The sequence below is a fragment of the Lepisma saccharinum genome, chromosome 5, assembly GCF_977018435.1.
Source record: "Lepisma saccharinum chromosome 5, izLepSacc3.1, whole genome shotgun sequence".
Lineage (NCBI taxonomy): Eukaryota > Metazoa > Arthropoda > Insecta > Zygentoma > Lepismatidae > Lepisma > Lepisma saccharinum.
Window position 1 is genome coordinate 37,819,516 of NC_139233.1, and position 72,089 is coordinate 37,891,604.

Consider the following 72,089-nt stretch of genomic DNA (forward strand, 5'->3'; position numbering starts at 1 on the left):
TACGTAGTCATCGTACGCGTGCTTGAGGTTGGTGTGATCTTGACGAAACAAACATATGAAATTAGCGTTGTCTCTACTAACTGTTTTGGAATTTTGGAAAACGTTTGAGCTAGGTAGAAGCAATCCATTCCTTTGTGACGACCTTGCGTGAAAAAGTTGCGAATTTCATTTTGATTTTCCAGGATGGCGTCGTCGAACACAACGACTGAATTTTCACGACAATCGTCGAGTGGTTTTATTTCCGAGGCGAACGTTGCAATGTCCAGACCATCGTACACTTTCATCAGTTGCTGGTATTTGGATTGCTCCAAACTTTTCGAGAACACGTACAGGTGCCTGTTCTTCCAATCTAACCAATTCGGTGCGAGGAGAAAATTGTCCACGAGCAGTGTCGTTTTCCCACACCCCGAAGGGCCTACGATCAGACAGCGGATGCTGTCGGGAAGCAACTCACCGTTCTTTTTTTTTCTCGTTTGACTTTCCGGATCCGGTAGACGCTTCACCACGTTCCACGTACTCACAAGATCACTTCGTTCGCGTCGATCCAACTCTTTTCCGGAAGTCCCAGCCATTTGACAAACAGTTTGTCACCTTTCCTACGCAATACTTTCTCGATGAGGTACGTGTCGGGGTGTTTCGTTTTAGAGAGTTCCTCTTCGTAAAATCTTCCTTTCAAAATCTCGCCGCTACTATCTTTTATTATATACGTGTGTCGGTTTCCAGGTAAAACTCGAACCACGGTAAAGAGTTCCATGCTCCAATTTTTTGTGAATCCCTTCTCGAAGGTGCGTTTGAATTTGCTGATCCTCACCCGGTCTCCAATTTTGTATTTAGCTTTTTTTGTCGTGGGTGTGTACTTTGGACAGTAAACTGTAGAAATTAAACGCTGCTCGTCGGACTTGGTAACGTCGGCTGGCTTCATGCCTATCGTTCTGTGTACCGTATCATTATAGGTGTCGACGAGTTCCGGCAGGATGTCGACCCATTTGTAATTTCCCCGAAGCGTGAATCGTTTCCACATGTGTGTTTTCAAGGTTCGATTGAATCTTTCCACGATGCTGGCTTTGATGTGACTGAAGGTCGAATAATGTTGAATCTTGTGTTTTTGAATAAACTTTTGGAATACGGCGTTGTAAAATTCTTTACCGTTGTCCGTTTGCAGAAACCGTGGTTGTCTGCCGCCGCTTTCGCGAAAAATTAATTTGAATGCTTCCGTGACGCATGTTCCCGTTTTCGCCTTCAAAGGTAGAGCCCATGCGAATTTCGAAAATGTGTCTATGACGGTGAGGAGGTACTTGTTGCCCTTGTTCAATTTATGTACGTTTTTCAAATTGCCGCTACTCATCTCCACGAGGTCGCTTTGCCAGAGGTCGTCGATGCCCTTGGTTACCACAGCCAAACGTTCGTAGTTGCGGCGTGCAGGTTTATGCAATTCTTCGACGATGGCTTGCCTAGACATTTTTTTTTTAGAGATTACGTTTCAAGAGAAGCACAAGCGTGATGGGATTCAAAGAGGGTGGCACTTCGCTCGTGTTTTGAATGATCAGCTTATCGCCGGCACTCACGTCGAAAACGGTAAGATCTTCGTCTTCGTGTATTTCATATATGTTGCGCGTTTCGTTCCAACGTGCCAGAGGAATGTTTCCTGCTTTCTGGACACCACGATTCGATATCAAAGTCATGGTGGGAACGCTAGCTTTTCTACCGTGAGACCAGTACGAAAATTCGTTTATCTGAATCGTGCCATCGAGGAGAAACTTGTAGTACGGATGATAAGGATGCAACATGTACAGTTTGTTACCTTCGACGAACGTGGAGATTCTCTGTTGATTGGGTACGCTGTTGATTTCGATGGCTTGCAGAGAATGCAGTTTAGCGAATTTAGTGTCGACGCCGAGCAGATTACTGTGAACTTGTCCGAGTTTATTTTCGATGGGCAGCAAATGCTCGATTATGGTATCTGTTACGGCAGAAAACGACGGTTTGATTTTCACTTCCACGTTCAACTGCTTGTAGTTTTCGTTGAGTTCTTGCAACTTGGCACCGAAAGAGGCCAGCGTCGATTCCTGCGTGGATTTCAGCACTCCAACTTGATCTCTGATGTTGACGACAATGTTCTGAAGGTTCTCGACTTGATTCAATTTCGAGCTCTTCTCGGTAAGATCGTTCACGATCCTTCGCATCTCTGTAAACTGCGTGTGAAGGTCGGCGACGCTCTGCGAAGTGGGCAGCGTCGACACCAGCGAACTAATTTCGTCTCGAATCTGTTCCACGTTCGCCGTTTCCGTTTCTAGTCGTTTCAGCATTCGAGATATGTTTCTTTTCAAAGCGTGCAATTCTTTGGAGGTGGGGAGATTGGCCACCCTACTCTCGAGATCGCTCAATGAACTTTTGATGTCGTTCGAATCGGATAGTGCCGTCACCGCCGTTTTCAATTTTTCCAAATCTTCGCTCGAAGGCACGCTCGTCCGTAACGATTCCAAGTCACCCTGTATGTTGTCGAGTACGTGATGAAAATGAGCGAGATTCGTTTCGACGTTCAAATTTTCTAAATATTCGATCTTCTGCTGAACCGTGCCCAACGTGTCTTGAATGCTCGTCAACGCTCTTGCTTCAGCGTGAATATTTTTAATTTCTTCGTTGATCAATTCCAAGGACGCCTGAAGCGTAGCGATGGTGGTTTGAATGTGTTCGAAATCTCGATACGCCTCCAATTGAATTTTTATGTTCGCGACGCTTTTACCGATGACCTGCAGTTCGTCCGACGATGGTAGGTTCGTCATTGTATCTTCCAAAGTCTGCAACTTGGATTTAATTTCTTCCAACGTGCTGGTGAATTCTTCTTGTAATTTGGAAACGACGACATGTAAGCGTTCTGCGTCTATATCGTTCACGACGGTTTGAAGTTCAGAGAAATTCTTTTCTATTGCGGAAGTTCGTTCTTCGATTTCGAGTTTCAATTTTTCCAAATCTTCATTTTTCGATTGAAATTGCTGTAATTTGGCCAAATCATTTTGAAGCGAATCCACGCTCAACTGTATATTTTGAACGTTGTCGTAAGAAGGTACGTCGACATAATTTTTTATCAGCGTCTTCAGTTCGGAATCGATTTTCAGAATGGGGTCGAGACATTGCGTTTGGAGCGTAGCGATTTCCGACTCTAAACTTTTGTTTAAGGTCTCCTGCAAAGCAATCAAATCGGTCCTCAACTTCTTAACTCGAATGTCCAACATGAGAATCTCTTCTGCGTGGTCTACACGCTTGGTGTTGCCGAAAATGTCGTTAGGCATTTTTGGTTAACGGTTATTTATAATAGGATAAACGATTCGTAATTCTACAAAGAGAGGAATGAGTTTGTCGTAATCTCCGAGAAGTTCCATGTAAAGATAATCTCCTGCAGAAACATCGTACGTAATGTTAGAAAGCATCTTGTCGTGCTTGATTCGAAAAATATTCTTGCTGGTAGAAATTTTGATTTCGCCTGCGTTTTCCGGATTCACGGTGATTTGAAGTTTCCCGTCGATCGGAATTTCGTAGAAATGTAAATTGTTATTAAAAACATAAAACATCTTGCCCACATCGTCATTCAGTTTCGTCCAAATGCTGTTGAGATGAACAATCAGTAAACCATTGAGTTTAGATAATACGGAAGGTAAGAGGTTATTGAAATTTGGCGGTGCAGTCTCCATGTTGATCTGTTTGCGGAAGCCAAAAAGATTCATTGTCCTTGTTAGTTATTTAAGAATACGGTCAAAGTTTTTTTTGTAATAACAGGCAAATTTTTTTTTGTTTGCTTGCGTCACAATACAGGCACGCGCGCGCGCGTGTGTGTGTGCGACACATTGTTCCCGAAAAAGGTTTACAAAGGTCACGATATATAAACATTTGGTCCCACAGTTGGAAAATTACGATAAGATGCATTCATCCTTCAAGGATGAGAGAGTGCATTCGTCACAATACACGCGCGCGCGTGTAAAAATTATACACCGTGAAAAGCTACGACGAGTTGGAAACACTGCTGGTAGGGTTAACATACACCATAAAAGGCTACGCCTCGCCCCGAGTTGGCAACACTGCTTGTGAGGTTAACATACACCGTGAAAAGCTTCAAAATATCATATAGTGGAATTTTTGTAGAGTGGGTTGGCAACACCGACGAGCATCAAATGATGATTTCGAGCCTCAAATGATAATTTCGAGCATCAAATGATGATTCGAGCCTCAAATGATGATTTCGAGTTTTGTTAGTGTTGCCAACTCCTATTTGTAGGTTAGCTTAGCCAGTGAAAAATCATATAGTGGAATTTTCTTCGGATGGGTTGGTAAAACCCAAGCCTCAAACAAAACATCCAATAGAGTTGCCAAATATAAAAAGGGGGCAATAGGTCCCCCTCATAAAAGGCTACAGTAAAAACCCACAGTGTCGCCAACACTAGGCCTCCAACAGTATTGCCAGACATAAAAAATACATGAACCTCTCAGGTCCTTTGATAAAAATTTACAGTGAAAAACCCAGTAGGTTAACAACACTGTCAAAAAATCTACGGTAGTGTTGCCAGATGTAAACAGAGGGCAATAGACCCCCCTCATAAAAGGCTACAGTAAAAACCCACAGTGTTGCCAACACTAGGCCCCCAACAGTATTGCCAGACATAAAAAATACATGAACCTCTCAGGTCCTTTGATAAAAATTTACAGTGAAAAACCCAGTAGGTTAACAACACTGTCAAAGAATCTACGGTAGTGTTGCCAGATGTAAACAGAGGGCAATAAACCCCCCCCTCATAAAAAGCTACAGTAAAAACCCACAGTGTTGCCAACTCTGTGCCCTCAAAATATACATCATAAAAGGCTACGACGAGCCTCAAATGATGATTCGATCCTCACTGAAAAAAACCCAGTAGGTTAACAACACTGTCAAACTACGGCAGTGTTACCAGCTGTAAACAGAGGGCAATAGACCCCCTCATAAAAGGCTACAGTAAAAACCCACAGTGTTGCCAACTCTACCCCTCAAAATATACATCATAAAAGGCTACGACTAGCTCCAAATGATGATTCGAGCTCCAAATGAGGGCCCAGAACCCGGGCACCTGTACTACTCACATGCTTGACTACGATATTTTGGTCTTTGTATCAGAGTTCAATAAATTTCACATTCATATTCTTTATCCACAACGAGGATAAAGACATGTTATCTACTGTATTATCTTCATGACATTTGAAAACACGAAATGATACTTATCTATGACATGAACAATTGTTGATATTTAATGAAAATATTCTTGGTATAGTATTAAATGTGACTGTTATGTTGTTATGAAGGGGGTAAATTCATTCCTGTAGTGACGAAAATTTGTTGACAGGAACACTCGTGTAAAAGGGGTTTCAGACATCCCATACTTAATTTGTATTCGCAACGTAACTTTTCTCCTCTAAGACAATGAGTTTGAGTTTTTGTTTTTTAAGTATATTTCATGCACAGAAAAGCTAATTGGGACTGGACCTACAGTTTAAAGTAGGATCCGAACTACTATGTGCCTGTACCGGGTATATCTTCTAAGGTATGGTGAAACTATTGTCCATTCTTTTAATTCAATACAGGCCTCGATCCAGGGAATGTCCTGCAAAACCTCCCGAAGTGGACGCTGAACAAATACGGGATGAACTTCATACTGTATGACGACAACTACGTGCTCGACGAATACGACGCCTCCTACATAGAGACCGTGGTGACCAACTGCGACTTGATGGGAAGGTACTGCATGGCCAGAAGCGGACATCTTCAGTTTTGCGTCAATGGCGGCCGGTTCCAGACCGCTTGTAAAAGTAAGTTGGCACGTCATCTCTACCCTTTTCTGATTAGTATAGACGTTAACGGTAGTTGTAACTTTTATCTGTTTGTGATGCTGTTTGTTTTTATTGACTTGCCTTAGCTTATTTATCTTGAAACCAGTGGCGGCGTTTATGGGGGACGTGCCCTCCCTTTTTGCCACTTTTGCCCCCGCACTATGCTAAACTTTATCTCACAAGGTAAAGTAAACTGTCCTTGCCCCCCCCCAGTTTCGGAACCTCCCCACTCCTTGAAACATTATTGTTTTTCCTCCAAGATCATTGTTCGAATGGAAGAGTCGAAAAGCAGGGAATTTCTCCCATTCTATTTTTTTCTCTAACAAACTCTATATCTTTAATTGATTTCCTAACATGGAACTTTCAATGTGTTTGTACTGGACTGGTCGCACTACTATCTAGCATCACTAATAAGCAAGTCATAATTGTCACTTTGTATACTAAATTTTACATTATGTTTATAGTTTACAATGAAATTTAGTAACATTTCTTGTACAAGTCACATCAAGTGTGCACTTGAAAGCTTTGGTGCCCTATTATTATTATTAATGTTGTTGTTGTTGTTGGAAAGATTATCCTAACAAGAACGTATTGCTACTCAGAAACATATTAATGGTTCTTCTATTTGCATTGCTAGTTTAATATTCTTTTCTTACAAGCATTTAAACACGTTTTTTGATGTAACGTTTCGGAAGAACACATGCTCTCTTCATCAGACATTTATATGTTGCTCATAGTTACAAGAATAGGATATATTTAACCTCTATTATTATAACTGTAACAATAATCAAGCTACAAATAAATATATGACAAAGAGAACATGTACTATCCCGAAATCTTACAACGAAAAACGTGTTTAAAAACTGGTAACAGCCTTAAACTAGAAGAAAACATATAAATCGTAACATCGCGAAATGCAACTGGTCTAAGCGACACACGTCATGGATGTGCGAACGCGCGATCTGTGGAAAGGACAATAAGTTTGTCACGTTGTGTTACCTTCTCTATAATTGGACTTTTCACATATTTTTATGGTCAGAAACCATCGTATCTCCGTTCATTCATCTACTTGGTGCCAGAAAATTAAAATATTAATAGTATCTAACATTGATGGGGATTAGGGGTAGCCTTGGGGTTAGTTGTCCCCCACTTTTGCCCCCGGACTATGCTAAACCTTATCTAGGAAGAGAAAGTAAACTGTCCTTGACCCTCAGTGTTGGAACCCAATCGCCGTGACTGGTATCTAACCATTTCTTTCGGTCCCCAAGACTGAACAGAACCAAGGACTCGTTAAGTCTTGACGAATCTTCGGCTTTCATTCGCATTTAGCCTTCCTGTGCATAAAGTGGACTTAGAACAACAAATCAATCAATTTCATTCTCATTAAACATTTGTGGCGATAACAATAAGCGCACAAAAGTAGTAAAATACAGAAGACCGTAGTAACTTAAAGATATTAACCGGGAGATTACACGATAACACATTTTCACTTTTTCAGGCCACCACTAAATCAACTCTCAACTCTCCAGTGTTACGTCCCAGATTTGTTGCTGTCTCCGAACAACAAATGCCTCGTATTTCTCTGCATATGCCACAACAGATAGGTCGTTACAGTATTTACCTGTCTGCTTGTCACAGAAATCCTGAAGTTATGCATCCAAGACCGAGCCTTGTGTTTAACACGTGTTTACCCGTTAGGGCTGACGTAAAATAAAAAGTAGGCGACATTAACTTAACCTCTTTCGGAATATTCTTGGTTAATTGTGTTTCAACTTGTTTGTTCTTTCACAGAAATTATGTAATCATTAGGGAAAGGATGCTAAGGTGTAAATTTAAGGTCGGGAAGGAAGAAAAAAGTTCTGAAAATGTATACAAAAAGGTGTAAACAACAAAATAAAAGGTGCATTGAAATGACTTTATTCAATGTTTTCTTTTTTGCGCCTTCTGTATATAATGCACGCGGAATAGTTTTTTTTTTTTAATTTTGTGTTTTCTCTCGCGGCTTTTCCTACATTATCTTGGGAACTATTGGGGTTGCAATGATTATATTATACCATTTCATAACTCTCGTTCTCCTCTACAAAATGAGACTATAGGATTTTATGTAGCTGCTCAAGAAGAGTGAAAACCATTTATTTTTCTGTCCAATTTTCTAACAAAACATGAAAGAAAAGGAAGGAAGAGGTGCTGAAGATACAAAGAGGGGGTAACAAGGGGATAAATGTGCTAATCTCACGACGAGATGCAAAGAGGTGCAACAAAGTTTGTTTCACTTCATTTCATGTCATAAAATATATATCTCAAACAATCGGTATGAAAACAGGTATATTGTGTTAATTTTGATAAAGCATTTTAGTATTCGCCACTCCAACCTTCTTATTACAGTTATATTTATATTGCTGAAAATGAAAAATAATAACGCAGCATAACTAATATAACAAATTCTCTAAATAAATCCTAACTTCAATGTACAAGATTACAACTAATAGTTACAACTATCTTACGGAGAAAGTAATAACTTCAACGTCTTATTACAATCGAATAGTTAGATGTAATCCTTCAGCATTTTGCATTGTTTAAATTCTTCTTACTTTAAACTTTTAAATTTCTTCACTTCTGTGCATCAAAATAATTGTTAAATTCTTATATTTCAGCGCTGAAGGAGTATACTGCCTGCAAATTCCCAACATTGACAGAGCCTGTCCAGGGCCGGATTAAGACGAAATTGGGCCTGATGCTTGAAATCTTCGGTGAACAATAAACACAACGACGTTATAGTTACGTCACAGCGCAAAGAATAATATCAACTGTTAAGTAACGCTGTGTCTAGGTGTCCGAAATTGGGGCTCCACATTTCATTCTAAGATTTATTTTCAGATTAATGTAGCAAAGGAAAACTGTTCAGCTTTCGGAAAATTCTCGTCTGTTTTCATGTGGGCCTATTTCAGGAATGGGTCTAATGCTGCAGCATCAATAGCACCCACCTTAATCCGGCCCTGAGCCCGTATGGTCTGTTAAAATAACAAAGCTTCTGTAACATTGAAATTCGTTTTCACATACTTGTAAATACTAGCATTGCACATGATAACCGTTATGTTTTATTATAATTCTTTAGCGAAGAACTTTATTGTCTGCTACGGGTTGAAACCTTGTTAATGTGAGGAACAATTAGTGTCGTGATCTGGCTGGCTTCAGTTTGAACGCCATGTTGGCCTTTAATGATTGGTTTAACAATGAGGGTTGTTTTTTTTACATCCCTTTTCTGCTTCTTTAGACTACTCACCTCGATTATGATAAATGAAGAGGTGATATGGCACTCACAAAGGAATACTCATAACCAAGTCAGTTCATTAGGTGTGTCCCTTCATCAGTTCAGCTGATTGTCACTTGTCCTCATCGTCCCGATTAGCCAAAAAAGTAACAGAAAAGCGACGTAAAGTGACAAAAATACAAGCACAAGAACATTTTACCACATATATTTTTTTCACAATCTCAACGTATTTCCTCATTTACTGATACGAAATTCTTCATACTCTTCGATAAGTTAGACTAATGAGAACTTTATTTCGTTTCTTTTGTACAAACATTCATTCACTGTGCCTACAGAAGTACGTAAATTATAACCCTTGATGTCATAATACTGAAAATTCCTTTTAAAAGCAGTAAGTAGATGTAGTGCAAAATATAATGTGAAGTTAAGTGATTTATATAGCTGAGGCTACGCACTCCATGTCGATTGATGGTATCGATAAGCAGTAGACGCCGCTCTCGCTGGAAGACAAAAAAATATCGTTATTGATTCAATCCTCAAGCAATTTCACAAATTACACAGGATGGATCAAAAGTTCGGAACCATCAATACAATAGCCAAACGAGTCGTCAGGCACCAATCGAGTGTCCTGGCATATAATGTGGAAAAGGCGAAAACCTGCTATACCTGCCGCAAAATTAGTTTGGTATTGAGAGCTGAAGGAACACGCGTCACGGTGTTGCCATATCATGCGGTACAGTACGCACTGCAGCCGTCTGACGCTGTGTCGAGGAAAACGTGTTATGAAAAGGAACAACAATGATGAAATGTGTTATTGTTTTTCGAGGAAAATGGAATAACAATGATGACAACAATGATGCATGTGTTATTGTTTTTTCTATTCATTTCCATCTCCCTTACAACATGAACGAATTAATGAAACGAGCATCGTTTACAGGTTACCTTTTCAATCCATTCTGTATATACACTTTCAATAATCATTTCTTTCCGAAGTCGCCATTAAAGTCTGCCCGTCTTTCAATTATACCGCAACTGAATTGCACAAAGTCCAGTTGGTGGGGCGTCTGACTTTCACGCGTGGAACCCGCGGTGGTTTGTGGAACTTTTTCAAATATCCCGAGCGGCTCCGGGGTCGACTCAGCCCAAGTGAGTACCTGGGGCAAACCTGTGGTAAAGGCGGTTGGTGAACCACATCACCGCATCACCTCCATAATATGGCCTAGGTCGAGGTAAAGAATGTGTGGAGCTCTACCTCCACATCTCCATATGCCTCCATACTTTATTTTGGGTCCATTATTTTTTTTTGTATGAGAATCCAAGATATTTTATGACTGTCCTTAAAGATGTTTCCCCACCTTGAAAAAATGCCGAATCTTTCAACGAAACGTGCAGTTTCCCAACAGTGGGATGATCTTTCCTCCTATAATAAGAGTAAATATGGCGAGAATAGCATCTTGCTGAAATGTATCTAAATTTGTCACGCGTTTACTGATATTCCTATTCTTTCCTGGGGTTTCCAATTGTGAAGCCTCGCATTTATTTATTTATTTATTTATTTCTACCACATTATATTTTTCTTTCCCTATGGTAACAATAGTGTTCTTAGACACGCCGAAAGCAGCAGCAGTCCTGTCCAGAACTTTGTTTACAGAAATGATTCGACCCCCCATTGTTTTTCTCTTGCTCAAATTATTTGCGCTCAGAACAAACCATCTCCCGCGTTTGGCCTTTGAGAAGAATTCTTTTTTCTTTTAGTGCATGGCCTCTTTGGTACATTGTCATCTCGAGTATTGCCTCCTGTGCTTGACATTCTTCACACAAGCACACGACACACTCAAGCAGAACACAGAAAATTATGTACAAAAAATAACACACTAAAACAACACGCTATATACAACAAAGAATACTCTAAATTCAATAAACACTAAACAAACGGACTGATTAAAATATCACAGTAACGCAACGCAACAAACAAACAACACGTCCTCTCCCAACAACATGAAATCTGATCGCAGGAAGAATCGCCCGATAAGCGGCAACACCGAGAAAAATGTTTTCTGTTGCTAGGTAACCAGGGCCTGGGTGAAGCACTGGGAAGATTTTGATTGGCCCGCATGCCCTCCCGCAGTGACGTAGACCCGATTTCAACACGTGGTTCTCAAGTGTCAATACCAAACTAATTTTGCGGCAGGTTTAGGGCATGTTAGCAAGGTGGCTGTCACTTTAGCCACCTTAGTCAGCTTCATATCCTTAAATGGAAACGTGGTCATGTGGCATATCGAAATCGGCTAGAATTTCACGAGTAACACGATTGTGTGTTTAATGTCAGCGTAACTTTAACCGTTGACCTGTTTGAACCACAAATGTTTTTCATTACAAGTGACTTGATAGATGGTGATCAAGGTTGCCCGCAGGATTTTTCTCAACGAGCAGAGTCACAGAAACTTATATTATTATTATTAGTAGTAGTAGTAGTAGTAGTAGTAGTAGCTAGTACATTAATATTACTACTACTACTACTTATGTTTTTTTTTAAATTACATATATTTGTAATTTCCATATTTTGTATATCTACAAATATATGTCCCTGCGAACGCCCATGATGATGATGTTAACTCAATTCTCAAAATTTCTTTATCAATTCTGTAATTTGTCTGAGTAACGTTCGTTGGAATCTTTTACAATAACACGACGCGGCCAGAAGTATCTTCACCAATTTTTCTTGGGTTAACTTCATCACAAATCAAGCTGCCTGTAATGAAAATATTTGAAGTTCAAACAGCGTTAAAGGTGGTTAAAGCGACTCAAAATTAGGCACACCTTCATGTTTCTCGAGGAATGGAAGCACACTTTTACATGTCACATGATCATCTTTCCATGTAAGAAAATGAAGTTGACTTCAAGATGATGACAGCCATCTTTTTAGCATGGTTGGATGGTTTTCCCTCTCTTCTTTCCCACATCATGTGCCAGAATACTAGATTGGTGTCAGCCCATTTGACTTTTATATGGATGGTTCCGCACTTTTGATCCACCTTATACATAGACTCATACAGTAGCTATTAATAATACACAGGCGGAATTTGTAATTTTACAATGCTGTCATCCTATGAGCCAGATTTATTGAGTAAAGTAATGGCGTTATTTTTATTTTGAGATTACGTTACATTACTACAGATAAATTCAAAATGTTATGGAATAAATGCTAAATTCTCACCAAATGAAGTATGGGAGATTTATCACAGAAAAAAATATATCTGCTTCCATTGAGGTGAACGTACGCACAATAAAAATGAAATCCCTAGACTTTATGTGTGTTGTCTAACTCTGTAGCAAGTTTGGCCATCGTTGCAGGTGACTGTACATGTTTAGGTGCTGCAACAACTCTCTTAATTTTCTTATCTGCCTGTATTGCATGTCAAAGTAACATGTTACATTTTGTCTAAGGTAACGGTAACTCTTTATTTCTCTTTCCCCCAAATTAATTATATAAGCATTTCATTGCATCTGTTCTTTCATCTAATCATCATAATCGGCTCGATTAACATAATGACGTAGAGAAGATGCATTAACTAACGAAATCCAAAAGAAACAAAAATAGCTTAAGAACACTAGCAATCTAGAACTTTGTGTCCAGACACAGGTAACATGTGCAATTAAGAACCTATTATTTTTTTTTTTAGTCAAGTTATGATAACCATACTGTTGATGGTTTGGAGGAAAGTTCGGTGGCGGTTCAAGTCCAATATCACTCCTTATTCGTGTACTTACTTGGTTCGTTTGCTCTGTCCAAAAGCTGCTGTCTCCTCGCCTGTGCATGGTGGGGTTGCCAGAATGCAGTTGTCCAAAGAAGTTTTGGTTCCAATGTACGGTGCATGTGTATGGTTTGTGAGAGTATGCTTGTAGTAGCACATGGCTTGCCTGTGGGAACAATTGACGGGTTTTCCTGCAAGAGAAAAAAACATTGAAGAGACCAGCTGGTAGCAACATTTGAACATTTGTAACAATTCAAAGCTGTTCAGGACAGCTGTAATTAGCTCTTTTGTGGTTGAGTGAGAGACATTCCAGTGGACGCCAAACGATGTAAATGAAAAAAAGTTGTAAAAGAAAGAATGCCATGGCGCTCCCGTGAAATTATTTTTGCACTCTATTAAATCAATATTGTTTTCAGTTTTCAAAAAATTGGATCTGAAAATGTTCTTGCTCGATTCGCTCGCAAAGTTATTATTTTCTGTAATGCATTGTAAATTAAAAAAGAGAAGTAAGACTTCTCTGAATTCATTTTTTTTAAATGCATGAACAATTGTTTTGAGGAAAAAACGCGTGCGCATTTTAGAGACAATTTTAAAAGTGTTTAGTGTTGGTTTATTATAACGTGGATGAATTGATTAAGTAATGTATTTAAATAATAAGGCACCTAAACCCAATATGGCCTAGTACCCAATAAGGTATATTTGCTGTTCCGAAGTAGTTACAAGGTTAATTCAACAAGTGACGTTAGTATGTCATTTAGACTGTCCGAATGACGTGATTGAACCTGTTGACTGAACCTACATATGTTGCAGTAACTTGAGGACAAAGAAACGAAATAGCTGTACCTCGTGATTGTGTTCTATGTGATCTAATATTGCATAGTCAAGTTATTACTTACTACATCTTCCAAGTGATAGGTGTTTGTATCTCTAGTACATATTACGATAGCTCATAATTTGTACTTTACAACAAAGTACTTAGACTTTAATCTAAAGTACTGTTTGTAACGAATGAAAAAAGAACACGATGTAAGGTGGACTCAATATGGCCTACATATGAATATATCGTGAAGGACATGCACAAATGTGACATTTATTACTCTTTATGTTCATATAGAGTGTGTGGAATTCACTAAAGATGATAAAGGACCTTTCATTTTCCCACACTGTGATGTGTAATCCATGGTTTTCTGGTAGCAAATTGTGACATGCCACTCCCTTGTGAATTTCTGTTGCATATTTTGATGTGAAATAACAAAATATATGACTAGGCCATATTGGGTACATATGTACCCAATATGGCCTAATCGTAACTTTTTTATAAAATCTTCCCGGCACCCATGTTATTATTTGGAATTTGCTCCAATTTGCAGTAAACATCCTGAGATGTACTCTCATTTGAACCTTGCCACTAGTTTAATATTTACACCACTAGAAACAATCGCAAACCTTCGGTAGGCCATATTGGGTTCTTACTTACTTACTTACTTATTCCGATCCTCTTCTACCGATTGGTGTCGAGGTTTTGTAGAGAGCTCGCCATCTGTCACGATCTTCTGCCAACTTCCTTCCTTCACTCCACGAGATGTTCCTCCTGCTCAGGATATCCTTCATTCCCTCATTCCATGTCCTACGTGGTCTTCCTTTCGGTCTCTTTACACCCAATCCTCCCATTCTTGCTTCCCATACCTGTTTAGGTATCCGATGTTCAGGCATTCTGCTGAGGTGTCCAAACCATCTGAGTTGTGCTTGCTCCACATCCTGATATATTGGTTTTGTGTTTAATGTTATTCTGATTGTTTGATTTCTGATTATGTCCCTTCTGGTCTTTCCCACTGTTCTCCTCAAATATTTCATTTCTACTGTTTGTAAGTTTTGTTTTTGTTTTTCATTAATTATCCAGGATTCACTTCCATATATCAATGTTGGTACATAAGTTGATTTGTACACAATATATTTTTTTTTGGCTTATTTCCTTTTTCCCTAAAAATCCTTTGTTTATGGCATAATATAATCTGTTTGTATTCTTTATTCGAGTGTTTAATTCTTCATCTATTTTTCCATTACTATTGATTGTAACACCTAGATACTTAAAACTTTGTACTTGTTTTAGCTCTGAATCTTCAAGGCTTATTATGCAGGGTTTTTCTATTCTCCCTATCCTTAACACAGTTGTTTTATCTTTGTTTATTTTCATATATTTCTTTGACATATTACCATTTATTATTTCTAAATTCCTTTGTAGGTTTGCTTGTGAATTTGCAAACAATACAATATCATCTGCATATAAAAGTTCAGATACAGTTACAGTTTTCAGTTTCCAATTTCCTACTTTGAATTGTCTCATCTTTGGTTTTATTTCTTTCAGAACATCATCCATCAGAATAATAAGCAAGTATGGGGATAAAATATCACCTTGTCTTACTCCTGTTGATGTTTTGAATTCCTCTGATCTGTTATTGCCAGTTCTGACATAGCATCTATTTGTACTGTAGAAACTTTGTATTGCTTCTACTAATTGTTTGTTTACATTGTTTTTCTTTAGGGTTTTCCATAGCTCTTGCCATGGCACCCTATCGAAAGCCTTTTCCAAATCTATAAAGCATAGGTATAATTCTCTGTTGTATTCTATAACTTTCTCTATTATTTGCCTTATTGTAAATATGTGATCTTGGACACATCTACCTGGTCTGAATCCACTTTGTGTCTCCTCTAATTTATCCTCGATTTCTTGTCTTAGTCTAGTTTCCAAAATTCTTGAATAGACTTTGCCAGGCACACTGAGTAGTGAAATACCTCTGAGATTTCCGCATTCCCTGTTATCTCCTTTCTTATATATTGGTATTAGTATTGATATTTCCCAATCCTTCACTATCTTCTTTTCCTTCCATGCCACATTTATTATTCTGAGCAGCAAATCTTCTCCTTCCTTTCCCATATACTTGATCATTTCTGGTGCAATGCCATCATGACCAGCTGCCTTTCCTAGTTTCATTCTACTAATAGCTTTCTTTAACTCTTCCCTCGTAATTACTTCTTGTTCTACATCTAGCATATCTGGTTCTTCAGGCCTTCTCTCCTCCTCCTCCTCCTCTTCATTTGGTACGTTTCTTTCGTTTTCACTTAATAATTTTTGGAAATAGTTTTTCCATCTTTTCATTATTTCTTGAGAATTTGTTAATAATTTCTTATTTTCATCATATATAAATTTTAAAGGGCAATCTTTTTGTTTCCTCATGTTCTTCAAAACTTTGTAAAAAAGTTTTTGATTTTCCTTACGATTTTGCTCCATATTTCTTCCAAATTGCTCCCACATTTCTTTCTTTGCCTCTTGAACCACTTTCTTCACTTTATCCCTCTGCTTTCTATATTCTTCAAATGTCTCCAGAGTACCCACTGACAGGTATTTCTTCCATTTTTCTTTCTTATCTTTTACCTCTGCTTCTATTTCTGGATTCCACCAATTTGTTATCTTTTTCTTGCTTCCTATTCTAGATGTTCCACATACTTGTTCAGCTGCAGATATTATTGCCCCTTTCCATTTACTCCAGAGTTTTTCTAAGTCCTCTTCTCTTTCTTCTACTTGCTCATTCGCTAGTTCTTCTTTCACTTTCTTTCTAAATTCTCCTTGAAAATTTTTCTCTTTCAACTTGTATACCTTTATCTTCTCTCTTATGTTGTAATTTATCGTTTTCTTCCTTCTATTCATCCTTGATGTCTTACTTTTAACTTTTATATTGGGTTCAGGTACCTTATATGGTGTATACATATGTACAGGGTGATTATAAAGTCTCAATCCATTTTTGAGAAAAAGATATTTGAGATTAGGACAAATGTATTGAATGAACTCCCTAGTACATGGTAACACATAATCAACATTGAAGGAAAAAAATATCGGACATAATAAGTGGTGTACAGAAAAAATCCATGAAAGTGTCACCTCAATGTACTTCCACATGAGCACTCTGCATTTCTACGCATGAATCCCAAACAAACACCTTTGAGACTATTCTCGGTGTCATATAGAACACAGCCTGCTGGATATGTTGACGTAGGTGTTGAAGAGAGGTGATCTTTACCCTGTAACACCTGTGACTTGATGTAGCCCCATGCAAAAAATTCAAGAGGCGTGAGAGGCTTCATCCCTAAAGAACACGTATTCCATCAAATCTTCCTCCTCCACTGACTAACAGCTCTGCACACATTGTTTCGCGACAAGTACAGTCCTCCCTTTCTAACTTGTGCGACGACCGGTTTTTTTTTTTTTTTTTTTTTTTTTTTAGGTTGTAATGGAGTATCTTCCACACAGTCGGTTGTGGTGAAGACAGCTCCCGGCTTAAACGTCTTTTTCATGTCTTTGAGCTTCTTGTGATGGCATCTTCTGCCGGTTGCATGGTTTCTGCTGCTACGCCAAGCCTTCCTAAACGTTAACGACCGTGTATAGTACCTGTTCACTTGGATTTTTGAACCAGTAGCCTGAAATTAGCGCTGGTTGTAGCAGGTTTGTGGAGTTTTCTTTCGAACATTGCCTGAACCTCTTTGAAGCTTAATCCCCGCAAACGTACATACGTGATACATCACAGCTATTCTCTCCCTTTCAGTCAGCATCTTTCACATCATCCACAAAAGAAAGAGGAAATCAGCCGTTTTCACAAAAATGGATCGAAACTTTATAATCAGCCTGTATTATAGAGACTTTGAATACGTACACATTTTAGTGTTATCATGATGCATATGTTCTCTTATTTTACGTCGGTCCATGTTGCATATGTGTAAAACATATGTTGTAAGTACATGAAAGTTATACATGTTATATGTATGCTCGTTTTCCATTATTTGTTACTGTAAAATTGAACGTTTTGAAAAAAATATTTCAAATCATTTCTTCCAACACAAATGCTTTAGCACCGACTTATACCCCCTTCTTGGTAATTTTCGAGGATAATAACGTCTTTGGTACTACTACTACTAATAATAATAATACTATAATAGCATTATTTTAATTATTGTTATTATTGGTACGTTTATCCTGGTACTTGTCCCTCCTCCCCAGACAAAAATTCGTTGTTGCGCCTCAGAGACATTCTAATTTCTCAGTCTACCTCTGCCAAATCCTGCAATCTGCTGGTTTGGTGCGAAGATGTTTATAGTGAAATGACGTCACTGGAATCGGATTCAACTGTTTATACCAGAAATAGAAGATACAATGGTTACTTCTGTCTGCAGTAGATCTCGCTGGTTGTATTTGTATGCCAGAGCATGAATGCTCAATCAAGAATTATCCCCAGTCAATGATCTTTGAAAGCACTTCACGTGAAGTGTCGAATTGCAAATCAGCTCTTGTTTAGATATCTCAATCTCATTGACGATGACATCTTACTTTACATAGATTTGCAGTATTAAAGACTTTTCAAAAGTCCAATAAATTTCCAAAATTGATAACAAAAAAGGTCATTCCTACAAGAAAAATCTCTTTATATATTGTAAGACGGGCAGAAACTACGTCACAGGAAAAGCACTAAGAATAGTACAATTCTTCTAGCGATAGAAACAGCAATCTAATTACCGCATTATTTGTATTCATTTACATTATATTACATTCTGAACAATTTATACAATGTACAACGGTGTTCGAGTAAACATTTGTGTTCAAGCTTCCCCTATAATCAAGTGATAATGTTTGTATTTCTCAAACAGGAATGTGATGTGTGGTGTTGGACAATTCGAACAATGCTTTGTCATAAATATTATTCACGTTCCTATGTATCACCTGTGTTCCTACTGCAAAGGAATTTACTGTTTCTATTTTTCTAATGCTTGTTTAACGCTAGGTTCTTCAATTGTTTGTTAACCCGGGTTTCTCAACTGATATCGGGAAAATCAGCGCCGTCTGGTCTTGCGTTTTCAAAATCTTTGGCTTCAATATGGTCCTGCTTGGGAGGTGTTGTGTTGAGTAGTTTGTTAGGAGGATGAATTACTCAGGGGATAGAGTAAGATTTCACATCTTGCCCTTCCCTCATGTAAACTTTTATTATTAGTATTATTATTATTGTTGTTGTTAATAATATTTTACAAATAGAAAAAAAATTTAATTGAAAATACTTAGGCTCTGTTGACAAGTTCGGACTTGAGTCCACTAATTAAATAAAAATTGTAATCTTCATGTTTCCTTTCTATAAACATCTCTCACTTTGTTGATGAAGAGCTTTTTGTCTTTTTGTACTTTTTCACGATGCACAGATATGAAACACAGCTGATCCTCTGATTCACGGGGAGGGCGTGAATCGGGTGAGAAAATGAAACAATGTTAATATTTCCTATAAGTTCATTCAAATTCAAAATTATCGGGAATATGGTAATAAAGCGATCCTTTAACTATAATTTACAGTAATTAATAATTTGTTAAGGTGAAACAAGTCAGTTACCTAACATTGAAATATGCATTATCAGTCTTTAAATTCCAATACAAACATTATATTTAGAGTGTAGGACCTTATATTTTATTCACACATCTTCCACAAATAAAATTTATGGCAGTTAATTGATGTACCTTACAGCCTGTAAGGCACAGAAAAAAATATTATTGATGATAATATAAAGGTTCAATTTTACCATTTGAATTTCATGGACTTTTTCCAGAAATCTCAGAGAGGGCAGGGGGCACCTTTGCTTCAAGGAAGGAGTAAGTGACTGTTATAGCTCATTTCTGGTCTTACGGCAGGCGGCCTACATGCTGCGGGGAATACGCAGCAGACCAACCAGACAACTGCCGTGTCGCTGAGAGTTACGATGTCACGGGAGGAGGTGCTGCGCGCATTTCGTTCTACAGGCTGCTGTGTTTCTCATCTCACTGGATTGGTCGCTACCCTACTTCCCTTGCTAGCATGTAGGTCGACCGCCGTAAGACCAGACATGAGCTATAAGAATACTAACCTGTGCACTCAGGTTGAGTCTGGCCCCCATTCGCACAGAACTGGACCTGTGTGTTCCTATTCGTGCACGGCTGGCCGTAGAGGCCACAGTTGGTGCTGATCGACTCCGTGCGGTAGGCGCTGGAAGGTTCCAGCACGTAGATGCACCCAGTGCTGTAACCCTGGAAACTAAATATCACTATCCCTGGATCCAAGCCTACATACAAGAAAAGAAAACAAAAACGAGTCATTCCAAATTATCTTCGTGGTTGCATTTTTCTCAACTTTCTGCCATTTTCTTTTGGCTGATTAGGGATTATTGATGATTGCATGAAATTGATGAAGGTACGCTCACAAACTGGACCATGTTGGGTCTGAAACCTGCAATCGTAGGTGGTGAGATTCTGAGTCGACCACTCAACATCCTCAGCCACTTCACGAAGCACACTTTTCGAGCGTAGGCTCAGGGTAAAACTTCACAAATTTAGAGTACTTTTTTCTATTAAGACTTTTCCAATATATCGCACATATGGAAAATTGATTCTATAAAACTCTTACGATTACGTTATCCTTCTTCATATGTTATCTATTCGTGTTCAAACTCATGAATTAAGCTTCGTTACTGAAGATCGGCATGAATGAAACAAGGCATTGAAGGTTTTAGATGAGTTAGGGCTGTGGACTTGTTTGCTTAGCCAAATTCACTTAGGACTTTCAATATGTTTTCATGATATTAAATGGATATTTTCTTCATTTTTTTTACTTCGCTTTTCTGTGACTTCTGGGTAAACGCGAAGATGAAGATGAATGATGATGGGATTAAACTGATGAAAGAACAATCACAAATATGCATGGACAGGAGACTAGCACAAGGCCTACTTGCTGTGAGTCCAAACGCCAGAGCCTCGTTAGTCGGTGAAAATGTAGTCCAGGGACATGTGCGTCCTCAGGATTTTTTCCAGGGAGGGGCAAGCTAGATATTTTTTTCCAGATCGGGACAAAGGAGGCATATTTCACCCCATAATTGTGATTCCCCCTCAAAAAAACACTGCTTCAGTCTGAAATTATTCTGTTCTTTCAACACCCTTATAACATAAATTACTATGACTGAAATCAAATTATGTGTGAAATATATACTTTTTAGGGGAACATTCATTAACAAGGGGGCCCCCTTGCCCTCCCCCCTTCTGGACGTCCATGTCCAGCGTGTGGAAGAGAGGTTGACATTTGAGCGTTTTCCGAACTGGTCACTCCTTATACCCCAAAATGGTATTCAATAACATCTCATGAATATTATGGCCCATCCTGCTGTTTTGGATTATAATTGCACAAATTAAAATTAAAATATATTAAGTTCAATGTCATAATGCAATACTGTATTCTATCTTGCAAGTAATATGTTATATTATTCTTTTCCCTAATCTATATTTGTATAGTCAGGCCCTGATTTATTTATTTATTTACTTCTTCTTTTGGATGGTGAAGTTAAGGCATAAGCCTTTTCTGACACTTAACCATCTCTACTTCACATTTTACAAATTTAGTTGAAATATCTAACAGTTTGCGAAATATCAAACATCAAAATACCAAAGAAAATTAAAAAAAACACAAAAAAGAAAGAAGAAAAAACACAAAAAAGAAAAAATACACATATATGCTGTAAGAAACGTAAAAAATGCACGTTCAGCATGAACACACACATAACAAAAATACAGAAAAGTCGGTCGGTGTTTGGCCTGCAAATTTAGATCAAGAAAGGTTTGATTTGATTTTCTTTCCTTGTTTTCAGTACTGATAAGTTGCCTCCAGAAGATGCTTTCTTAATTTTGATTTGAAATTGCCTAGAGAAGAAGAGTTTCTTATGTCATTGGGGAAGTCGTTCCACGCTCTGGTGGCAGTGACCGTGAAGGAATTTCCGTAAAACGCTGACTTGTGGTTTTGGTTTGTGTTTTAAGTCCACTTTATGCACAGTAAGGCTAATCGGGACTGGACCTACAGTTTAAAGTGGGATCCGAACCACTTGTGCCTCCACCGGGTATCGAACCCGGGACCCCTTGATTACAAGGCAATGATGCTACCACTGCGCCATGGGGGAGGCCATCGCTGTCTTGTGGGAGGGGAAGGTGAGCAGGGAGTTGTTTCGTGAACTGGTAGCAATGGTGTGTGCTGCGCTTAGGGGTTTGAAATCGTGAAAATAGGTAAGGGGTTCTCTTGAATGCACTATTTTGTAGAGCGCTGTAAGAGCGTGGAAGCGACGGCGTGTTGAAAGGTTGAACCAGCCTAGGTCTTTGAAAGCCGGGGTAAGGTGGTCAAAATGTTTCATGTTATAAATAAAACGTACGCATGCATTTTGTATTCGCTGTAGACGTCTTGATAGTTCACCGTTGAGGTCAACATACGTCAAGTCGCAGTAGTCTATTTGCGACAAAACTAGCGATTCCACAAGTGTTTTCTTTATCTCTTGTGGTAAGATGTTTTTAGGCGGTACAGTGAGTGTAATGCTGCGTAAGATTTTTTGCATATGGCCTTCACATGGTCACTCCAGGTGAGGTTCTCGTCCACAACAATTCCCAGGTCTTTGACCGAAAGTGATAGTGAAATGGGTTTTCCGTCTACAAGAATGTCCGGGATGTAGGACTTCGTTGTTGTGGATATGAGGTGCCGTGAGCCAATTTGATTTGATTTGATTTGATTTAGTTTATTTTACTTCGCGTTTTGTGCCTCTTGGCTAATTTGCGAAGATGGGGATGAGTGATGAAATGATGAAATTGATGAATGGACATTCACAAACAACCAAGCCCGACCGGGATTCGAACCCGGGACCCTTGGCGTCGCAGCGCGATGTGCTAACCACTTTCTTTTTTTAAAAAAAAAAAAGGTAATACCCCCTACACGGAGGTATCCCCTACCAATCACTCTTTTTCTCACTTTTATACTTTTTCAATTCTTACATTTTCTTTGTGTCTTATCAACTGGACAAACACAAATACCCATGCCTTACCCGGGACTCGAACCCAGAACCCCTGGCGTTGTAGCGCGCTCTGCTAACCACTTTTTTTTTCCTATGTTTTTTTTTTATTGTCTCATTCTGATATACAAGTTATGGAATTACATTGTTTTTGACATAAGTGTAGTACTGCTATTACAATTCGTATTTCTATCTGGTTAACCTTTACATTTTTGTTTGACCTAAATTAAGTATAAAGCACTAATAAGAAATTTGCATACCATTTCTTCCTTGCTTGGAGAGGAATTTTTTCATATTGTTCTTGCAAGAAGATACTGAATTGTTTCTGAAAACTGCTCTCGTCATTGTGAAATATATATAATAAGTATTCTGTTATCAACCATTGTACTGCTCGTTGTTTTGTTGGTGGATAAAAATTGAAAGCAGGAAAAACTATATCTGTATCCGTTAACTTTGTTAATGAGGTGCGGCATATACGACTGAGCATTGTTCGCAATGTGTTCCACGCCGTGGAGGAGTTGCGACACTTGGTTATCCTGTGGGCTAAAGAGTCAGGCACGTTGCATGATATACAGTTAGGAGAGTCACTGATTCCATATTGGTATGTCCTATCTCTTGTCACTATAACACGATGAACCACTTTGTACCATATTGATTGGGCAGCTTTTGAAAGGTGTTTGGCGGAGACATTTTCCCATATTTGTGGCCAATTATGTGTATTGAAATCCCGGACTATTCGTGGTACTGTGTGCTTGAAACTATTAATTTCACTATATAACTTTTTAACAGATGGTGTAATTGTCTCATGTCGTAATAACTGGTAGCATACCTGTAAAGCGATGTCCTTATAAAACGAAAATCTTTTGGGGATACTTTGAATATCGATGGGAGCTTCTAATGGAATGTCCTGTATTATCTTCTGTATACATGCTTGGGTCGTTGACTCGTGCAGTGAGAAAGCTGTTTTAAGGCCAGTCTGTACAAACAATGCTCTTGCCTGTGTGTTCACGTGTATTAGTGCCAAACCACCTGTCTTCTCTGATAACGTGACCTCATTTATTGCCACCCGGAAAATTGTATCGTGCCACAAAAAGCAGCCAACTGCTTTGTTGACCTTGGCTAAGTGCTGTGTTTTGAAGGGCAGGATTTTTGCTACATACCAAAGTTTAGAGAGAGCAAAAACGTTGATAAATCTTACTCGTGTTTTTAAACTCAGAGAGCGCATCTTGTTCACTCTGAGGACGTAGATTGCCCTCTCGCACGTGAGATTACTATTGGCTTCGATCGTTTCATCGATATTTGCATAGAAGTTTATACCTAAAACTTTTATTTTCTTGTCTACAGGGATCTCCGTATTGTTTGTGAAAGGATTCTCCTTGCCAAGGGGCATCAGGAATGACTTTCGATTGTTTAGTTTTGCTCCTGATGTGAGCTCAAAAGTATGTATTTGGCTTTTAACACTGTACAGATCTCTTTCATCCTTGAGAAAAATCGTGACGTCGTCCATGAAACTGCCAACTTGTATTGTGGTGGAAGCCATAGAAATGCCCTGTAAATGATGCTGGATACTAAACAAAAATGGGGCTATTGTGAGGACGTACAATGTGCTACTCAAGGGACTACCTTGTAGTACACCTCGTCGCATTTTAAAACTTGTTGTCAAGAAACCATTTATTTTGAGTTTTAGCAGCATATGATTATATAATGTTTTTATCCAATTAAGAAAAGTGTCTCCGAAGCCATATGCTTCTAAGACTTTGTACAGATATTCGTGGCTCACTCTGTCATATGCTTGAGAAAAATCTAAAGATAGAATTGCCTCTGATGCATTTTTATTTTGTTTGGTAATAATTACGTCTCTTATCGTTTGTAGCAAGTGATGTATACTTTGGGACGTATTACAAGCGAACTGTAAATTGCCAATAAGTTTAACCATATATTTTTTTAAACGCTGATTTACTTATAAGTTTGATGTCACTGCTCAATATGGAAATTGGCCTAAAATCTGTGACGAACTTTGGATTTGCCTTTTTGGGAACTAACACTATAACTCCCGTGCTACTGGTCTTCCCTATGGTCCCTGTTGTCAACACTTCGTTGACCCATTCCGTTAATTCGTCTCCTATTAGATCCCAGAAACATTGATAGAATTCTGATGGTAATCCATCTTCGGCTGTAGTTTTATTCCTCGGAGCTTTGAATACTGCATCATGAACCTCCTTTTTACTAAACGGTTGTGTGAGCTCAGTTCTTTCATTTTCTGTCAGTGACGCAGGGAGGTAGTTCAAAAAATTGCATTGCGTTTCTGTTGGATTAAAGGCTTGACCAAGAAGATTTTTATAGTATTGCAAAAACCTGTCGTGTATACTATGAGGGCTGGTGACAACTTCACCGGAATCTAAAGTTAATTTATGATAACGTGACTCCTGGCGTGTTTATGTTCTTGAAGAATGTGACTTAGTGTGGCTTGCTCGTCTGGGTCTATAGGAAGAATCTTGCTCTTTATTATTGCTGCAGATTTTCGTTTCCTATGTATAGCAAGTAATTGCGCTTTTATTTCATTTGCATAAGGACGATCGAAATTACCTTGCAATGCTAAACGATGGAGATCATTCAAGACGGCATACAAAATATTATATTTGTTTCTTTGATCTCTACTAACCTCTGCACTGAAGAATTTACTGACCTGACGAAATTTAGGCTTAACTCGAGTTTCCCACCACTCGATTAGGGTCTTGTGTACTGGCCGAGAGGCCTTGAGTTCGTTCCACGTTTCCCTGATTAGCTGGACATAACTACCATTGCGTAATAATGTGCTATTTAAAAGCCAGTATCCGCTACCTTGTCGGGGTTTGATCAAATCTAAATTTATTTTGAGAATTGGGACACTATGATCACTAAAGCATACTGGAAAATTTTGAACACTAATGATATATTCCTGAAATCTTGGTGCGACATAAAACCTATAGATCCTTGACGCACTATTGGAGGTGATATGTGTGTAACCTTGACTTTCGCCATTGGTGTGTATCCAAGCGTCACGCAGTTGTAACCCCTGCGTTAATTCATAGAGCGCACGTGAGAAGTTGTATCCTGGATTTTGATCTTGTGAACGAATTACGCAGTTAAAATCTCCCACTAGTATAGTGTCTAGTGTGTTGGATGTCAACTCGGGCCCTACAACTGTTGAAAAAAAATCTTCTCTTTCCCGTCTGTTTTGGCTTCCTGACGGAGCATACACATTACAGAGAAACACTGAGCCTAATTTGGCACTTATTTGTCTGCCCGTGGGATGGGGCACTACATTACGTAAATCCAAGTGTCGCCTACATGCTATGGCAGTCCCTTGTGCAAAGGGAGTAAAATTGTTGTAAACTTTAAACATGTTCAGTACAGAAAAATCGTCTATGGCTACCTCTTGTAAGAGGGCCACATCAATAGACGATTTAATGAGAAAGTCATTGAGAGCAATTATTTTGGTCGTACTTTGCATTTGATTCAAATTTATAGATGCCAAGGTAAATGTTTGCATGATTAGAACTGTCCACAAAAGAAAACTAAACTTACTTACATTCTTCAACATTACTAAACTCTAATTTCTACCTAGAATGCATTAACTATGCTTTCCACTAAATAAATCTGGGGTAAGTTTGTTACTCGCCGAAGGTTTCTCTTTAATTACATTCCCTGAATGACTTGTTAAACTACCCTTTGAAACATCTTGTTTTGGGGTACCAGGTTCTACTCTAAATTCGTTATGAACTATTGTGGAACTTACGCATTCATTATTTTTCTTCTTCTTTCTACGTAGCACCATGGACTCTTCCGCCACTGACCGTAACCTTGATACAGATCTTGACCGTGATTTCCTAGGAGAGGTAACTACGGGGAATTCTGCCTCCGGGAACAAAGCACTTGGGGGTGGGGGCGGGGGTATGTGATGCATCTCCTCTGCAGTGGTCAATGTTGGCTGCTCCATCTCGTCCCTTCCTGTTGGTGCATTCTTCTCACTAACTTCCTGTCTGGTACCTGTCTCCTCGTCGGTGATTGTGGGGCTATCCGTGTTTCCTCCATTGCTATCTCCTGACGCTGGGACTTCTGCAACTAACGGAGCTGAATCTCTTGGTTTAGTCCGTACGGGTAGCACAGTTGGTTCATATACCATCGGTACATTGTCAGCGGGTATATTAACCGGACCCCTGCGGGGCTGGTTCCCTGAGGATCGACGCTTAGGGCACTGAGCAACTACATGATCCTCCCCCGAACACGCGAGGCACGTACGCACCTGCCCAGGGTAGGTTACCCAATAAGAGTCTCCATTCATTGTTACATATGAGGGTATGGGTTTACGTAGTATCATTTTAATCAAGACACGTCCAGTTCGAGTAGGGTAAATGTGATCTGCAGAGTATGTCTCGTCTTCAATTTTTAACACTTCCCCATAAGACCTCATGACACGACTTATCACTTCTGCACTTAATTCAATTGGGACTACATGGATTCTGACGATTACATGCTGCTGGTGGGCCCATTCTACTTCAACTTTATGATCACCATCTACGTCACTGTAGATTACCTCAGCACCAAAATCATTTAGTAACCGTTCTCCTACCACTTTTGTCGCAAATTTCACGTACAAACGCTTACGAAAGTAATCTATTTCAAAACTGAGCACTTGGTTCGTAGGCACTTGGTAGACATCATGAAACCATCGATGAAAATCCAATGACGTAGGTCGCGTTTTGACCTCACGGAAAACAAATTTCAAGGTGTTTTCTCTTTGTGTATTCATCGTGAACTATTTCATCGTATCTTCACTGGCTCACGGTAATTGTAGTCAAAACCTCGCTTGCACTCCAAAGGAAAAAAAACTAACACAACACTAGCAAACCGTATACGGCCCTAGCTAACTCGGACAGTTCGATCACTAAGCCTTCTCACGCGAAGAGCGGAGCTCGGTACGAACTGATACCTGCACGAGCTGCAGGCAGACTAAACCCGGACCCCTTGATTACAAGGCAATGATGCTACCACTGCGCCATGGGGGAGGCCATCGCTGTCTTGTGGGAGGGGAAGGTGAGCAGGGAGTTGTTTCGTGAACTGGTAGCAATGGTGTGTGCTGCGCTTAGGGGTTGAAATCGTGAAAATAGGTAAGGGGTTCTCTTGAATGCACTATTTTGTAGAGCGCTGTAAGAGCGTGGAAGCGACGGCGTGTTGAAAGGTTGAACCAGCCTAGGTCTTTGAAAGCCGGGGTAAGGTGGTCAAAATGTTTCATGTTATAAATAAAACGTACGCATGCATTTTGTATTCGCTGTAGACGTCTTGATAGTTCACCGTTGAGGTCAACATACGTCAAGTCGCAGTAGTCTATTTGCGACAAAACTAGCGATTCCACAAGTGTTTTCTTTATCTCTTGTGGTAAGATGTTTTTAGGCGGTACAGTGAGTGTAATGCTGCGTAAGATTTTTTGCATATGGCCTTCACATGGTCACTCCAGGTGAGGTTCTCGTCCACAACAATTCCCAGGTCTTTGACCGAAAGTGATAGTGAAATGGGTTTTCCGTCTACAAGAATGTCCGGGATGTAGGACTTCGTTGTTGTGGATATGAGGTGCCGTGAGCCAATTTGATTTGATTTGATTTGATTTAGTTTATTTTACTTCGCGTTTTGTGCCTCTTGGCTAATTTGCGAAGATGGGGATGAGTGATGAAATGATGAAATTGATGAATGGACATTCACAAACAACCAAGCCCGACCGGGATTCGAACCCGGGACCCTTGGCGTCGCAGCGCGATGTGCTAACCACTTTCTTTTTTTTTAAAAAAAAAAAAAAGGTAATACCCCCTACACGGAGGTATCCCCTACCAATCACTCTTTTTCTCACTTTTATACTTTTTCAATTCTTACATTTTCTTTGTTTCTTATCAACTGGACAAACACAAATACCCATGCCTTACCCGGGACTCGAACCCAGAACCCCTGGCGTTGTAGCACGCTCTGTTAACCACTTCGCCACGGAGGTCGACTAACCACTCGGCCACAGGGTCGGGCCCGTGAGCCAATTAAAATACATTTTAGTTTTCTCAGCATTTACTCGTAGACCGTTTGCCTGAGACCACTTACAGACGTTCATAATATCAGCGTTTAGGGCTTTGATGGCCGTATTGATGTTTGTTTTGGTTAACGATAAGTAACATTGGACGTCATCAGCGTACAGATGGTAATTCGTTGAATGAAATGTTTCCGATATATCATTTATGTACATGGAGAACAGTAGCGGAGACAAAAACGCTTCCTTGGGGAACACTGCAATTTATCGGCAGCCATGACGACTTATTTTCAGAAACTAATGTGCATTACTGTCTGGCTGCTAAGAATGATCGAGTCCAGTCAACAGCGGGTTGGGAGAAGTTGAAATAAGATGACAATTTTGCCAGCAGGATATCGTGGTCGACGGTTTGAACCAGTATTGTCAGATATCTCTAATCCATCGCTGACCTTACGTCATCCATCACTTTAATGAGTGCTGTGCTGGTGCTGTGTTGTGGGCGAAAACCGGACTGGAAGGGGTTTAACATATTTTTCGATTGTGCATAATTAAAAATTTGCTTGTGCACGATGTGTTCAAATACTTTTGACAAAGTGGGGAGAATACTGATCGGTCGAAAATCTTGAGCGCTTACTTTTAGCCAGGGGGCGTATGTGAGCGAGTTTCCAAATATTTGGGAATGTGCCAGTATACAGGGATGTGTTGAAAACGTCTGCAATTGCAAATGAGATGTGGGAAGCGATACATTTTAACATGTTTATAGAAATTTCATCTACTCCGGTTGCATTGGTTTTTATTTTATTAATTGCAGTTTGGACCTTAGCATGAGTTATAAAAGAGAAATCAAAACTATTTTTGTTTTTGCTTTTGTGAACACTTATGGAGTCGATGGTACGTTTCTTAATTTTAGGATTTATGTCTGTTGAGTTCTGAAAATGACCATTTAGTTCTTCAGTGGAAATGCCAATTATTTCATTTCTATCACGTTTTTTCCCAAACGCCGAACATTTTAAGTTTGTTCCACAGCGATTTCGGTTGTGATCTATAGTTAAAGAGTTGTCCGGCAAAGGAGAACTTTCTCTTTCGTATTTCCTGCGTGCACCGATTCCGAAGAATGCGGTATTCTTCGAAATAATCACGCACTGACTGGAGGTTTGATTTGAGTGCGGACTTATATTGCCTGTATGCTGCATCTCTGCGGGACATCAGCTGCAGGATCTCGGGGGTAATCCACGGGCTGGGAGGTCTCGCAACTCTCTTTCTTTTCACGGGCGCGTGCTTGTTGTAAATCTGTAGGATGAGGTAGTTTAGGAAGGAGCTTGGTATAGGCTAGCCTCCATTTGTAAAGAGGCGTCCACAAATAGTAATATAACTAACAACATAACATTGCCTAGGAATTATAACTGCAATTATGATCTGGACCTCCACACATGTAAATCCAGACCTCTCATTAAGTACAGTGGACTTGTCACTTAATCAGCTTCCACTCCACTTAGGTATTCACAAATGAACCAAAAATATAGGCATTTTTACTAAAAAAGCAAACACCATTCTAATATAGCAAATAAAATAATTCAGATCAATACTTTCAAAGAGAGAAGCAGAGTGCTACAAAAGGCATTATCTAATGCACTTAAGCACTTACCCGACACTCAATGCACTTTGTACATACTAAACTGAATCCAAATCCACTTGGCAGTTACTTAACTTCAAGTGCACTTAGCAGTTATCTGGTCCAGGGTTCGAATCCCCACTTGGCACGGATGTACATTTTGAGTGTTTCTTCACCGATTTCATCATATCATTACTTATCTCCACCTTCGCGATTAGCCAAAAGTGGCAGAAAAGCGAAGAGAAACAAATCAATCAATCAAACAACTTATCACTTGTCTAACACTTAATGCACTTTAGCACTGACACTCAATGTACTTGGTACTTACGTGACTTGCAATCAGGCACGTATCTATAAATACATTTCGGGGGTCCGACAAAACTGTCTCAATAATAATGGCTAATAATAATAATATAATTAGAATAATTATATTAAATTAATATTAATTAAATATGTAAATCAATTAATATTGTATTATTAATACATGAATAGCTAAAAAATGATAAGAGAATAGATTTATAACAGCATGTATTGATTGAATGATTGATTTGCTTTATCTTACTTAGCTTTTTGTGCGAAGTACAAACATCCATGGCCAGGCCGGGATTCGAACCAGGGACTCCTGGCGTCATAGCGCGATGTGCTAATCTCTCCGCCACGGGGGCCGGCAACATTATGTATTCATTATATAGCATACGTGTAGTTAAGCATAAAAAACAATTGTCCTGGCTAAAAAAATGAATGTCAAGTAGATAAAAAATTTAATATTCATTGAATAATATATTGAATATAAGCGGAAATAACTAACCCTCGATTATATAGCAAATGGTAAACAATTATATTTTTATTATTTAATGTGTATTTTGTAGCTAAGTCTTTGGGAGGGGGGGGTTCGGACCGCCTAGACCGCACCCCTAAATACGTCCTGGCTTCCAATATATTTAACACTTACCGGTCACCCAACAGGAGCATGGATATTCAGTAGAGTTGCACGCAGCACCCGCAACATGGGCTCCAAGACTGTGGCCGACAAAATGGGTCTTCTTATCAGCGCAGTCGGTGTTGCAGCACGCTTCCTCATTGTTGCACAACTTGTACAACCTATCGGCCACTTTCGCGACGCAGTTTCCAACATGTCGCATGCTCAACATGGCCCCGGTATAACATTGTGCTTGGGAATAATTCGACCAGTCCACAGCAAAGACATTATGCGTTCCATTAGCAATTTGAGCTGGAAAATTTAACCAACAGATAAGTCGTATAAAGTTTCAGATTCATTGTATTGTAATAATAATAATAATGTTATATTTCCCTATTAACTTATACATAGTAGAATACATCTAAGAAGTATTAAAGAAACTGATATAAATTATTTTAAATAATAATATTACGGGATGCAATCGTTTTTAATTAAATTTGACCATAGAGACTTGCACTCCGTTTATAATGCAGTACTGAAAATAGAATTATGATGTAGGAAGTTATTTAAACGCTAGAAACTCCATCTTTTTACCTTCTTTCATGAAATAAGCAAATAAAAGGACTTGACATGTTGTTTTATTCTGCTATTATCACAATATTAAGAATTTTAATAGTATATGGTCTCTGCCCCTTCAGCGTCTCATTTTTGTGCAGTCCCCAGAACTTGCAGTCCTAGGATAGCATGGTGGCAAATCCCCCACCCCCTTCCTGAGTGTAGGAGAGTTTGAACCCTTATCTGTGGTTTGAATGGTCCTGTACCGTTCATTCACCCACAATGATGTTATCTAATATGTAATCTTGGTTTTCTTCACCCAGTGGAATGAATAAATTTATAAAATATCGTAATAATTCATATTAATTCTGACGATGCATTGTCATCACTCACAAAACATGTTTTCAGCGTTGAAATTAGTGATTGTGGGATGTAGTTACGTTTCTTTATCTATTTTATTATGTGCTTCATCTGGGTATTCATACCTACTAGCTTAGTATTGAACCAAATATATTAAATTCTTGATTAAATAATCTAGAACATTACACAATGACATTTCGAAATTTCATAAAACTAATTTATCATATTTCAAATGAATAACTAACTTGTTAAATACAATAGCTTAACTATCAGATTCAAGGTAAATTCGAATTAACCGAAAAATGTCAAATTCGTAATTTATATTTTTATGTTCGTTTCATACTTTATTTTATTTTGGGTTGAAATGCAAATTGCTTCATTTGAGAGCTAGAATGACATAATTCAAGACCGCAAAGTCAATCTGATACTATTCGCCTGTGATACAGCAACAGTCTTCTCAACAATTTAGTCTTAAAAGCCATATAATGTAGAGTGTAACAATTTTCACGTCATACATATTTTGTTAAGAAATTATAAATAGTTACATTCACTGAAAAAACGTTTAATTTTCGAGAGGTCACTCTTCCATTGTAGTAAAATAATGAATTATTTGTGAAGACTCTCGACTTACCGTTTCTGACCATCACTATACCCTCCTCATCTGCAGATTGGGATAATCCATGAATCAGAAAGGAATTTGGTTTTTCGCAATTCCATCCTTGTGTTTGAAGTTCGTCTGCATTGGATTGGTTAACCAAAACTTTGGTAGAATTGTTGCTGGAATAGAAAAGTTGTTCGATTTAATAAAACTAAGGGATCTTTATACGGCGTGTTCATTAAATGCTAATGAAATATGCGCAATATCTTCCAGATCTACTTCACAAATTTCAACTTGCAAATTATTGGACATTATGCATTGTCTGGTGCTTCTGCATTTGCCTATTCTGACACTTCGTAACGAAAGAGGTGAACAAATTTATATTCCATGGTTCGGATCGAACCAATGACGTAGTAATTAGTTAATGCACCGGAGTTGAAGTATAATGCAGATCGCAGGTTCGATTCTCACCATTTCAAAAATAATTGTATTCACTTAAATACATGAGAAAATGTACTCTCAGCAAACATACTGTTTAAAATTAGAATGTCTACCAGTCAAGTCTGTCAGAAAGTCAAGAACAATGAAGAATTTTTTTTTAGGTCTATCTCAACTTTATCCCCCCCCCCCATCTTCGTCTTGGTCTTCCTACTGGTCTCTTACCATCAGATTTCCCAACAAGATTACTGTAAGTCTTCTTTCCTCTCCCATTCGTACCACATGGCCTGCCTGCTCACCTAAGTTTTCTTGATTTAATCATTCTAATAATATCTGAACATGAATACAAATTATGTACTTAAAATTATGTAACCTTCTCCACTCACCTGTCTCCTCATCCCATTTAGGCCCAAATATTTTCCTAAGGATATATTATTATAAAAATATCTATTTCCTTAATTTCCAACTATACCGAAGTACAGCGCCTTGAATAACGTAGTGTGGAAAACGACCCAAGAAACTGGTTCCCCAGACGGATGAGAAACATAGATGGCAGTGCGATCAATGTCGGTGCTAATTTTCTTATGAAAGTATTGCGGCTTTGTTAGTTTTTGGAATATATTATGTAGATTTGTTTGTCTTGAAAGGCGGTACGTGAATTGATGGAAACAGTTATATTTGTGGAGTGATTTGCAGTCACGAAATGGCATTAATTTGGAAAGAAAAGTAAAATAAAATAAATAAATAAATAGTATGCGTAACACAAGAATAAACATCGCAAAGTGATTCCGGACGTCAGGTGTTGGATTGTGTACTAGAGTTTTATTTCTCTATGTTATTAGAATATAAATAGTATCCTGAGAGATATTTCATACCGAGGCGACAAACCACAAGTGTCGCTTGGAAGCGAGCAGTCCGTAATCAATGCAGCCTTTCGAACAGTAGGGACGCAAGCTCTGACTGCACAGTTTCCTCAAGGAGATTTTACACCAAAGCGACACGCGACAACGATACGAGTCTTTCACACCAAAGCGACACGGATCCTTAAGTCCAAGGAAACTTTCACACCGAAGCGACAAATGTTGCTTGGAAACGAGCCAATCAAGAGCAACATTTCACATCGTAGCGGTATGACGGGAAGCACAGGCCAGCGTTCTGTTGGTGAAATCCTCAAGCGACAAGTGTCGCATGCCCCTTGTCGCTTTGGTGCGCAATCTCCCTAAAGCAAGACACTCATTGCATCGCGTATGCGCGAACAACAAACCACGGCAACATGTTGCAAGCTATTGAGGAAATGGCCCAGTTTGAGCGACGCACAAGCGACAAAGCGACACGTGTGACTTATCGTGTCGCCTAGATCTGTTGTTGTAATGTGCGGTTTTTCGTGTCGCCTATCTGTTGTTCGCACAATTAGCAGCGAACGCTTGCCAATAGACTGAAGGCACCATGTCGCTTGTCACTTAGTTGGGAACTCCCCCTGTAGCGCGTCGCTTCGGTCTGAGCACCCTTCCTTTAAGTGGCTTTCCGACCGAAGTAACAAGTAGCACGCGAATACACCATATGAACGTGTCGTTTCCTGTTTGGACCCTAATGTGCAATGAATACTATTTTACAGTCTGGAAGTGTGTGTCACTAGTGTGACAGTGTGAACATCCAGTGTCGCTTGTCCCATTGGTTTGAAAGTTTCCTTACACTCATGTCGATGGCACTAAGAAAGTTTTGTGGGGTTCCCCTTGTCGTTTCATCATTATCATCATCGCCGCGATTAGTTTAAAGCGGAAGAAAAGAGACAGTAAATATCCAAAATACAAATGCTTCAGTGTGTATATCTTTAAATGAAATGATGAAGATGATAATAATAATGAACCTAATTCATACACAAAAATTTAGTTGCCAAGACCATTCCACGCGTATTTTTTCTCCCGTATTATTAACGAAAGTATGACGTTAACAGGACCTGGTCGACTGTCTAGAATGTTCGTTAATATCTTCGCGACCACTGTACCAAATATCATAGCAATTATCACATTCATAGAAATGCTTCATGTAAAAGAATCAGACGTTGCAGCGAAAACTTCATTTACTTCCATTATAAGCAGACGAATACCAAGCACCGGGTTCAACACCAGCGCCTGTAGCGGATCATTTTGGAGTGGAACCAGTCAGAGCGCGCAGAACTGTGCCGTTTTCCACACTACGTTATTCAAGGCGCTGTAACCGAAGTATGGGGCGATTAAATACATGTTAAGAAAAAGGAAAGAATGGTCAAGCAAGAGTCATGAAAAAGTCAAGAATTTTGAATTTGTTATTTTGGTAGACTCCCTGAAAATATTTTACGTAGCTTTCATATCTCTTTGAATTTGAATTTTATTTTTCTTCCGTTGACCCTTGTTTAAAAGGGCATGGAAAACGTCAAGATACATAATGAAATAATAATTAGTTAAGTACATCATAACAAAAAAGAAGAAACATTGCATAGTACATTACATCACTACACCAAAGTAAAAATGAAAAAATACACTTCATTACACTACAATAAAAATAAAAAAACACATTATCATTGTTGCATGATTGAAATAAGAATGCAATTAAAATACACCTTTTTTAGTACATTGGCCTTGTATTGTCTTGTTCCATGAATTCTCCGATACTGTAGAGAGCTCTATCTGTCAAATATTTTTTTATTGTTTGAATTTGATTATCTTTTGGAGATATCAGTTTTATGTCATGAGGCAGCTGGTTGTAGAATATTTTTCCGGCATTCATTGGTGATTGTTTTGAGATATTGAGTCTGTGTTGGTTCTGGTAATAATTATCTTTCCCCCTTGTATTGTGGTTGTGTAATTGGTTATTTTTAGTCATGCTTCCAGTATTTAGAACAAACATTATAGCCTTGTAGATGTATAGGGAGTATATTGTCATTATTTGTTTTCCCCTAAATAACTCTTTGCAAGATTCCCTACAGATTAATCGCAACAGTTAATGAATGATGAATTGATAAAAATGAGATGGGACAAACATAACGATACATCCATGTCTTACCCAGAGTTCCAAACTGCACCTGTGGCTTCCCGCCAGCAGGCCGGCTAGAGTTAATAGGAATGGGCTTTGGGGGGGGGAGGGTAAGAGGGAGCGTTGTCTCCCGTGGAAAATGAATGTCAACCTTAAATTATATAATTTCACACACTTAATATCAATTTAGTCACAGTAACCTGTGTTAATTATTATAAAAGCTGGAAATTTCCAAAGAGACAGGAATAAAGATCACTGCAAGAAAGGTTAAGTATAATACTGTGCAACACAACTAAATATATAAGCTTGGAGCATTGAAATTTACGTCCTAATACGGTCGTGTGGGTAAACCACGTACTTCTCGTTAATGCAGGTTTTTTGGTGATGTAGTACTTACGGGTAATAGTAGATGCTGATTTTGTCGTCTGGACACGGCGCTCCGGGAACTCCAAGCACGCAGTCGGTAACATTATTCTTTAGTATATCCGGTAAGGTGTTGCACACTGATAAATCAAAACCTGCATTGACAGAGAAACAGATCATTAATATGGACCGTAACAAGTGCCGAAAGGGAAGTATGGTACAAATCCATAATTAAATTGTGATTGGTTAGTTGTAGCTCTAGTTCATCATTCGCAATTATGTGTTATGACATCTGGTGAGAAATTCTGAAACTACGTTAACATATAGTGGGATTGCTTGCGTCGACATGGCGGGTTTTTTTTTTTAATAGAAGGGCTTAATCTCCCTCCCCCAGCTAATAATAATAATACCCCGTGGCGCAACAGCTCATTGAGGGCCCGGGCCTCAACCGACTGCTGGTCTCACTCTCATCTGATCCTACTCACCCCAGGTGGGAGATCATCCAGCCAGTTACGGGGTGACGTGTGGTCAGCACGACGAACCCCAGTCGTTGTTGTATGTTTCTACGACCCGGTTACGCTACTCGTTCCTTGCTCCCAAATTTCCTCACGATGGTGGATGGGCACCGGTAGCATACACAGGCCAAAATCTCAGAAGAAAGGTTGTTTCGCTTCCCCCAGGAGACTCAAAATTATGAGCGTTCCGTAGCCAGAGCCCAAAGCATGACGCCCACTGATGCACGGCAAAACACGGAAATACACGGCAACAGAACTTCTGTTGTCTGCTTCTATTGAAATCAAATGGTTTAACGCCAGAAGAAATTTAAGAAATTTCCGGCCAGAAGTCTGCAGGTTATCTTAAGGGTTGTCACCCACTGAAACGCCGGAAGTGAAACTGTTCCGTTCTGTTGCCACGCTTTCGGCGTCTCAGTGGGCGTCAAGCACGGCCACGGTACAGTACCTCCCTCCCGAACTGCCTCCGTTATATTTTATCATTTGAATATTGTCGTCATCACATAATATTTTTAAACAATGTGAAACCTAAAATGCATCTCAAAATGATTACGGCACGTTTCGCCTTATTGCGCTTTCACCTCTCCTAAATTCGTGTGATTTATGTGACACTAACTTTCTAAGGCGAAACAAAACATCCCATTTCGCCTTATCCTGTTTCGCCTTACACACACAAAAAAATCCCACCAGGGAATATTATTGACATGGAGGGTCATTATTATTAATGTATTATTAACCTAACCTAACCTAACCGACAGGACAATGGGAGCCAAGGTAGGCAACTTCACAAGCTCTGCGCTCCCATTATGAATTACCCTTCAAGTCGATAATATTCCCAGGTGGGGAATTTTTTGTGTGTAAGACGAAATGGGATGTCCCGTTTCGCCTTAGAAAGTTCGTGTCACATAAATCATTTGAAATTCTATTGGGGGAGGTGAAAACGCAAGAAGGCGAAACGGTAGACAACGCTCAAAATACACCATGCAGCTCGTACTTAGTAATAAAAGTTTCTTGATGTCAGTTTACTGGTTACAGTGTATGAAGCACTGCAACACAAAAATCTCTACAAAATGCATACTTGTCAGTTGTCAGTTTCATAAATCCATAGGTATCGCAGGCCGGTACTCGAACTCGGAACCATGGATGAGTAGATCGTGAGTCGATCAACCGATACATTCGACCACCGAGGTGGCAGAAACATATATTTAACCAACCATGTTTTTTCAAGTACACCTTACACACGGTCGTATGCAAAGTTTTTGAAACTTAATCTTCGGATTAAAGATACGCAGTATCCAACTTGGACAACTTCATTCTGGTGATGGTATTGATAATCACCTTATCGGGAAGAGATATCACATATAAATATGTTTAGGAAACCTAAGGTATATAATTATGATTATAAATACTGAATGAACATCTCAACCCGCACAAAATATACACCCGTGTACATTTATAAGTAGGAGGTCCTATTTTCATGATTTTGTTTATAATTTTTCTAATTTTCTAAGGAGTGCGTACATACCTGCTGTAGCTTATTCTGTAAATTTGACTTGGTTTACCGTAACAATTCTTATTTATTGTATGTATATTTATTATACACCCAATCAAGATTAATTAGAACAGAAATAAAACACCAATACAGACACGTAAAGTAAAAACAGAAGTCCGATAACTTCAAATTTTTCGACAATGTATATATTTTTTCATAAAATCTCCCTTTTTACTTAAAATTGGAACCAGATATCCCTCCAATAAGGAAAATTTCCCTTTATGTAGCAACACTGTGTGTGCCGACCGCGGCACAGAAAGCAGGAAGGAACAAGCAGTGTTCTGCCAACGCTGTTTCCAGCTATGGAACCGACGCCGCAGATCACGTGTTTTAATTAGCCACTCTCTTCGGCTCCCTAGGCCTCCCCGCGTACAAAGGAGAGAAAATCCGGTCGTCAGACATCGACCAGTGGTGTACATAAACCAGTATTTTAAGTTATTAAAGTAATATAGTTAAATTCGGGTTTAGAAGCTTGATTTAATAGTTTACATATTACATAATTAACAAGTAGCCACATATGAAAGCTAAATGAATAAACATATACGAAAAAAGCTGGTTTACCGGCCGCAAGCGCGGTATGGAGATCTCGTCCCAGTGTCCCTGAAATTGTATAGAAATTTATGTCATGAATAGAAACTAAGCTGATTGGTTAGAGCAACATTTTCTATGTATCATAGAGTATTTTAACTATTTCTCAGTAATATCAGCATATTTTTAATTCTTAAATGTTAAAATAACTTTTTTCTAGAATTTACTATTTTCGAAGTGCATTAAATTTGCTTAGTTTTTGTCAGTCGAAGTAGGGAGAAACATTTTTAATAAGAAAGCTTTGTTGACAGAAAATAACTTGTCTTTAAAATTGAACATTTGCCTAAGGCAGTAATTGTACACAATTTATGGCTCATAAAGTCAACTAGTAAGGAGTATGTTAAATATCCTGTCAGAAGGTATTGATATTTGGAGGCTATGAATAAAATAAACAATCCTTATAATTTATATTTCGTTTTTTTTAGTCTTGTACAAATATTTAACTGCATGAGGAAAAAAAATTAGAAGATATTTAAATTGTTGTTAGGACTATATTTAGAAGGTCATAAGCATATTCTATATTCTGCTTACATTGTGGTTTTTAGGTTATAGAAATCTTACCCTTGTATGTACGCGTATGTTGCATATCACACTATTGGGATTATAGTTTATAAAGCAAGTTTATCAATCTATATCAGGAGGCAATACATATATCAACGGGAGGTTTGCATATATGTGTTTATAGCAAAGAAGTAAGCTGTTGTTGGTAGTAAGCATTGCCGGATTTAGCGGGAGGGGCACGGGGGCACGTGCCCTTCCAAAAGTAGGCTATTATAAAAAGCATTGATAGCATTATATTACAAAGAATAAAATATGTTCGAGCATTTCTATACCTGATAGTAATAGAATAAAACGAAGTTTAGCACAAGTACATTAATTCTGCAATCATGGTTAATGCAAATTACGAGAACGACTTCTATTTCATAAAGATCTGCTACCTTAGAATCAAAGAATCATGGTTCGTTTCCTGGTGGAGGTACATTGTAGAAAAGTGGTTCGGATTCCACTTTGAAGGTACAGTCTTGATTAGTTTATCTGATAACAAATTGCACCTTAAACGAATTTTTGGGGGACCTGGGACCAGCTGCCCCCGACTTTTTCACCACTTTTGCCCCCGTACTATGGCCTCTTAATGCTTGTCTATCAAGAGGAGACCCCCTCTCTCCTTCCCAAGCGCCGATACTGGTCACGAAGTATTCGGATAGTTAAGAGTTTCGCAAATTAAAAATGTTTTGAAATTTCCCTTATTTTATTATACCAGAAGCATTGAACAGCCACGATAATTCTATGTTTAGAAAATAATATATTTATAAATTAAATTATACGCATTCGCAATTATTATTACAATAAAGAATTCTAAATGTGAGTTAACCCATAGCCCACTATGATGATTGGGTGCCAAAACTGGGGGGCAAGATCAATTCACTTTCTCTTAGTAGACAAGTTTGAGTATGCGTTTTTGTTTTAGATCCACTTTTATGCACAGATATACTAATTGGGCCTGGACCTACAGTTTAAAGTTGGATCTGAACCACTATGTTCCTCCACCTGGTCTGGGTAGACAAGGCTTAGCATCGAGAGGCCATAAAGCAGGTACAAAAGTGGAAATAGTGGGAGGGGGCAACTGCCCCCATACCCCTCTCCAATCGCCGCCACTGCTGGTAGCCTTGCATCATTTATGCATGGACAAAATTGAGATTTTTACAAGTTTGAAAAATGGTCGATGTTATTTTCGTAGCTTCTTATAGGTTCACATTCTAAAATTTAATGGCTCGAGGGGGAACGCACGGCCCCAATTGGCCCCTCCCCTGGGTACGGGCCTGTCTTGACGTGAATATTATACTGTGTCTGTGTGTGTGTGTGTTAATATCTATAATAAATATATATATATATGTAATATATATACGTATGTGTGTGTGCGTGTGTGTGTGTGTGTGTACAGTAGAGACTGCTTTATACTCAGTTCTGCGTAATTCTGTTATATACGTAAACCAGCTGATTGCCCAGCGTTGCCCGGGTATTTATTAATCCTAATCTTCTATTAGACAGGAATGTAATGAATTCTAACTATAGTGTAAAATGAACTTGGAATTGAACGGCATTGGGAGTGTCACTATTCATCTCAGTGGCCCCGAAAACTATGGATTCCACACTAATATCGGTCGTTTTACATGTCACCCACTTCCCACCCCCACCCCTAGGGGTGCCAGGGATGTCTTGGAGTTGAACGGCATTGGGGATGTCACTATTCATCTTACCGACCCCGACAACTGTGGATTCCACACTAATATCGGTCTTTTTCGATTATTTTTACATGTCACCCCTTCCCATCCGCACCGCTATTGGTGCCAGGGGTGTCTTACCCCGACAGTATTTCTTTCCAGATTGTAAGTCATATGTGTACCAAGTTTGGTCATCGTGAATGTCACCAATTCACTGCGAAAACTATGGATTCGACACTAATGTTGGTCATTTTTTATATTTTAATTTTCACCCCCTCTCTCCCCATTCCGATACGTGATGATCTTGGAGTCGAACGGCATTGGGAGTGTCACTTTTGATCTTAGCGACCCCGAAAACTGTGGATATAACACTAATATCGGTCGGTTTCTATTATTTTTATATGTCACCCCTCGCACTCCACCCCTAGGGGTGCCAGGGGTGTCTTACCCCCACAGTATTTCTTTCCAGATTGCAAGTGATACGTGTACCAAGTTTGGTTGAAATCGCTCCAGGCGTTCGAGAGTTATGCCGGAACAAACATATATACACATATACACACATACATACATTTTTATATATATTAGATTACTGTAGGTACCTGCAAAATAAAATTTAAAAACGTGTTAATTACACCTTATTTGTACGTAATGCATTTATACGTAATTCGGTGTTATACCTATTAATTTTCCTAAAATACAATTGATATGTACGTAACCAAGCTAGAAAAATATCGCAGAAGTGACTGTTTTTAGTTGCTACTGGAAAGAGGAAAAGTTACACGCTTGACCAGAAAGTAAAATTTATGCAGGAAGTGGAAGCTAATCCACATAGAAATAAAACTGAAATAGCTGCAGATTTAGGTATTACTTATACCACACTTGGCGCATAGTAAAAGAAATTCTATCATTAGACTACGATTTTTTAAAATTGGGTAGTAAAACTATGAAACTTTAGTGTGTTGCAGTATTTCAATATCAAAGTATTCACTAATAAAGTGGCAAATGTAATGTATTTAAGAATGAACTTTTAAATTCGTTAATTTACCACTTTATGACGGAAATAACCTGTCCTCAAAATATATACAATTACAGTATTTTAATAATGATATGACATGGTATCTAAATCTGATTTGTAAGGTATTCTCAGTTATACGCATTCTATTCTATTCTATTCACCTTGAGATACTTATAACTCAGGTTCAACTGTATATATATGTAGGAATGCTGTGATTAATATCTAGAAATATCAGTGTATTTCCAGTGTTAGATGTCCCACGTGCCTACTGCATATTCTGTGCCCCTCCCAGGAAAAAAATGCATTTCCGCCTGTGGTAGTTAGGATAAAAAGTCCACTTTCAGAATTTCAGGCTACAGATGGGAGCACGATTACGAAACATGTATTCACAACAATCATTTCCTATATTTAGTACAGTTTTTTACTGAGAGTTGAAAAAAAAAGTGCATTTCCGCATCGAATTAAGAAAAAGGTTTTCAAGTTCGTTGGTGTGCATTAAAGGTCAAATGACGTTTACTACTGGCAGTGACGTGCGATGGGATGTGTGCCCATTGTTGAGAAGGGATGTTATCGAGACGAGGTTTGGTATATCCTGTACCAGCTAAGAGCAGACGAAGTGAACGAGAACAAGTCTCTGCGCAAGTAGTGACGCGAGACGGCTCCACCAATGAACAGTGAGAAAAACGAGTTTGCGTAATGGACGACTGGAGTTACCCGCTTTTCCTGCTTTTCTCTGTCAGCGTTGCAAACTTTTGAAAACGATAATACCGTACGGACAAGGCAATATAGCTTACGGACTAAGCTCTGGACCGTACGTCCGTACATACCATGAAATTACATGTACGGTGAGGATCGTACGGTTGGCAACGCTGCGCTTTCACCACTCGATTTCCGCCCCCCTCCTCTGCCGCTATGCGCTACCCTTCTCTACAATTAGCTGGGACAGAGTATAGTGTATAGGACTCGTCTATAACTGTAAATGATTGTCTCGTTCTGGGTCTTATCTTGAAGTGGAGTGTAAGAGGTGACACTTTCCGAAACATCCCAAATGTCAACCCTCGTTTCACGTAGTACACCCTGGACTGCATTTTGTAAACTAGCGAGCCTCTGGTGTTTTGACGCACAGCCAGTATACGTAATACATACTCTGGAGGTCTAGGGATGTCCCTATATGTTTGTGACTGTCACTTAATTACTTTGCGAATTAAACTTTTTGCTTTGTGGAAGATGCCCCCTTAGTGGCGTACTTGTGATTTCATTTTGGGAGGTAGTTTTTGTTTGGGTATGTAAATTTGTATATATGTAGTAAATTTTCTCAAGTGCAATATTTCGATAAAAATACACAAAGTAATAAAATATAATGTGTTAACTTTTTCAGACCGGAGAAAAATATTCGCTGAACTTTCATGAATAAATTATGTCCGTCAATTTTGACTATGAACAATTATAATGTATATTCACGAGTACTTCGTTCATCCTAATTTTGCACCAAAGACAGTTTAATAATAAATTATTTTTAAGTTCCGGGTAATACAGACACAATTTTGTTAAAACAAAAGAAGACTTGTGTATGGTCGCACCGCACGTTCTTTCATAAAATCTGCTACGATTATGCGGTGACATAAGGTAAGTAGATAACAGCTTGCTGTTAGCTGTGAGGTTGGCAAATTGCAGAATGGTGCGAATGCTTTTTCCATTGTGTTTATTACATAGTTAACAAATGGTATTCTATGTACAGAATATGCATTCAATTTCATATATATGAGGTGGATGAAAACATCCCTGGCAGAGATGATTTTTTTTTCCGGGGATAATTTTTTTGATCCCCGGCATCCCACCCGTTAATCTCCACAGTTCACTTAATCCATCTAATCTTACCGACCATTCATCCTCATCTTCGTGATTTGCCAAAAATGGTAGAAAAGCGAAGTAAAATAAACAAAGCCAATCAGTCGTCTTGAAGTGTACTTGCCCGTCTCTTTATCGGTCGCGTATCGTGTCTCGGGGGCCTCTTTATATGGGGTAGTGATAACGTTGTCGCTTTTGTTATCAAGGGCTCCCGGCTTTAATACCCGGTGGAGGCACATTGTCGCCTTTGTTATCAAAGAGTCCCGTTTTCGATACCCGGTGGAGGCACATTGCACAGTGCTTCGGATCCCACTTTAAACTGTAGGTTCAGTCCCTGTTAGCTTATCTGGCCATATAGTGGACATAAAACAATTATTCTCGAGTCTCGAAATGTACTATACTCACCACATTTAAATAATGCATGCCATTACACAAAGTTTTACAGTCATTATAGCAAACTACCTTTTTACGTGCCAATGAAAATTGGTAGAGAATCCTTATACCTTTCACGAATTTATTCGTGTTTAGTGTGTTATACAGTATGTTTAGTGTGTGGCAGTCTATGCAAACATTAGTGTTACAATAAAGAAGTAAACGTAGACGGTGAGTAGTATATTTTCTATTTCCCGTATAGTGTTAACATTTTTTTGAATCACCCTGTATATGCACAGGTTCCAAGTTTGGATGACATTGCAATTAGTGTAAACAAAATACATAACTTATCCATTAATAATCCGGTGAATATCCGCTTGTTATGCCTGAAGAAATTGCATAGTTAAGTAAATTTGGTTTAAGTAAAACTTTCAAATAACACACCAAAGTCTCGAACGGATCCTTGTCGTTAACAAGGTCTTGGACTCGTCTCGATTTTACAGAGATCTCGTACTTGGTCTCGATAAATCTCATTCTCATCTCGGTATCATCCCTATTGATAAGAGGCTCCTTGGACCTTAGACCCACTTATACAGGCACGTCATTGGAAAAGTTACTACCTTATTGCTATTTTTTTACAATCAATTTCAATTTGCTACAATTATCAATACTATGTTTGCCTTACTTGTGTCACATTTGAGTTCCGTTATATTTGATTGTTTCCCCTCAGTTTTGTACTCTTTATGTTTCTCCATTATATATCCGTGTGTTTTTTTATTGTGGACACGGAGAATTTCATTCAATGAGTGAAATATTTTCAGGCGAGCTTTGCTTCGTCTCTTCTGGTGGCTAATATTCTCTCTCCCCTTCTCTTTATTTACAACTTTGTTTCTCATTTTCCTCTCTTTTCTACCTTCTCTCTCTCTCTCTTTCTCCCTCTTTTTCTTTCTTTCTCTTTTGTTCTTTCTTGTCTCTCTTTGCTCTCTCTTTCTCTTTTACTTTTTACATCCGTTTCCCTATCTTCGCTATTCTCTCTATCCCTTTACTGCTTATTCTACCTGTCTTCCTCTCATTGTTCGTATCTCAATCTGAGCATCTCTCTCTCTTTCTGTCTTACTTTGCCTCTCTTTCTTTATCTTCGTTCCATATCTCTCTCCCTCTCTATTCCTTTATGTCTAAATCTATTTCTCTCTTTCCCTCCTTTCTCAAACTCTCTCTCTCTTTTTCTTACTTCTTTGTTTCTTCATTTCTTCCTCTGTTAATTTGTCTTTCGATGTTTCTATTGCTTTCACTCTCTCTCCATCCTTCTATCTGCTTGTGCTCCAGCACATTAGGACTTGATTCACATCTACGCTTAAGTAACGCTCAGATCACTCTCTGCTCACGGTCCGGTCAAATATTGTTCAATGATTTTTAAATAGAAGCATTCACACCGGTCAAAGGTTCGCTCCAATCACGCTCAGCTCGCGGTCCTGTGACGATTGGAGCGTGAGTGGGGTGGAGCTTGGCTGGGCCGAAGCTTAATCGTTGATGTGAAAGCGTGTAACGCTCAATACACAGTTCAATAACAGTCTTCAGCCCGGTTGCAGCGGATACGTAACCCAGTTTCCTGCGTAGAAGATGAGCGGCCAGAAGTTGAAGATCTTTTGGAACACAGAGAAAGGTGAGTATAAATAAAATTGTATATAAAAGCCTCTTTTGAAAATATTTTCTTCTCGATCCTGTTTGTAAAATAGCGATCAAAGTATGCGCTTTCGTGAACCCGAGTAAAACAAATTAAGAAAGAAAAACTGACTTCGAAACAACCGAATTACAATCACAGCCAGTGAAAAAAAAATCAATGAGGAACTAACCACAAATATGATCCATGAGTTCTTTGGACCTTATTCTTGTTTTCTAATCTGTTGCATCATTATCGTGTGCATGATCAAACCGACAAAGATGTTTCAATCCCACTGACGCACTGGCCCCTGTTTAGTCCCTCCTTCTATACAAATTTGCAAATACATTAATATAAATACTAAAATTACAACGCAATTTTCTTATTTTACAGATGAGGTTCTAAACTTGTCTTGTTTTGCGGCTTGCACTAATTTTGAATGAACCCATAACCTTTTCCGCTTTCGCAATTCTTTTTCATTTTCGTCTAACACCAGTGCTATAACAGCCAAGTCGGTTGTTGAAAAACTCTTAAACATCGTAATTAGCAGAGCCGGCAAGCTCTTAATACCAAAGAAATTTGCGTACACTGGCAACACACCGACACCAGACTGACGATGACCGGAGCGAAGCTTTATCGCTAGTGTTCATACCCCCTGACCGTGAGCGAATCGTGAGTGGCGGGTGACCTGAGCGTTACTTGAGCGTAGAAGTGAATAAGCTTAAGTCTGCTATAAATGATTCTAAAAAAAAATTCCTTCTAACTTATTTTGGCGCTCAGGATGGCGAGCTAGAGCCACCTTCAACCACGCGATGGCGACGCCAGTTTTATTTCCTTTAAGCTTATATTTGTAACTTCGTACCAAATTTTGACATATGTTCAGTGACTTGAAATAGTGTCATGTGCATTTACTGTATCAGAGGTGTAGTGTATATTTATTGTAGCCTTACACATGCCATTTTAATTATGAGTAACGCGATGATATAACTTGAAATATTACGTACCTTGACATTTGCTGAAAGTGGATATGACAACCACAAGTCCTAAGAAGAATCTCAACCTCGATACGTTCGCCATCTGGTGGACAAACTGAAACAAGTGGCTGGAAGTATGAAGCTGAAGTATACCAGCGAGTCGTTTGTCTAGCTTATATGTGTATGTGCATGAGAGGCGTTGTCATAATTACCGCGGGTTACAAATGGGTTCCTTCCGATCTGTTGTAGAATGGCCTTCAATTTATCATAGCACAGAAGCAAAAGTCAGGATATAACGTATCCCACTCCATTTTTAAATATAATAACTAGAACGCAGTAATAGTTACGCAAGCTATTTACCTCGAACTACAAAGAAAATCTCCTAACTTTTAACGATCGGATGTGATCTCCATTCTGCGCCGGAAATTTCTAAATAGCCTTTTTTATGGGGATTATTTCTGGTGCAGAATTAGATGTTCGGCCGTACTGCTGAAGAATATAATGTTTTTGCTTGGAACTTTGAAGAATTTGGTTCCCTCAAGGAGACAGGGCCACCAGGGCGGCAAGAGGGGACAGCAGCCCTACCATGCATTTGTCTGTGTGAGTGGCGTAACAAAATCATCAAGGGCCCACCCGTAAGAATCAAATTTACCACCTTAAGCAGCGGGTTAGGGGTAACTTAGCGGGGGCAAAAGTGGCACTTTTCCTCCCCCCCCAATTTCAGGCTATTGAATTTAAAAATTGAGTATACTCTTCTTAACCTTCTAGGACTTGAGTAGCAAAGCAAGAGTTGAGGCTCAAGTTTTATTCTGCCCCCCCCCCCCAAGTTAAGCTCAGTCGTTAGGGCATCTGACTACCATGCGTGAGACCCGGGTTCGATCCCCGGCGGGGGAGAACCGGGATTTTTCCCACCTGTTCAAGCTGCTCCGGCGCCCACCCAGCTCGTATAAAGTGGGTACCTGGAGGAAACTCTGTGGGGTAAAGGCAGCCAGGGTCGTGGTGCTGATCACAACACCCCACCTTCGGCCGTGATCAAGAAAGTGTGGGGCCCTAACTCCACAGCCCCTATTCGCCTTAATGGCGTGATGCAAAACACAGAGAAGCACTTTACTTTTAAGTTAGGTCTCAAGTTTGATTCTGCCACAAAGTTAAGCCCCAAGTTTGATTCTGCCCCTCCCTTCCTCCAAGTTAAGTCTCAAGTTCGATTCCCCCGTCCAAGTTATGTCGATGCTTCCATGCTGCGGGCCTGTAAGTTATGCCCCGTGGCCACATTCTTAACCACACAGAATACCTACAAACGAGAATTTTTTCCAGATGAAGAAATTGTGCATTGCTCACAAGTTCAAAGTGAAACTACAATAGCCATGACGACAGAAGTAGATATAACGCCCTGTCAATCATCGTGCTCACCCAAATGATACTCTTTGCCCCCTCCACAGAATAGAAGCCAGATATAGAAGCAAATGGGGACATATGCAGGATGTTGTATTTCATACTTAAATCGGAACATTTACCCATTGTCATGATGTAAAAATATTTGCCATTTTTTAATTATATAGTGTTATTTTACACATCTTAAATGTGTCCTTCTTAGCGGGTAACTCAGTTTCCATTACGCAATCCCGTTTCTCTCACTGTTTATTGGTGGAGCCGTCTCGCGTCACTACTTGCGCAGAGACTTGTTCTCGTTCAACTCGTCTACTGTTAGCTGGTACAGTGGGATCCATGAGTATTACCGTGCAAATTGTCCATCACCATGTTCGTGCACTTTATTTGGACCAATAAGAGCTTCAAGAATTAAGAAAAAAATCAAAACAAGCTGTTGACAACTTCTGCACCAGCATACATAAAAATCCATCGCTTAAAAACACATAGGATGTAAGAGAAAAATTAATGAAAATAGTCATGGACAATTTGCACGGTAATACTCATGGATCCCACTGTACAGGATATACCAAACTTCGTCTCGATAACATCCCTTCTGAACAATGGGCACACATGCCACCGTACGTCATTCCCAGTAGTACACGTCATTTGACTTCTAATGCACACCAACGAACATGAAAACGTTTTTCTTCACTCGACACGGAAATGCACTACTATTTTTTTTTCAACTTTCAGGAGAACTGCACTAAAAATAGGAAATGGTTGTTGTGAATACATGTTTCGTAATCGTGCTCCCATCTGTAGCCTGAAATTCTGAAAGTGGACTTTTTATCCTTAACTACCACTGGCGGATATGGATATTTTCTCATAGGGAAAGTCGGGACCTCCCCGATGGCGCAGTGGTAGCGTCGTCACCTTGTAATCAAAGGGTACCGGGTTCGATAGTGGTTCGGATCCCACTTTAAGCTGTACGTCCAGTCCCGATTAGCCTTACTGTGCATAAAGTGGACTTAAAACACCAAATCAATCAATGAATCAATCATGTCGGAAAAATTGATGTAAAGTTTATTTCTTGCATGTAAACATATGTAGGTGAAATGGATGCCAGGGATGGAACGTACACTATGCAAGAGAAAGTAGGTGTCAATGCTGAATGATATCTGCAACTCCTAACAGATGTGTTGGAAACATACGGTTACGATATGCCATTAGCAATACGTCGGAGGTTCTACTTCCAGCAAGACGGAGCTCCCCCCATTTCGGTTTATGTGTGAAAGAATGGCTTAATGGGAACCTTCCTGGACGATGGATCAGTTGCAGAGGACCTGTGGAATGGCCACCATGGTCCCCAAACATCACACCCCTAGATTCTCTCCACGGCGGCACTTTAAATTACTTGTGTACAACATACGTCCGCGTTCAATTGATGATCTCAAAGAAAACATTCGCGCTTCTTGCGACGCTATCACACCAACAATGTTATGCAATGTACACTCGCCTCAATTAGTACTCGGGCAGTTTTTTTTCTTTATACAGCATATTTGCACAAGATACAATTTAGGATTCAAGTGTTTCAATAAACGCTGTATAAAACACAATTTGTTACTAACTTCGCTGATCCCGTACAAAGAGCTTTCCATTCTCGTAATGCTTTTCCTACCTGAAACAAAGGTTATATTATCAATATTCAACATTCATCACTTCAAGACTTTCGACTTTCCCTATGAGACCGTACTTTTGGGGGACACACACACACACATACACACAATTTTTAGATTTCCTTGCTGCATTTCGTGCACCACTTAAACGGTAGTCGTTTTCTGCATTCTAATCTACCGAAGACACGAATTTAATACACTTGAAATACTTCCTAGAAGTAAACATGCCCCTTTTTTATATAGCCTTTCTGCCCCTATAATCTCCAGGAATTTAATATCCAATCATTCTCTTCGTCGCGACAAACGAGAGAGCAGAAGCGACGTAAATTTTGGGGAAAAAATCATACAGGACACGAATATTGACTGACTGCTAAACAATATGATGCAGCATATATGAAACATTCACACCTTAGTTATGATTTGAACGTAGGTAACCTATAGGTAACGACTTCATCATATAAACCAAGGCTTTTCAAACTTTTAGCTGTCGTGGCTCCCCTCCGCTGCCAAAATCTGTACGCGCCTCCCCTCAGTAATAATAGATAAATACATGTCAATTGACCATGAAAGATCAATATAAACTCTCGTCAGGTGTTTATTTACTGCAAGTAATAAAAATCTATCGTGTGATTAATAGAAGATGTGTACAATTTTATGATTATAAGCTGGTATCAATTCAATCAGCGATTCGATATTCATGAGATAAAAAAGGATACAGACAGTAAGAAAAGCTGGATAATAGATGTTAAAAACAGTCATGTATCAGTGTTTGGATTTCTTCATGTAATTGTAGTCCTGTTTCTTCTATGTACGAAAGCAATCTCATCTTTTATCTTTGTCTTACAAAGCAGCAACTTCCTTTTCAAAGCTGCTACCTTGTCTGGTAGTTGCATGATTCCCTTTTACCTTGTGGAGATACATTCAGAACATTCGGTTTGTGGAAAATGTCAGAAAGGTATGCCAAGTTTTGTATAAAGGCACTATCTATGAAGTTTTCAGCATTGGCATGGTTCTCTTCTACAAGGTACGAGTGTAGTTCCTGACCCAGTTGAAAAACACAGGAGATGATATTTCCGATGGATAACCAACGTAAGTTGAAATACTGCAGAAGAAGAAATTCATATTTTTTATTAATAGCTACATTTTAAACTTTCAGAAAAAAAAAATATTTCGAAAGTTATCGCGCCTCCCGTGGAAACTTCACAGTTTAAATACCACTGACATAAACTGTATAAAATTTATCTCTGATTTGCTCACACAATGAATAGTGCAGTGTTCTTTTGAAGTTAAATTTGTGAGTACTGGTGCAAAGTTTCAGTCAATACTTCTTCATATTCACTCCGTACTTGTAACAAATGTTACAATATTAAGAGTAAATGTCAGGCAAGTAGCCAGTAGCAAGTAGTCAGAAGCTGAATTCCCCCACCTCAAATCCTTCAAAATATCTAATATAAATAGTGTATAGTGGTAAATAGTTTTACTTCCTTAGCAGGATTAAACATCTTGTATAATAAGTTGTAATATACCCACTTTTTCGCCTTTAGATTGCGGCAGCTGATAAGGATTGAGCCCTCCCCGAAATAAAATTCTGGCTACGGGCCTTGTAAATGTGTAATAAGTATTATGATTTTGGAAATTACAGATTTAACTTCACATTTCACTATATTTGTTCCACATTTATGTACATGCTTCTTAAGTTAATTCTGCATTAAAATGTCTGTAAATACCTGACGTAACAATCACATGTAGCTAATAATAACTTAGACATACACAATCGCGAACCACATAACTTATTTATTTTTGACACAAAATGGTTGCATGGGAACAATTATTTTAGGAAAAGGAAATTTATCGATGAAGCAAGTGATTTATTTTTGGAATGCGATAATTCTCACACCATATATATATATTATACTGTATAAAAATCTGATACAATTAAAAATTCCATTTCCTATATATTTACTTTCTCTTTTATCTTATTTATCAATACCAATTATTTGGATTTTATATAGATACCCACGAATATGTCAAATCGAAATATAAACAGAACATAGAATGTAAAAGTGTAAAAATGAAGAATCATTAGTGTCATCTGTCGTGTATCGTATTCGTATTACACGGGAACTGGAAAAGTTGTGTAACTGAAATCCCATACCACAGATTACTACTGTCCCATACTACCAATAAAGGAACGTTGGCCAAAGTCGACAGTGTTTTGTCTGACAGGGTCAGAAAAAGATGAAGAAGAAACAAAAGTGACAACAAAGTTACAAACAAAAATTATTATAAGACTGTTGCTCCTAGTTTGTTTAACTTTGCTAATGTAATGAAAGTTATGGTGCTGAGATATGTTTCCAACAATTAAGAAATTTCATACGTAAACAAATATTAAGCATTTAAAAAGAAAATCATAGACTTAGCCGGCAGTGTTAAGTATAGATAACAGCACCGTGCAGTTGAAAGCTTTTTATCAATTAAATATGACATTGACAACTTTCTACAGAAGTGATGTATCATTGAAATTCACGTTAATAGTGTTTTGAACAATATTTGGGAACGGTAGGTGGTGTTTTTCGTTTATGTTGTTTATCTATATAACAACTTTATTTTCAACATTGTACAATTTCACATTGCTATATAAGTTACAAAAACGAAGCAAGTTATAATAATAATAATAATAATAATAAAATTGTATTGTCATCAGACCAAGTACAGCAATAGACAAAATCAATAGTTAAGATATGCACATAATAGTGTGAAACTTATAGGTTATGCAAAGCCAATTAAATTATGTACCAAAACTAAATCATATATCTACTAGACATTCAAAAAACTTATTAATATCATAAAATGGTGTAAAACTAACCAGTTGTACAATTTGTTTTTAAAACCCTGTAACGATTCATTATGCAAGTAGAATGGAATTTTGTTAAAACGTTTAGGGCCAATTACTTCATAACTATTTAATGACTTAGACAATCTATGATGAGATAAGTAAAGTTCTCTGTTATACCTTGTATTGTAATTATGTACATTTATATACACTGGGGAATAAATTGACTGCTCAGTACAAAACATATGAATCAATGAAATGTAGATTAATTATTTTTTGAACAATATTTGAAAACGGTATGTGGTGTTGTAGGGTTTCTTTTATTTCTAACCTATGCAAGACTAATTTATTTTCAACATACAATTCTGCATTTTATATAAGCGACGTATACGGAACTATGGGCGCAACACGCCGATATTGTTTTGAGATTTTAAGCAAAATTTCACATGTAAACTAGATACCTTGTATGAATGCTCAATATGCATTCATTTGATTTTCCCCGTATGTGTTGGAGGGTGCAAAGTGGCCATATTTGCCTAAGCGCCCAAATTTAACTAATTCATTCATTAACTTCGACAAGCCGTTTCAGACAGCCGTTTCGGGCGAAAATTGATTCTTCCTATGTTTTGGACATTACAAATTCTGATACTTTCGAATCGCTGAATTGTCTTTAAATTATAAAACTAATCTACGAAAAACTGTTAATTGTGTAAGAATTTCAAACTCAAATTAATCTAATCAACTTCAAGATAATCTTCCATCTGTCAAAGGACACTAAGAAAGTAAACGGATTGAGATTTTTCGGTTTTTAATTTCCACGCAGCTTTCTTTTCCTTTGACGATGAAAATAGAAGAAAAACTGTTTAAAACTTGCCTCAAGGCATTTATAAATATGAATAAATTCAATGGGATTGAGATTAATAGAGTAAAAGGTCTAAATATGCCCCCTTACCCCCCCTTTCATGTTGTCATTTTTGGAGGAAAAAATCAATATATCAAGCACTTGCCTTTAAAATGCATATCTATGAAATATATACTTAAATGTAATAGCATGCTAAAGTATAGAAGGTCTCAATTTTTAAAAAGAAAAAGCAATTTCCAAAATATGGTAAAATGATGTATTTCAAAATTGTGGTCTAAATATGGACTACTTGTGGCAATATCACAAAAAGCAATTAAAATTTTAAAAACCAGTCATTTATCGCTAAAACACTCGGCTGCAGCACTCGGGAGCTCTGATAACTCCAAAACCCATATTTAAACCTTCGCCCATATTTAGACCTTCTCCTCTAAAAGTTGCAATTTTTCACGTCTGCGGAGGAAAATTCATGCATAATTCCCGGAGCCAATAATTCACTCAAAAAACCCTGGTATTGTGCAGCATATTATACATACGTAATTCATTTTTCATATCGGGAAGTAACTTTTCTAGCAGAACAAGTATAGTATTACAACAAGTTGAGGGATTTTGAAGTGATGTATGCAAATTAAAATGTGGTTGGAAAATTAATATTTCGTTTTACCTATTAAAATTTATTACGGTTCTTTTGATTGTTTTTAAACGATTGTACCTTATGAGTAGGCTATGTTTCAAAACCTTTGAACCATTTGAAGTTTTTTGGAACTTAGCATACTTCAGAATTTTTCAAGCCTTATTTAATGTCTTTTAACCTATTTTAATATTTTCGGAGCTTAATTTAAGATTTTTAGAACCTATATTACTATTTGTGAGCCTAATTTAAGATTAGAACCTATTTTAGTATTTTTAGAGCCTAGTTTAGGAACCTAAAGCACACTTTTCTAGAACCTAATAATCCGAAATCTAATGATTGATTACTTACTGCATCTTGTCTGGAGAACGATTTTTTCCCGTGCAGCTAGCAGAAGACTACAAAAAGAGTTTGTTATTTTCATCATGTTTACACTGACACTGTCCCGGGTTCGATACCGTGGAGGTACATAGTGGTTCGGATCCCACGTTAAACTGTAGGTCCAGTCCCGATTAGCCTTACTGTGCATAAAGTGGACTTAAAAGACCAAATCAATCAACCTTCTGAAGACGAGGCTATGCCCGGCAACTTCTGTCGTCATATTCTATTGAAATCAAATGGTGTAAAGCTTAACGCCGATTGAGACGCGGGAAACACGGCAACAGAACGCAACGGGCCCGTTTCCGGCGTCTCGGTAGACGATAACCTTTAAGAAAGACTGCAGACTTCTCGCACGGAAATTCCCAGCTTCGGTTCCGCACGTTTCCCTGTAGTAGGGGTTACACCATTTGATTTCAGTAGATGCAGACAACAGAAGTTACGTTGCCGTGTTTTCCTGCGTCTCAGTGGACGATATGCTTAAAGCCCATTACAGGGAAACGCCCGGAACAGAATTGTGGAATTTCCGTGTCAGAAGTCTGCAGGTAATCCTGAAGGTTATCGCCCATTGAGACGTCGGAAACGGTTCTGTTGCCGCGTTTATCCGCGTCTCACTGGACGTTAAGCTTATGAGACGCTCATCACAAATTCTGGCAAACAGTGCCACGTCACACAAATCCATCAATACAAATTATGAGGATAGCGTACCTCCTGAGACAAACGTATCCAATGCCACACCCATGAAAAAAAAACTCAATCACAGAGCCATATAATATTGCTTGTGTTGCGACAGTTGCACACACAAACGCGACACACAGCCACAGGCACTATCTACAGATAATTCTTAACACAAATTAAATTACGCAGATTCCATAGAGTCAAGAGGCCAAGTAGCCCGATACTCAACTTCACAACTTCAAATTTATACAATGCAGTGGTTTTGTCCCTTTCCAGTAACTTCTGATTCTTTGCGAACAGTCACTCATTTACTGTGGTCTTGGATACGGGCAAATGCTTCCATTGACTTCGCGTGCGTGAATTTTGATTGATTGAGTTTTTGTTCTTAAGTCCACTTTATGCACAGTAATGCTAATCTGGACTGGACCTACAGTTTAAAGGGGAATCCGAATCACTATGTGCCTCCATAGAGTATCGAACCGGGGACACCTCGACTACAAGGCGACAACGCTACCATTGAGTCGTCGAGAGATTCCGCGTGCCTAAGGTGCCAAAAGGTATTACATCGCTTTCGTTCTTAGGTTATAAGGGTCAGGTTGAGGGCTTTTAACATGAAAATAACGACCCTAAATGCTTCCAACAGCTGATCACGTAACACCTGGACTCAAGCACGAAATCTCCTTCGAACCTCGCATGATAATCCGGCAGAACTCGGTGTGTCATTTGATCGGATACTCAATAACAGCTGCTCGCTGCAAAGATCGGACAATTGCAGTCGTATTTATTATAGCCTATACCCATTTTATGTGGGCAGTCAAATTTAATATAGCCATAATTACAGTACATATTTGATCTAAAAGGGCTGTTTATCAAACTTTTCTTGTATGTGGTAAGGGGCAGAATAGTCAGGCTCGCTCTGGAGGTGAGCGCTCACTAAAGAGCTGCAAAGAAAACTACGCCACGGAGGGTAAAATCTGTCGTCTATTTCATGAATATATTGTTGCAAACTACAGTTCCCCATGCTGAGGCTGTAGAATTTCCAAGCAAACAGTCCAGGCTTGTTCCGTTCGGGGCTCCTCCGAATTTGCTCTCTTGAGATTCCTGCGGTCTTTCTGTAGTTCCGTCACTACTTGTAGATATAAAAGGAAAACGCTAAATTTGACAACCACACGGTAATTCGGCGCGGCACACTGTATGGGCAGACACTCTTCGAGAGACACATGGAATGTACCACATGCTGGTTTAAAGTTACACTGGTGTATTTATAGTCTGAATAATTACTTTCTTCCCCCCATACGTTATCCCACCTTCCTATACCTATCCCGACTCATCCCAGGATCTATCGGGCATCTTATTTATATGTAAGTTATAACAGTGAGTTGGGTAAAATTGTTTATTATATTTTTGTTATTGTGTTTTATAATTAGGACCTTCCTTCCTGGAGCTTCCAGAATAGTTCCTTCTTTTTGAAGTCATTCCAATATATCACTTCCTCTAAACCAAAGCAATCCACTATCAATACATAGCGCCCCAACTCTACACCTATTCTAAAAGTTCGAACCAAGCTTACCCGACATATTTTACTCCCACCCTACACGACTCATTTTAATTACAATTACAATCTCTTAAACCAACTAACCCATTATAGTCTCTCTCTCACTCACCCAATAGTCATAATATAATCAAATATTACACATTACCTTCCTTTCTACCATAAAAGCAAGGGTCTCGGGTTCGATTCTCGGTGGAGGCACATAGTGGTTCGGATCCCACTTTAAACTGTAGGCCCAGTCCCGATTAGCCTTACTGTGCATAAAGTGGACTTAAAACAACAAATCAATCCAATCAATCCAATCCTTTCTACCATAACTTTATATTTGTAAACCGGGGCTGCCCTGGACTACCGAACAGCCCCGGGACTTGATTCTGCAGAATGTCTGTACAAGACACCTGTAGAATCAAGATAATTTGTAAACATCGAACAATAATGAGAAACGGGGGAACCGACATTCGCGGAAAAGACGTCCGGTCTTTTTAGGCACCAGGACATAAGCGCATACCCTTGAATGTATGCGAGTGGAGGCTGGGCATTCTTCGAACGCCCTTTATTATTATTATTATTATTATTATTATTATTATTATTATTAAGAGTCCGCGACTATCAATTGGAAGTTCAAGCAAAACATAATCGCATTTCCACATCTTCTAAGCACCATGTTTACCAGATCTCACACACGCATGCACATATTATTGGCCAAGAGAACCAACAAAATTAAACACCTTAAGACATTTATTCTTGTTTGTATCTTAACCAAGTCTGCGACCACATATTCAAAGTCTGACTTGAGCTTCTTCACTATCAATAGGAAACAATGCAAGATTGGAGACTCGCTCTTGCCTAAAATATCTTCTTGATTAATTATATCAGTCCTCACTCATATCGTAACTAAGGATCGACATCATTCATTCATCGCCCGTTTGAATTCTCCTTCCTTGTGGAGGCCCTTTTATAGACGAATCAGGTTGTACAGTCACGGATACTTCTGGATTGTAATAATCGCATTCAAAGTCAATGGAATTTGTTTCAACCCAAGAATGTCTGTGACTCTACGTGGGTTGCATTTTTTTCATTCCTTACTTCCATGAGAATCGAATTCGTACACTGGACTGTAATCAAAGATATGAGCATGGTGACCTTGCAAAATGCAAATATATCTTGCAAAAACCTCTGAAAAACTACAAACTGTTTTTATTATCACTATTCCTGTTTTACTCAGATTGTAAGTAGCTACATAAATATTACAATTTTACAACTCGGCGTTATCGAAGTTTACACCCATGTGGGTCAAGATGCACTTATCTTCGTTTGTGCAGAAACATTTTACGAACATAAAATGCTGATTTATATGGTTTCACAACATTCCTATTTTTGACAACAGATGGCAGTACATCTACTCTTCAGTTTTAAATTATGCGATACCGAGGAGGTCACACAAACAGATAAGCCCCCCTAGTTTAGGAATGGCTCAAATGTCAAGCAGTGTTTTACTAATTTTTAACTAAAATTAGGTTATTGGAACTAAAAAAATTATCGAAGAACTGGAGCAAATTCCTCTCACTTTTTCTGTGTAGTAGTTGGAAATACTCGTAACACAAATAGATTGTTTTCGAACAGCAACTTGGTTACTTTTTCATGTAACGGGTACGGAAAGTAAGATATAATGAATTAGCTTTATATTTTATGCATATAACTTCGGAAGGAAGACGTAGGACATGAATATACCGGGTGTTTCATAAATATAGGTAATTGAGGGATTACAAAAATTTATTGCAAGTAAAGTATTAGCCCGATCCTGTGGCCGAGTGGTTAGTACATCGCGCTGCGACGCAAAGGGTCCCGGGTTCGAATCCCGGTCGGGCTTGATTGTTTGTGAATGTCCATTCATCAATTTCATCATTTCATCACTCATCCCCATCTTCGCAAATTAGCCAAGAGGCACAAAACGCGAAGTAAAATAAACTAAATCAATCAATCAAGCAAGCAAGTAAAGTATTGGACTTAGGTTAATGAAACCAGTCCATAACGATCGACGAACGCAAACAGTTTGTGGGATATTTTGTTAAGCTGAGAGTTCATATCTCTGCCGCTAGACGGCACTCAAATCAACCACATCATTCAATGTTTTGTGCAATGTTTTGGTCCTCAAGATCACGGACCTTACGCCGTGTGACTTCTTTTTGTGGGGTTTCATCAAAGACAGGGTATTCGTCTCACCGATGCCGCGTGATATGACAGCCTAAGGGAGCGTATCATCGCAGCGATAGACACTATCGACAGGCCCATGTTGATGAGAGTGTTGCAAGAAGTAGACTATCGTGTCGATGTGTGCCGTATTACCCGAGGTGCATACATTCAACATTTGTAGGTATTAAAAAAAACTGTGCGTTCCTCGTTCGTTCTGGACTGGTTTAATTAACGTAAGTTCAATACTTTGCTTGGAATAATGTTTTGTAACCCCTCAATTATTTATGAAACACCCGGAATGCCACAGCTTCTTGTCTTAACAGTAATTAACAAGATTGTGGTTTGGTCAAAAGAAATAAAATGTTAATCATCACTTTTAAATAAGTGGTTTACCTTGAATTTTGTAATGCCCTTGAGCTTTAAAGTATTACAGTTTAATATTTTGTATTCTTGATGAAAATTTTAATTATGACACAGAGAATTTCAATTAAACGCACGGCCATGAAATTAGACGGCTGGCAGAAGTTCATGCTGTTGCCACGTCGGAGCACAGCCCCGTGTATTCGGAGGTTTAAGAGAATGAAAGATCTTGTAGAGTTGGTCTTTGTAATCCATGTGATACGAACTGACAGTATTTGCTCGAAAGATCAGGGATGACACAAAAGTGCCCCGAAGAGAGACACTCGAAATGGGCAACGCAGCACGTTTGACGTTGCCACACAGTGCGCGGGAACCAGAGACTTTTGTCCAGCTCTCACTTTGCTTTTCACACATGTGACACCAGCGCAATACTGCCCAGCCGCAAATTTTCATGGCCGTACATTTAGATGGTAACCTTATCTAAAGGATTTGAACTTCATTCTTCTACCTATGGCGTCACAATTCTAACTCGTTAGTTGTCAGTAAATACCTACCAAACGACGCTTTTTTCTCTTGCCGATTCGGGAGTGAACTTCGCATTTCCTGTTAATTATACGACGTTAATTATAATTGTAGGTACTTGTGTTATCGTTGATTGTGTTTGAAGGTGATATGATATAAGAATTAACCTTTTTCTATCTTCGGCTACTTTTGTCAAACTGTTACAGAAAACCTGTTTGTAAAATCATATACGAGGAACGAACATTTTAAATTTGGGTCATTCCATGCCAAATCATTACAGCTCCCAACCCGACCATCTCAGATATTCATGAAATTTTGTAGAATGGGACAGGACATGAAGTAACTAACGTACATGTGTAAAATTTTAGCCCTCAGTGATACACGGTGTTCGCACAGCAGGGTTGCCAACTTCATAAAAATGTCAGATTTATGCTTATATTCCTTTCCCGGATTCTCTGGAGTAAGAGAACACGAACGCGTTCTGTGCGCATGTTGAAGGGTGTGCGCCTCGTCCAATGAACGCGCGGAGGGGAGGGGCATCCACGGGAGGGGGCTCATTCGCGGTCCAGTAGTTCCGTAGTAAACATGTCAGCTCGCAAGTCTAGGGAAACTCTGCATTCAGGAGATCGCCCCATAGTGTTGAATGTGTTTGAGAACAACTTGTTTGAAAAGTTTAAAACACATGGCTTTGATTTTTTTTTACAAATGTTTAAAACAAAGTGTTTGAAACATGTTTCTCAGACTTGTTTAAAACACATTTTGATACATGATGTTTCATAGTTTGTGGTTATTTGCATGTTTTTTGAAAATGTATGTTTAAATTTGCTTCAATTTTTTTCTGTTCTTCGTAGCATCAAAAGACAAATAAACGTGCAATATTATTTGTTATTTGTGTAAAATACACAGTGTAAAATAAACTGGCCATTGTTAAGAATAAAAGAAGAAATTGGCAGCAGAAAGCGTTTTGCTTTACGGCCGTTACACCGCGCAGCACTTTGTTGCTTTCATCCCGCACCCTTCCCCACCTAGTCTGGCCCCGCCCACAAGCTTTCCCCTCTGCGCGTCGCTACTCCAGAGAATCCGGAAAAGCAGTATACAAGGTCAACACAAAAAAATTACAACTTTTCTTCTAATTATGGTATAACTTTCATCTTGGGCTTATTTTGAAGCTAAGGGAGCAGAGTTTTCATAAAAAGTAGTCATATCAAAATATTGAAATTTTCATTGCAAGGTCGCACGATGTGATCTCTGACCTTGAATACCTAAAAAAATGTATCTTCAATTTTTGTGGAAATGAGGTATGTTATACAGTTAAATGTAATCTTTGTTTGGTGTAAGTTTCATTTTGGGATGGCTTTGGGAACGGGAATAAGAAAAATCTGTCAGTAGTATATGCTGGCTGCATTCAGTTAGCACCTTACAGTCTATTAAAATAATGTTGTTTTGGGAATTAATTGCAACTGAAATGAAACCAACTGCCTCTATAGTAAAAACAAAAATGTGAAGAATCCGATTTTGAAGAGTTTACCACTCTCTGACCTGTAGGATCGCCTCCATCTTGAAAAAATGGCATCAACATTCACCTTGAAAATTAAAAAAATAATAATATCTCGAAAAAGTTAAATATACACCAAAAGTGAAGACAACCGAAATCTTAGAACAGAAAATTTGCTAAATTATGTTTCTTGTTTGATGGAGCTACCTTGAATCCTAATTGAATTAGAAAGCTCCAATTACAGCATTTACTTAATTTTTAGAATTGGCGTAAAACTTGGTTTCTGACACAAATCAGATAACGGCAAATATGTAACAAACTATGTGATTTACATCCTAAAGTCACAACCAAATTCATAGCTCATGATTTCCTCTAGAAATTGTTTGTTTTTGTACCAGTATAGTCATGGGCTTCATACTCCCCTTTTTAAGTGCACGTCTGTATGTACAGGAAATGATTAAACGCATCGTGCATACATTTCGTAATACAAAAACAGCAGCCAGCAAACGCAAGTGAACGACACAACTCCAGAAAAAATGCATTACATTCTAACCAACAACGCAATAAATGCAACACGTCAAATATAGAAAAAAAACACATGACACTGTTTCAAACTACGTTCTCCTCAACCCCTGACTCTACCGGCACGAAACAATGAGGAAATCATGAGCTATGACATTGGTTCAGTGACTTTAGGACGTAAATCACATAGTTTGTTACAGATATTTGCTGTTATTTGATTTGTATCAGAAACCAGTTTTACACCAATTCTTAAAATTAAGTAAATAATTGGAGCTTTCTAATTCAGTTAGGATTCAAGGTAGCTCCATCAAGCAAAAAAACATAATTTAGCAAATTCTCTGCTCTAACATTTCGGTATATCTTCACTTTTGGTATACAATTAACTGTTTTATATTATATATATATTTAATTTTCAAGGTGAATGTTGATGCCATTTTTTCAAGATGGAGGCGATCCTACAGGTCAGATAGTGGTAAACTCTTCAAAATCGGATTCTTCACATTTTTGTTTTTACTATAGAGGCAGTTGGTTTCATTTCAGTTGCAATTGGTTGCCAAAACAACATTATTTTAATAGACTGTAAGGTGCTCACTGAATGCAGCCAGCATATAATACTGACAGATTTTTTTATTCCCGTTCCCAAACCCATCCCAAAATGAAACTTACACCAAACAAAGATTACATTTAACTGTATAACATACCTTATTTCCAGAAAAATTGAAGATATTTTTTTGGTGTTTGTATCCTAAATTATTGTGGTAATTTTTAAAAATATATATTTTCTTAAGATGTTTGTTTCTTTCCGCGCATAATCTCGTGTTTTATAGGGTCCGAGCATTGTTTAGCTATTGATGTTGCAGTGGCGGAAGTTTGTAGCTATGTTTCTTTTCGAATGTGTGACTGGCTTTTCTGTCTCTTTTATATTGCAACCTCTCCGCGCAACGATGCTTACGTTTTGCTTTTGGGTTTTGCAGAACCGGTGGAACCCGAACGTATTCAGTACTGTTGCAGTGGCGGAGTTATTGGTCTTGTTGGACCCGAGTTTTTGATGTGTATGTAGTTGGCATGGGTCCGGCCAGTTTAGTTATTTCGTGAATAGATTTCTGTCAAACCGATGAAGCATCGAACCAACGACCACGGATTACCAGCCACACACTTTCTAAATTTTTTATTGTTCGAGCTCGAGGAGAAAAGCAATGTCATATTTGTAAAAATCTTTGATAAATCATGTTTATTTCATTTCACGACTGAAAGTGATTGTTGAAATTGTAAAGTTTATCTTTATCAGCTTAAAATGTTATTGTTGTAAAAATGAAGTGATCTAAATAAAAGCAATTCCGATTGTCAGTAAAAAGAAAATTGTTTGCAGTATAATTCTCTAGCATGGCCAGTGTTGCCAAATTTGTGTGCTCTCTTTCTGGTTAATATTCAACGCGACGTTGCCAGGTTTCCTGTTTTACGGCCAAATTGTGTACGTTCAATCATCCGTTCCTGAGATGGCGTTACGGAAGATTCCATTGAAAAGAGTACGTCTAATTGCTCTAACAAAAGCTAGCTTCGGGGCCGAAGGGAAATCATCTTTGTCGAAAATAAGGAAGGTGAATTGAGTGGAGAGAGTGATGGCGGAGCGTCAACACAATTCTCATTTGCCCCAAGACGTGGAGAAACATAAGAAGGAACGTTGTTCTCCCTTTTTGAAAGAATGACGTCAAACCACTGCTCTCATATATTCGCATTTGTTTCTCTTCTTATTGCTGATTAAATTGTCTGCACCACGTGAGGGAAATTTTCACGCCTAAGTCGCCATGGATATAAAGAGTTAATGAAGGAGATTCAGCGGATTTCGGGCTAGGTGCTTCCTGGTTGTGCTTAGGAAACATTGAATAGTCTTCAAGTGCATTGTATCTTCTCTTCCTGTGTCATTCATCGTGCGCCCCTTTGTATTCTCTTCCACCCTTCCTCATCATCGTCGTCGTCACGACTTAAAATACGTTTCACGTCTTTATCTTGTACAATGGGATGCATATTCATTTATTGATTGCGTTGGTGTTATAAGTCCACTTTATGTACAGTAAGGCTAATCTGGACTGGACCTACAGTTTAAAGTGGGATCCAAACTACTATGTGTCTCCACCGGGTATTACAAGGCAACGACGGTACCACTCGCCATCGGGGAGGCCGTAAGTACGATGCATATTACCATACGAATTGCTCATCACCATGTTTATTCTTTTTGTTTTGTGCAATGAGAGGTTCAGGAACTGAAACAATACAACGATCAACCTGTTGACAACATCTGCAACAGCATAGCCAAATAAAAATCCAGTTTTTGAGATTCAAGAGAAAATGTAATGAAAGTAGTCCTGGACAATTTAGCGAGCAATGCTTGTGCATCTGACCTTACTTGATGACTCCATTTAGAATATATTATATACCTTACACGGGAGGTTAATCAATTCAGAATGGAAATGCCACAAGTTATGATTGTACAGTCACAAGCAAAAAAAATGAGACACTTGATCCTGAAATACTCGCTTCCCAGCAAGGGATATGCGGATTTTAATAGCAAACTATTAATGGTAACTTCCAACACCGTCGTTGAGTTAGGCAACACACATAACGCCTTGCATGGAAGCGAGTATTTTAGGATCTAGGTGTCACATTTTTATTGCCGGTGGCTGTACATGTTATATTAAGTTTCTTGATATGGTTGTAAATGAGTAAATGGCCTTAATCGTCAACATCGTCACAAGATTGCAATGCAGCTGCACTCTGCAAAAGTCTGGTCGTCTGTTGGTTTGGAATAATTCTTCGCCTGGGTGCTTAACGATAATTTTGGCTCCAAAAGGAAGTTTTAAGTACTTTTTGAAGCTCGTTCTCTGATACGATGATACATTTAAAGTTAATAGAAGACGACCTTTGAAACAAACAACACCAGGCATCAATTCTAGCCTTGAGTAATTGTTACTGTCCTGCTCCGGTCCAAGGCGTCATGCTTTGGGCTCCGGCTACGGGAAATGTAACAACTTTTCCCTGAGATTTCGGCTTGTGTCGTGTAGTGTCGCTGGTATATCGTCAGTATATTTGGCGATATATATATCGTGTCGCCGATATATCGTGGCGATATATACTGGTCAAAAAAAGTTTTGCATATAACAATTTTTTTCTGCATCACAGAAGCCACACATCTCGATACCTCCGACTAGGACAATAAAAGTACGAAACACAAAACATAGTTAAAGAAAATTCTGAATTATATAACCAAAAAAACAAAAGAAAGAAACTTGTTTTCCTGACCAAAGCAAGATGCAACAAGAAGATCATAAATTACCAAGGTGGGTAAGAACTATCAGAAACCCCTCACCGTCTAGTCAGTAACGTGTGTGGCCTCCACGAACACTTAGACATTATCGAACACGACGGGGCATGCGGAAAACCAGGTCATACAATGCATGTTGTGCAAGATTGTCCCATTCCTGAATGGCAGCGTGTATCAGATCACGTAGGGTTTGTGGTGGATGAGGCTGGTTTGTAATAGCACGTTTCAGAAGGTGCAAGGCATGTTCGATACAATTCATATCGGGGAAACTACTGGCCAGTCCATCCGACGGATTGCATGCCTTCGAAGGAAAAGGTCCACTGAACGGACACGGTGAGGACGGGCATTATCGTCCACCAACGTGAATCCTGCACCAACATCCTGCGCAAATGCCCTAACGACGGGTCGAAGAACACTGTCCTCGTATGTCTGTGCATCCATAGTACCTTGTATGTGAAGTAATGGCATCCGACGACCCAATATGATTCCTGCCCAGAACAGCGCCGAACCACCCTGTTGCTGGAAGCGTTCCACCATGGACGATTCATTGAAACGCTGCCCATTCGCTCTCCAGACACGTATAGTGTTGTCATCGGGGTGCAGACTAACCCGTACTTCATCTGTAAACAGTGTTTGTGACTACTCTTCCTGGGTCCAGTTTTCATGTTGTCTAGCCCATCTTACGCGTAGTGCCCAATGTCGTGCATTAAGTCGGGAAACAATCAAAGGTCGACGGGCATGAATCCCTATATCGTGCAGTCGGTTTTGCACCGTTTGGGTGAACACCATGATCCCTGAGGCCTCAAGGAGCTCCTTCTGGAGTTGGGTTCCTGTGGACGTAGGACGTCTGCGCGCAGAAATACGGATATGCCTGTCTTGTGCAGCCGTTGTTTTCCATGGTCTTCCTTCTCTGGGCCTATTTGCTATTGAATGGGTCTCCTGGAATTTCTTTCACACTCTAGAAACGTCATTTTGATTACAGCCTGATTTCATGCCTTCCTGTAGTAGAGTCACTATTCTGATTCTATCCACTGCCGAAAGTGTGTTTCGTGGCATTTCTAAAATGTAAACTTACACCATGACAACCATTACAACCTTCCTTCCAGTGCTTCACGAACAGCGAGACAATCGGTGGGTGAATCACGGGGTTAAAACGTGAAACATGCTTCAAAACCCGGCTACAGACATGTACCTGCTCTTTTGTGTGTTGAATTGGCCTTCGGTTGATGTGTGAGCTTCAAAGGTATGGAGATTTGTGGTGTCAGTGATGCAGAATATGAAAAATTTGCAGTATGCAAAACCTTTTTTGTCCAGTATATATCGTGTCGCCGATATATCGTCACGATATTTGGCGATATATCGACACGATATTTGGCGATATATATCGTGTCGCCGATGTATCGTCCCGATATCTGGCGATATATAAGTAGTGTGTTTTGTGGTACTACTGGGACGAGAAAGTATGAGCCCCCCTCAGGCAGATTTGGCTACACTTAAAACTAGCTCAACATGCCCATATGATCTTTTTGCTCAAGTGTGGAACCCTGTCTAATCCAAGATTTTTTGTAAAAATGCCCTCGGGAATTTCCCGTGAAAGTATGACCCCCTCAGATTGATTTGGCTACACTTACAAAAGCTACATCTGTGAGATTGTTGTCCATAAGCTTGTCAAAAATATGCCCCTCTTGATATTGTTTTGGATACACTTAAAACTAAGCCAAAAAGCCACCCACACCCACCCACATACACCCACACCCACCCACACCTACCCACACATATTTACTTCCGGTCCACTTCCGGTTTAAGTTCAATTGGGCACCAGGCTCAACTTGCATATCTAGTACTAAAACAATGTAATATGCAGAAATCTTCTAGAATTGCTCTGTGACTCTCTCATTTCTTACATCATAAACATATGATTTTTCACCTATAAGAATAACACTACATATAGTGTCATCAGGGAGTGTATCATGGAATTCACAGATAATTTTAATGTTTGTCCTGTCATTAACCACAACTTGTTTCCTTTTTGAAGTGTTGATGACAAACATGGGTCTCTGTGCTTTGAATTCATCTGGTGTGTAATACATGTCAGTATTGCCAGTAGTGACCCTTTTGTATGCTGTAAATGCTTCATATAATTTGAGGAAATCATCCTTGGACATGTCTAAATTATAATTTTCTCTAGGAAATACCTCATTTCTGCCATTTTTAAGATATATGTTTTTGATGTTGCAGTTATCAAATTTACTTGAATTTTTTCCTGATTATTGTGTCTTCCAGTCTGAAACAGTACCACTACAAAATTTGGCATGTCATATTGTATACTGGAGAATGAGTTTGTAGCATCAAATTCATAATAGGTACCAGTGGCAGGCTTCTGTACACATTGATATGTATAAAATTGTAAAGGCACCTGTGGATTTTTTAGGATATCAGCTTTGTATTTAAGAGCATAACTGGCTTCATATTCAACAACCGGGATTCTTAGCTCCATAGTCTGAATAATGCACTTGCCTTCATCAGGTAGGGTATTAGGCAGAGCTTCTCCTGTAGAGTTTAATGTACTGTACCTCATCAAAGCATTATTATCATTTGCAGCTCTTCTAAATGTAATTCTTAAACCACCCTTCCACATAATATCTTTGTAATCTGAGAAGAATCCTGGCAACAGGCGCATGGGGAACAATACTGTGTGGCTTTTAGATATTATTTTATCACCAGCCTCAAATCCACCTATTTTGTAGTATGATGCCTCGGTTTTGGATAATTTTAGTGTGGCCAAAGCTGTAGAGGTAATGCCGGGATAATCTACTCTGTTTATAACAACACCATGTTTTCTGATCTCAATTTCAGAGAACAGATGTGGCACAAAATTGTCCACCAATCTTATATTTGAATTTGCCGGATAATCTGTACCATCGAGCTTTACAACATCAAACTTGATGTATAGATCTGCTCTGTGGGGGTGTATAAAGCCATCCCCTACATCAAGATCAACCTCAATCTCTGTGTTGGGTTGATTTAAATTTGCAAAGGTCCTCCTGTTTGGGGGGAATGATTGTAGCTCATAACTCTCAATATTTTCCAATTTTTTTGTATGTATTTTTATTTAAATATTAATTTCTATGATTGCAGTTGTTGTGGCTCCAGCAAAATCAACTAATTCTTCTTTTTCATTAGTGACCATCAACTCAATGTAATCTATTCTGTTATGGCACACAGGAAAATATAATGTTGGTGATGGGGTGTAGATGATGGGCTCCATAAATTCAGAGTTAGGTTTGAATGTTGCAATGATGCCAGTTTGTTTGTGAGTGCCTATGCCATTTGATTTGGTGATCATACCCTCGGCCACATTACAGTGAATATTTAGAGTTTCTATAGCTAAGAATTTAGGTATATTAATAGCAGTGTGTTTGATGGCTGGTTCAAGTTTTGTGTTGTTCTCAAAGCCTAACAGCTCTCCTATAGTACCCAGATCCACTGTTTCTGTAGCAGACACAATCTCTACTCTGTGAGTGACAGAATTTTGAGTTAAAACTATACCTCTGGGTAACTGAGCATTTAAAGTAGACAGATTATACTGCCCTGGAGTGATGACAATTTTTTGATCACCAACTGCAATTGTGTTGTTGTGGTGTGTAATATTAGGGATCAAGTACATGCCATAAAATGCTCTGAGAGCTATTGTTTTGGGATACACTATATCATCATGTAATCTAAGTTTCAATATTGAATTTTGGCTGGTGAGATGGAATACCCCCATGATGTTTCAGATACCACGGAGCTTTTTGAAAATCTTCAATTGATGGTTTATTTATTTGAGACATATGTCTAAGAACAGATAAACACAGATGTCCACAATTAACATCTTTGAAATTTTGAACACGGGCATTATTGTAATAAAGATTAGCTGATTTTAGATATTTTACTAAATTTTCAGGTGGAACACCTCCAAATGAATCAAACACAAATGCCTCATCTTTTAAATATTTAAGATAACAGATCCAGTGAGTGCCCTGATTTTTGTACTTATCCAAATTAACTATGCCACACTCTTTGTTGAGTGGTTGTTCTGGTAAAGAATCAGACATGTACACACCTCTAAAATTTTTGATGCCCAGTGGCTTGATTAAAGCTTCAATATCTTGGTTTGTAAGCGGCTCTTGTTTTTTTTAAACTTATTCATGGCTCTCTTAACACCTTTGCCTTGTTTCTCTATGGCCAGATTATGGCGCTTCAATTCATCTAATTCTGCCTTATTCTTCTTGGCATCTATTACTGTTTTTGCTATGGCAGCTGATCCCCCAGCCAAGCTCCCCACAGCCCCAAGTGCTGCTAAGATGGCCGGGATAGTAAATATAAATCCACCCACATGTGATTTTTTCCTAGATTGGTGTAATTTTTTTAATTAGGGGGTACTAAGCAACAATTTCATACCATGGCCCTTGGCAAGACAAGAATTTTTTTTCTTGCGCTGCTTTTTGGTTAAAAGACTATCAATAGTTTTAAGAGATTAAAGACCTGCATAAGGTATCTGATACATAACACCCTTGGCCTTCATCCTAGGTTTATTATATACATATTCACAGCCCCCACCCCAGTTTTTGTTTGATGTTCATAGCTATGGTGGTTCCCAATGCTGCTATTCTCTCACTCAAAGAAGCATTTTTGCTTACAAATCTACCAAATGCAGCCTCTTCTAATTTCTTGTCTGCAACATGTCTCTTGTCAAGATCAGAATGTGTGTTGTATGCTATGTCATGGTCTCTACAAGCAGCATCTAGGGGATTAACACCAGGGTCCCCTCTGTTTAATCTATGGTCCAATTTTGTACCGGGACCACAATACTGATAGCCTGGAATGTGTAGTTCAAATGGCAGCTTGTTTATGATGTCATTAACCAACACCCGACCCTCAGAGATATTCCAAAATTTAGGTGGTAGAGTATTAATAATTTTTATAAGATATCCAATGCCCTTAGTGTCATTCACTATAAAATTAGACAATTTGGTGCTTATCATGTCCATAATTCCAACCTTTTCATTGTAAAAATTGTGGTTGCCAGCATTTTCCTCCCCAGCTATCACCAGCAACCTATCTACAAGTTTCCTGACATCATCAACCCACACAAATTGTTTAGGCAGGGTGTTGTAATGTTTGATTCCACTACCTGTCTTCATCTGTGACCATATGGGCTTGATTAAGTTGTTGTATTTTGCTCCACTTGACTCTTTTTTGTGTGGGATCATTGTTCTGGTATAGAGCATCTGATTTTATTAATATTTCTTTGTAATGCTCATAATCTTGATCTGTATAGCTGCCAGGCCTCTTCCTAGTCATCAGTTCCCACAATCCAGGTGTTCCGAGATACTTAACAAAACCTCCTCTTTCTCCAAGATGAGATTCTGAATATACAATCAGATCATCTCCCATAAATGTTACTCTGAAATTGCCAATTCTATGAATGATGCTACCATCAAGCTCTGTGTCAGCATATAAGCCAAAGACCTCATCTTTGTTGTCTTTAGGTGTGCTTAAATATTTTTGAGCAAGAAGACCCAATTCAATAGGATCCTGAGTAGCTTCAATTCTTCGAGGAGCAACAGGACTAGGTGTATGAATACTAGAAAGGGGGGTGATTGGATAATCTAATATGTTCCTTGCAGCTACAGGTACAAGCTCTGTGATCAAATTTTGATTTTGCTCTGTAACAGTTTTGATATTTTTACCTAATTCACTAATAGCATCAATAATAGGCTGTTCTGTTTGCTTGTGTTTTTCATAGATTCCTCGGTTCTCTGATTTCCATCCCTTAAATCTTTTTACAAGATAATCTCTTAATTTAAGACCATCAATGATTAGCCTTTTCATGGTTATTTATATATGTTTCAATGTCTAGAAAATTGTTGATTTTATTTCTGTATTTGCCACTATTGGGTTTCCTTGTCATATCAATTGTGACAAACCCATAACTGTCTTGATTCCAGCACCTACTGCAAAACTTGGAAAAATCATTGTAGCTCAAGTCCCCACCTACATATTCATCATGTATGTGTTTGAGGTTGGTATGATCTTGATGAAACACACATATAAAATTGCTGTTGTCTCGAATCAGCTGCTTTGGAATTTTATAAAAAGTCTGTGCCAGGTAGAAGCAATCAATGTTTTTGTGTCGGCCTTGTGTAAAGAAATTTCTAACCTTGTTTTGATTATCCAGTATAATGTCATCAAACACAACAACAGAGTTATCAAGACATTCATGGAGTGGCTTAACATCTGGTTCAAAAGTGGCTATA

General features: G+C 38.7%; 1 protein-coding gene across 2 annotated transcripts; it reads right to left on the reverse strand.

Moving 5' to 3' along the window:
• Positions 1–9,390: 9,390 nt before the first annotated feature.
• LOC145988330 (inactive pancreatic lipase-related protein 1-like) lies at positions 9,391–47,631 on the reverse strand. 2 transcript variants are annotated; one of them, XM_083123196.1, is made up of 8 exons: positions 47,432–47,631; positions 39,284–39,322; positions 36,693–36,813; positions 32,879–33,024; positions 31,366–31,644; positions 19,807–20,001; positions 12,893–13,067; positions 9,391–9,621 (listed from the first exon to the last, which is right to left on the reverse strand). In XM_083123196.1, the coding sequence occupies exons 1-8, from the start codon at positions 47,502–47,504 to the stop codon at positions 9,555–9,557; spliced, it is 1,095 nt and encodes a 364-aa protein (XP_082979322.1). In that variant the 5' UTR covers positions 47,505–47,631; the 3' UTR covers positions 9,391–9,554. The 2 variants fall into 2 exon arrangements, with proteins under 2 accessions (XP_082979322.1, XP_082979323.1); XM_083123197.1 differs by lacking the exon at positions 39,284–39,322.
• Positions 47,632–72,089: the final 24,458 nt, after the last annotated feature.

Bases quoted from the DNA above. Each gene is read 5' to 3' on its own strand.
- LOC145988330 (XM_083123196.1), bottom strand. From the start codon at position 47,504: ATGGCGAACGTATCGAGGTTGAGATTCTTCTTAGGACTTGTGGTTGTC. The intron at 39,323-47,431 runs GTACGTAATATT...ATACAATTTCAG, and splicing joins CACTTTCAGCAAATGTCAAG to GGACACTGGGACGAGATCTC. The intron at 13,068-19,806 runs GTTAGTATTCTT...TTTCTCTTGCAG, and splicing joins GACTCAACCTGAGTGCACAG to GAAAACCCGTCAATTGTTCC.